The sequence below is a fragment of the Lathyrus oleraceus genome, chromosome 5 (assembly GCF_024323335.1).
Source record: "Lathyrus oleraceus cultivar Zhongwan6 chromosome 5, CAAS_Psat_ZW6_1.0, whole genome shotgun sequence".
In the NCBI taxonomy this organism is placed as follows: domain Eukaryota; kingdom Viridiplantae; phylum Streptophyta; class Magnoliopsida; order Fabales; family Fabaceae; genus Lathyrus; species Lathyrus oleraceus.
In genome coordinates, this window is record NC_066583.1 from 286,875,508 (window position 1) to 286,947,596 (window position 72,089).

General features: G+C 40.6%; 2 long non-coding RNA genes across 2 annotated transcripts; both read left to right on the top strand.

The window, feature by feature from the left end:
• The first annotated feature begins 16,894 nt into the window (after positions 1-16,894).
• Positions 16,895-36,631, top strand: LOC127083941 (uncharacterized). Its single transcript, XR_007788586.1, has 5 exons — positions 16,895-17,188; positions 35,327-35,427; positions 35,603-35,689; positions 35,776-36,005; positions 36,084-36,631. It is a non-coding gene; the product is annotated as an uncharacterized LOC127083941 (long non-coding RNA).
• Positions 17,554-18,586, top strand: LOC127083940 (uncharacterized). Its single transcript, XR_007788585.1, has 4 exons — positions 17,554-17,667; positions 17,754-17,983; positions 18,062-18,214; positions 18,327-18,586. It is a non-coding gene; the product is annotated as an uncharacterized LOC127083940 (long non-coding RNA).
• Positions 36,632-72,089: the final 35,458 nt, after the last annotated feature.

Below are 72,089 nucleotides of genomic sequence, written 5' to 3' on the forward strand. Positions count from 1 at the left end.
GAGCAATCTCATCTTTCAATTCTCGGCTCTCTTGTTCCAAATGTTCCATGATTCTCGGTTGATTGGCGCGAGTGTTGTATCGGTGAGTCAGCTTGGCTGAAGCGCAAAAGAATAACCAATAAGACATCTGGCAAAGGAAAACATGTTATGCAAATGATGCATAAAATGCAATGTTTTGATTATTTTTATTTTCAAGGAACATACTATTTTATTTGCAAGTATATAATAACAATAACAATTTGATTGACCATAAAAATCTCTTTTTTTCATATAATTTTGGAAGGATTACACTAAGTACAATTTCAGAAACCAAATACAAGTACAAGAGAAAAGGAAACTAATCATCCTAAGGATCCCCTAACAACAGTGTCCGATGATCTAGCTGCAGACGTGTACTTCCTTCGGATGCATCAAATCTCGGACTCAAAAGAACTCTTCGTCTGAGCCTTCTCGAGGACAAGCTGATCAACAATCTTCTTCCAAACACCGGAAGACTGAGGCATAGTAGAAAGAGATGGACCCTCTGGATCTCTCTGTCTCTTCACTGCTCGGTCTTCAAGAATTTCAATAAACGCGTCTTTATCCTTAGACTCAAGATGAAACTCCTCATGCTTTCGGCTCAAAGCATGGAACCGCTCTTTCCACATATCCTTCTCTTGATTCATCTTGGCGAGTGCGTCTTCCAACTCCTCTACATCTTGGTCAGGGAGAGTTGATGGCTCATCCACAACCAAATACAAAGGTCTTTAACAAGAATACGACATCATCAACTCCAAAGCTCTCTTTTTCACCCAAGTAGTGTAAGCTTCTAAGGCTACACAGTTGCACGAACCAAGCTCGAATCTTCCTTTCCTATGCACATTAGGCCAAGCATGTATCATCTTCTGTTTCAAATGTTAGGAATCTTTACCCGCTTGGTAGAAAAGACCTTCTAACTGAGTGTTATTAGTGTAGCGGGGTATTCGTTACCTTTAGATTTATTGACTAAATCAAAAGTAAATCATACAATTCGAGTCGCCGCCGCACTTCTATTTATCCAAAGGAAATGTTAGAAAGCGGACAAAAATCGAGAAGTTTTATCAAATCAAAAACTAATAAAAATGTCAGAGATCTGGGTAAGGGGGTTGGTTATGCAATGGGAAGGTTTTAAGCACCCAAAACATCCTTAGTACTCTAAGGGAGCCCTTTTCACCAATGGTGTAAGGTAGGTTGGTATTTGTGAAAAAATATTTGTGCAAACATGATTGGGGAGATGAGAAAAGAATATACAAATTATTTACAATTTTGTGTTTGAATGGATAAACTCATTGCCTATGTGCCATCTTAAAAAGGTAGGATCAAAACCTCGTAGTTCGGGGTAAAAATCTTAAAAGAAGTTGGTGAATTGATTGGTAAAAAGCCTTAAGGTCTTTTGTTATCAAAGGGAGAAAACTCAACCTAAAACCACAAATCCACCATGTGAGGAGAGCTTCAACATGCTAGTGAGGGGTTAACCCTATAATAAGCATGGAAGACTTATTGTCCATCACTAAGGATATAGGTGAGTATTATATCAACCTCTAGGATAACTCAAACCTAATAGATAATGTTTATGAAAATCTTTGGCAAGAAGTGGCCATTGAAACCACAAAAACAAATGAGTGAGTTGTATTTACAAAATGAAAGTATTTACAAAACATGGTCGAAGTTGACTTAGGATTCAATTCAAAATAAGTGTTATGAAAAGAGTTTGAAAAATCAAAAGCATAATGCTTAGGTTTCTAATTTTTGAAAACAATGTTAATGTTTGCACAAAAGTTTGGCTTGGGTTAGAGTGGAGGGAAGAAGAAGAATGGCTAGGTACTAAACATGCAAAGATGAAGGAAGAGAAATAAAACCACATTGGAGTTCCCTTATTGAGATCATAGTGATGATCCAAGTTGTTCCCTTTCCTTTGTAATTAGCAAGCAATAAGCAAATAACTCAAGCAATCAATCAAACAATCAAGCTCTTAGGAATCTTCCAATGGCTTTTGTATCTCTCACTTTGGATGCTCATGACAATGGTTCTTCTACTTGGCAAGTTTGGGATCCCTAGCACAAGAACACACAAATCAAAAAGTTCCACAATGCAATAGAAAGAATGGACAAGAGTGAGTTTAGAATTAGGTCCTTTCAAAGTCTTCTTCAAGATTAAGCATTCTAAAGGCACGAGGCTTAGTTGCTCTTTGACATTTTTCTTCTTTTATAGCATTCTAAAGGCATGAGGCCTAGTTGCTCTTTGACTCCATTTAGCATATGTAAGGTCCTAAAATCTAGATCCTTTGTCCATTTGCATTGGGTTCACACAATCAAAACCAAACAAGCACGATAGTATATACACAATTATTTGCTTAAGTGAGCAAAAGGAAAATTGCATTAACATAAACATGAGCTCAAGTAAGCAAAGGGCAAAAGCAAATGAAATAATGTACAAGAATATTAAATTGCATTAAAGTAAATTGCAAGAATAAAATGACTTGAATTAAAAGTTAGTGTTAATAGTTAATGTTAGTGTGCCATAAGGTAATTTATCGCTATGTTAAGCAATCGTAAGTGGACTAATGTAGTAGTCACACCTATCTGAGGCTGGTCAATAAAACTATAGGCAACAAACACAAGTTAGAGACCATGACTAGTAAGCCAAGCTCCTACAACTTGCCATGCCAAAAGAAAAGAAGAATGATCTTGTATTGATTTAGGTTTTTCTCTTGACCAAGAAGTAACCTATCCTTAATGAAAAGCCATCCACTTGATCTTTGATCAAGATGAATTAGATTTGAATCAAGGAAGGTTAAGCCTCTCATATGTCAAGGCTAACCACCAATCTTTAACTCATTGATCAAAAAGAAAAAAGAAATGAAGAAGAAGAATAAGAATGTACATGAATGGAATTCAAATGAAATAAGCAAAGTACATTGACCAAAGATGAATGGAATCAAGGTCAATCAATGGAAAACAGAAGCAAGATGAAGTTTAGAAGTCAAGAAACAAATAAAATATTTTTGGTATTTTTGAGAATTAAAATAATATTTGAATTAAAATAAAAAAAATAAAGGTCAAACTTCAAATCCATTTCAAATCAACTTGGAAAAGTCCAAATGGATCATCCTAAGTTCAACAAGGTCAAACAAAGTTTGACAAAAAATTTCAGAATTTTTGGAAACCAGAAACTATTTTTAAACAATTAAAAATGAATAAAAAATAACATAATTGAACTAAAATATCAAATAAATCTCAAATCAATTAAGAAATTGATGAGAATATTTTTCATAGATTCATCATCATTCAAAGATGTTAAGAAAATATTTTTGCATTTTTTGAATATTGGAAACTATTTAAAATGAATTAAAAATAACCAGAAAAGAGAAAATTCACAAAAAATATCAAATGACATCATAAAAACAATTAAAAATCAATTTGAGAAACTTGAATTAAAAATAAAAATAATTCAATTGGTCTCATATTTTTTGGATTTAAAATGAAAGAGTTATGAATTTTTGAAATAAAATGAAATAAATAAAATAAGATGAATAAGTCAGAAAATACAAAAAGCCTGGCGCGTTGGATCTTAATTCATTAAATGACGTGGAAGATCTGAGGGCAATGAAACACGCGCGCATCATAGGCTTTGGTCAAATGAGACACACACAACATTAATAAAAGTCATAACAATGGAAGGCATAGATTCAATCTGGAAATCACCATCAACGGCCTAGATTCAATCTGGCATGGTGGACGGTGGTGTACACCACCGTCTTCTCCGCGCGAGCATGCCAGCTCCGGTGGAAGTTGCAGGTTATGAAAACTTGATGAAAACACGCGATCCTCATATCATTGGAAAGCTGGGGTGATGTTCATCACCCATGTGCCATTGGTTTCTCCTCTAGACTCTCATAGAAGGAGAAATTTGTGAGAGAAAATTATGGTGTTCAATCTGAACTTGATGAATTCGTGAAATTAAATGCACCAATCAATTGCCTCTTATGAGAGGACTTCAGAGGAACCAACAAACACAAGAAATGAGCAATATATTTGGAGTTTCAAATCAAAACAGTTTGAGGGAAAACCTTTGAAGAGCAACTTTCAAACACTAGATCCACTCCAATTCTCTTGTGCAAGTTGTTCTTGAGATGGAAAGGAAGTGATGCTTAGGAATTAGAGTTCAATAATCAACCAAGGAAGTTGAAAATTGAAACTGAAAAATTGAAGAGAAAATGCAAAATTCCTTTAGGTGAGGTGTGGGGATTCAGTTCTGCAGCATGTAAGGCGCCTTAAGATTGGTTTAGAATGAAGTTGAGCATCTCTATTTATAGCACAAGGTGATGTAAGTCATGGAAAAATCATGTGTGCATGAGATGAGGGCCTCCATGCATGGGCCTGTACAGGCGCATGGGAGGCCCAAATTCAATAGAAATTAAGTGTTCAGATGTAAGCAAGATGAAATGGACGTGCAAATTTAATGGAATTGGCTTGTGCACAAATATTTGACATGGTTTCCATAAATGCACATAAACTTTCACCTCTTCGAAAATGCACCTTTCAAAAATGAAACATGGCATTGTGGATAATGGTTGGAAAGGTCTTGACATGAGGAACAATTGTTATGTTGAACAAAAATCCATTTGGTGTTGGGAAATTAATGAAAACTAACCATGAAGTTCAATGTACAAAACATGTGTATGAGAATTTAGCCAAAATTGACCAACTTCAAGCCCTTCTGTTTCAATGATGCAAGCCTCAAATGACAAAATCTTCAACATCAAAGTTGTAGATAGTTTCAAGAAAATAAATTTAGACTTATATTTTGCATCATTTGGATTTTTGATAAGAAAGTTATGGGCACTTGAAGTTGGACTTTTTCAAGTTTCAATGGCTTTGGTCCAAAGTGACCTATAATGTTTTGCATTATCACATGTGTTTCTTTTAGGATTATGAAAATTTATTCAACATAAAAGATGAATTATAAATCTTAAAATTTCCAATGCATTTGATCCCACCTCAAAATCATGAAAAATGAGTGAGTTAGGTCCTTGGGAAGTTGACCCAAAATTAGGGTTTCAGTCAAAATGACCTATAATGTTTTGAAATGGATGATGACCTTCCAAGCTTCAAATAAATTTTTGATGAAAATGAAAGTTGTTCATATGGTTCTTAAGAACATTTTTTCTATTGGGGTCATCTTCATTTGACAAGCACATTACGAGTTAGGTCTCAGTGGATTCCAAAATAGTCAGATGAATTGACTGATCAACTTCTCAAGTCCAAACTTCAAATATTGATGAATTGATGATTGAGGACACTCAAATAAGCTCAAATATGCATGAAATTATGAGTTAAAGAACTTCCCTTGATTGTATTTGATCATGGGTTGAGGTTGCTTCATGAGCAAGGCATAGTCAATGCACAGATGAATTAGGGTTTCCTTGGGAAAAAACCCTCAAGCCCTTTGGTTTATCTTGCTCAAATTTACAAATTGAGATACTTGGGAGGAATATATGATTATTGAGAGATTTTTGGACCATTGTCATGCTTGCTTTCACCTTTATCTGGCCACTTCAATGAGCATAGGGGTCTCCTAGGAGCCTTGGATCTTATGATTGCTCAAGCTACAAAACAAAAGATGTTAGTGACATATTTTTATGCTTTTGGTTAGTAAATAAAATAATAAAAGCAATAATATACAATTCAAGCATGCTTGGTGGTCTCAAACCAACTCACACAAGTCCCACCCTAGGGCAAGGAGCCAAGATGCTATGATCCTTGAGGCAAATGCAAAGTGAAATGATATGATGCCATGAGGGATCTTAGGATAAAAATTAGGGTCTTACAATTAGGTTTATCTCTCAAGGGGAACCTAAGTTGACGACGAGCCAAAGCAGGGTTGTAGTTGATTCCTCCTTGTGTACCAATGAGAGGCACATTAGATAATTCACCACAACTATCAATAATATCCAAGCTACTCAATGCAGAGTCATACCAAACTATATCATCCTTAGTGAGGGACATAAGTCTCTTAGACCACCGTAGACATTGTTTGTTCTTCACAAAAGCAGGCGTCTGAGGCAAGTGCGAAATAAACCACTTGTATAGAAGAGGAACACAACACACAATAGTTTCACCACCTTTAGAATTCCTCAAATGCAAAGAGAAGTACATATCACCCAACAAAGTAAGAACGGGATTCCCAATCAAGAAGATTCTAATGGCGTTAACATAAACAAAAACATCAATGTTAGGGAACAAAGCCAAACCATAGACAAGCAACACAAAGATGGCTTCAAAAGCATCCACACTACCGGCTTGAGCAAAGGTTGTAACTTTCCCAATGAGAAACTCAGAAGCCAACCCAAACATTCCTCCTTTATTCACCTAGTGAGCCTCAATCTCATACTTTTTCAAGTGAAGAGCTTCAACTATAATATGAGATTTGGGAATCTTCTCCAATCCACTAAAACACACCTTGTCAAAAACGGGCATTCCCAAGAGATGGGCATACTCCTCCAATGTAGGCACAAGCTGATAATCGGGAAAAGTGAATCAACGGTAAAGAGGGTCATAGAACTGAACCAACACACTCAAGAGTCATTCAACCACATCAGTAGATAACACATACAAAAGCTTCCCATGGCGTTGTTTGAAGTCCAAGAGATCTAATACAAAAGATGACAATTTACTTAGCTCTTTTAAGTCGGGACATCTGAAACTATACTTCTTAGTGTTCCTTCAGCCACAATCCATGGTCTGAAAATATTTACAAATGAAACCCCAGTTCCTTGAATTTTTTTTCGTGTGATGAATGTTATGATGCGCATGAATGCATGAATGCAACAATCACAAATAAGGGATCACACACAAGGAAAACAAACAAATCCAGTCATTGTCAAGATCAATCATTTGGTGGATTATGGTTTTCACCTTATCAACACCCAAGTTCCATTGATATTGACAAGACTTGATTGGACCAACCAAGAATCAAGGGTTTATTGACAAGACTTGAGTGTACTAAGGATATAAACCTGTAGATCATGTTCTAAAAAGTTCCCAGAGTCTTAATTCCATCTATCAGATATTATAGGTTAGGATGATTGACTAATCAACGCATAATATTCTCAAGAGAAACTCGTCTGAGTGTAGTATCACGTAACAAATGTTATCAAGTCCACACTTGAACAGTCTCTGCACTACGTCCTAAATAGGCCAAGTTAGGTTAAATGTTTTACGTCCTTAGCTTCTCGGACCCAAATTAGAGAAAGTAATGCCTAACCACAAATAACTTGTGTGACATCAATATCTCCAAAAGGATCTCCACTGAGTAGATGGATCTCAAGCCAACTTGTCAAGGACTACTCCACACAGGTCAAACATGACTATACCATCCTCCTATCTAAATTGCACTGAAGTTTGGGTTAGAACTTATCTCACCACTTAGAGATCACCAAGCACAACAAGCAGATTATATCACACACACAAATATACAAACATCAAATATACAATTATATACATAAAAAAGTAGGCTAACCCCACTGAGGACTACTCCCCAACAGAGTCGCCACTTAATTTCTGTAGCGATAAGTTCATGACCATTAAGCTATGGATAAACTTAACGTGAATAAAACCAGAGTCGCCACTGCGCTTTTATTGTTTCCAAAGGAAAAGGGAAAAGTACGAACAAAACCCAAAGATAAGAAGTTTTCAAATCCAAACTAATAAAATGCCAGAGATTACGGGTAATGGGGTTGGTTACACAGAGGGAAAGTGTTAGCAACCAAAGTGTCCTAGGTACTCCTAGGGAGCCCTTTTTTATATGTGTATGTGTTTTTGGTATGAAAGATGTTTGCAATAAATAGAGTGTGGGGATGAAAAAATAATTCTTAATTATATTTTTGTGTTTGACAAGACCTTCGGACTTGTGCCTACCTACCAACATAAAATGAGGGATCAAAACCTCGTAGTTCGTGGTATCAATTTCAATGTGAGTGAATTGCTTTTAACAAAAATTTAAGTTTTAAAAGAGGCACAAAGAGCCTAACAGAGTTTGAATGAGTGTTAGTTCTTTTTGTATTTTGAATTTTTAAGTCAACATGGTTAAGTTCATTTACAAGTTTTGATTTAAGAAAAGAGTTAAAAAATGCAATGGCATAAGGCCAAAGTTTCTAATTTGTAATAAAGTCTAAGTTTGAAATCTTAGAAAAAGAAGGTTTTTGAAAAGAGGGAGAGATTTGAAATTTAAGAAGTGGGAGGAGATGAAGAGGATAATCCTAAGCCAAAATTTAAAAGTTAAGAGTTGAAAAGATCTAACCAATGGGATGCAATCCAATAGAAAAAAATGTCATATAGAAACCCATTTTTCCTTTGGACTTTAAATCAAGAAATATCAATAAGAAAGTAACAAAGTAAAGAGAAAGGCATCAAATAAAGATAGCCACATCTAAGCTAGCAACTTCATAGTCTTCTTCATAATCTTCCCATGTATCAGATGACATACTCCTTGAATGGCTCAGAATAAGGCATTAGACAAAGGTTTAAAGTAACATTTGCATCAAGACCATGTAATAGATGAACTCAAGTGGATCCCAATACTTGCATCAGATGAAAGCTCCAATCACAATAACATAGTTTCAAAAATGTTGGCATTGGCCAAGTCCTTTTGCATAGGGAATGTTGCCTAATTCTAAGTCCAAAGCTCAGATCACATCCAACAGTTCACACAAACATTTTTTAGGTTTTTTTTTTGTTTATTATGTACTTTAAGGTCCTGAGACCACAAACACAAACAAGATACACAAACATATACATACAATCATAATATATGGCTCAAATGAGCAAAAGGGAAAATGGCATAAACATAAACAAGTTAAATGATATGTCAATGGCAAATGGTAAATGACTTGAATTTAAATGACATAAAGTAAATGACTTGAAATTAAAAGAAAAAAGAATAAAAGTTAGTCAAATGTTGTTTGATTAGATGTTAGGATTATTTTTCTTTTCAATTGATTAAGTCATTCTTTGGAGAACACTCAACCCTCTATTCACAAGCATGGATCCTTGAACCAAGACAATCTTCCAAAGGAAGGAAAAAAGGCCAAGTTTCCATACAATACCATGAAAGGGGGGAGACTTACAATTCCACTTACTAGAATGCTATGCCTTTTGGGTCAAAATTTAGCATTATGTTAAGCAATCGTAATTGGACTTATGTAGAACTCACAACTATCTGAGGTCGGGAATAGAAATTTTGGTGTTAATGCATGTTAGAGATATGGTACAATGAACCATACTCCTAAAACATACCACACACAAAAAGAAAATGATCAAAGGATGGACCTAATCTCATCCATACTTTTATTGGTTCATCTAACATAAAGTTATTGATGAACCAATTAGGCTTAGGATATTGAGATGTCATTGGTCAATAAAAGGGATGAAATAGAATGGGATTGAAGATGAAGATGGAGGGGAGATGAGACAAACACAAATTGGTCATGGGAGGAATTTTATCAAATTAAAATCATTCATTCATTTTTGGAGATGAAATGTACATTTCATCAATCCCTTAAATCCAATTATTTTAATCCAACAAAAGTCAAATCAACCTTGACCAAGGTCCAAACACATAGTCAAACTTCACAAGTCAATAAAAATGGCTCAACATAATTTCTACACAATTAAACAATTAAAAATCAAATTAAAATGCATTTAAATTAAACTATGTTTTATCAAAAACCTAAAACCTTTTCAAATCACCAAATAAATGGCCAAGAGATTTATCATAGGTCGAACAAGGTCAAAGGACCTTGGAGGAAAAATTTCATTGTTTTTGAAAAGTTAGAAGTATTTTTAAACAATTAAAAATATGCACAAAAACAATTAAATCATGAAAAATATCAATATTAATCCAAATAATAATTATAATTCAGAAAATGAAAGAGAAAAATATTTGAATTTTTTTGGTGAAGTCCCATATTTTTTTGGATTAATAATGAAATTAATGTGAATTAATTAAAAAAACAATTAAATAAAATAATTAATAATTCAAAAAAATGAGAACTATCTGATCTCCCTCATTAATTGAGATGGCATATCAGATGGAAGGAAGCGCGCGTTCCACGGTGCAATGCATTCAATGCGGCATAGGCTTGGTATTCAAAAGCAACACATGAGATTAAAATATTTTGAAGGGATCATATGGTTGAGATTCATGACAACACATCACCGGAGCCAGAGCTCCATTCTTCTTCTCCGGTGGACCTCATTGGACTAATCCACCATCAACCATCACCAAAATGAAAAAGCAAGACATGGATTTAAAGAAAAAATGCTCAGGAGCTCGAATCTGGCCTCAATTTTGTCCAATTCCAAGTATATAAAAAGATACAGGGATTTGAATTTTGAGGATCATGAACTGAGTTGCTTCGAATTGACCTCAACTCAACTCAATCTTCTTACCTACATTGATAGGACATCAGACAACAAAAAATCAACAAGAATAGTGGAGAATTAAGGGAGAATCGAAGAGAAGAAGTTTCTGAAAAATCACCTTCGAGTTGATCTAATTCCACTTGATCTTGATCTGGATTTGATTGCTTTCTCCTCCTCTTGCTTGCAGAAACCAAATAAGATGAAAAGGGAAGTGAATTTCTGGAGTTTGAACTTCCAAACAGAAGATGAAGTTCAAGCTCGATTTTAAAAGAAACCTTCAAAAATTCTATGGCAGTGGGGATTTGAATTGGTCTAGCAAAGCTTGGGAAAGGTATTGATCATGAATCTGAAGCCTTAAGCTTGTTTAAATAGGCAATGCACTTGATATTTGGAGCACTTGAAATTTGGACAAATTTGGAAACTCTTTTGCATGGGTGCATGGTCAATCATTTGGGCCTTAGGGATGATTCAATCCACTCCCAATTCGTGTACAAAGTGTGCTGAATGCATCATGTGTAAGCATGCAAAATAATTGATCACTTGAAATCCAATCTTGCCAAAACACTTTCCATATTGAAGCCATGTGCAAGTCCTTAAATTTTGATCCAAATGAGAAGCTCTTGGATGTTTTGGAAAGGTGAGATCAAGGGGAACAACTTTCATGCTGAACACTTTTCCATTTTAAGCTTGGATCATGATGAATTTGGAGGTGGAAGTTTGGGAAATCAAACATATTTGAAAATTTTCTAAGTCCCAAGTCAAATGTTCACTTTTCCACCTAGAATAACTTTTTCCATGGACTTCAAATGAGAAACATTCCTTCCTCAAAGTTGTAGATATTTCAAACCTCTTCAATTGGGTCACAAATTTTACCACATTTGGATTTGGCATGAAGGAGTTATGCATTTTAAAAGTTGAGGAAAATCACTTGTTCAATGGTATTGGCCCAAAATGACCTATAATGTTTCCTCTTGGCACATGCACTTTCAAGTTGAATTTTCACTTAATCCAAACATAAAAGTTTAAGTAGACATATTGAATTTGATTATTCAATTCGAATGGATTTCATCTCATAAAAATTGATCAAGTTATGGTCTTGGGAAGTTGACCTCCAAACTAGGGTTCAGACAAAATGACATGTAATCTTTCACCATAAAAAATGATTTTCCAAGCAAACTTAGCTATTGAATTCAACATGAAAGTTTTTTTTAATGTCATTTAGAGTAACCTTTATCTTGGAATCATTTTCATACGACAAAAATTGTAGGAGATAGGGTACAGGGAACCCCAGTTTTGACCAGTTGACTTTCTCTGGTCAACCACCATGAACCATCTTGCTAGCTTGAAATTCTCTTGACTTTTGAGACTCATGGAGGATCATATATGCATAAGATTATGTAATGTGAAGTATCCCTTGAAATATTTTATCAATTGTTGAAGAAACTTGTTGAAGGAGTCACACAAGTTACCCAAATGAATTAGGGTTTCCAAGGCAAACCAACTCCTAACTCTTGATGAACGACGTTACTACGCAATCTACCGGATGCTCGATCTTTAGAGACTTACTCGCCTGTAGTAGAAGGAGTTAACGTGTTCTTAGGAGAAGAAAAATCAATGAGTTTGTTTGCGTTTTAGGAATGCTCATGCAAAAAGGAAGTCCTAGACGAAGGAACCGTGCTACCTTAATTGACATGCAAACGAGAGACTATACGAAGCCTAGCAATCCTATGGGGAGACGATCACACCATCCAAAACAAACATGCATAAAGTAAACGCGCCAACAAGGGGGCTCAAACATACGTGGGTAGGGATTTAGTCAAGAGGGGTCATATCAACCTCGACAAACAAGCCATGGAAAGGTAATCAAATGGGCTCTTAACCACTGACATTGAACGTCAGGGTGAGCAAATCAAACGGGTAATGAGGATAAGACCTCATAGCTCTTAACCCTGGACAGGGTGAACTCATGACAAAAAGTGGGGATTCAGAAAGATGGAACCCTCTCCACTGACTGACTGGACCAAAGATCTTGGGCTTTGGTTCTGAAGCATCGACACGTAGTGCGAGCATAAAGAACGACACACTGAATAACGGGGGATTAACTACTAATCCCTTTTATCCGTCAATTGCCTCTTCATGGAGGTCTTTAGCACTGGTGCCTCCTCTTGAAGGTCTTTGGGCTCAAAAGTAAACACACAAAAACATTGCCTCCTATCGAGGTCTTCCAGCTAAGAAAGCGGTAAAATACGGGAAAGATGTAAAAGGGATCAAGAGATCTACCACACGGATAAAGATCCGAAGTAACAGTAACTAAAGAAATAAGAAACCCAGAGATTTCTCAAGCTAAATCATCAAAGAAAGAAAGTCAGAAAAGCATTCAGAATAAATCTCCAAATGGTATCTGTAGCACCTCAAATTTGCACCCCCGATTCATGCATTCATTTCATTTTTTAGGTCATAAATCATTTCATATTGCATTGCATCTTGGCTGTCAGCACTGGTATCAAGAGAATTCCTCCGTGCAAAAGAGAAAGGTTCTCCTTGAGTTTAAGGCCACATGAGTATTCTAGAGAGCTTATATGAATCAAGGTTCATTTTGAAGTGATTTTGCCAAGTGCTAGAGGCTCAAAGTCATCAGTGCATTTCCAGGTCATCTGGGGCCCATAAAAGTCAACTGAAAGTCAACTGAGGGCTAGGAGGTGGAGAAATGGGTTGAGACACTTCATTCATGTCCAAAAGAGGCTTATTCATCATGTCAAACATCTACCTTGAAGATTTTGAAGTCAGATCAAAAGTTTCCCAAAATGGAAAGTGATCTGTAATTTCAAGTTTCCAAAAATGGCAAGTTTTTGGACCACATTCAACTTGACTTTCCAACGTCAAAGAAGCTTCAAATGAAATTTTTGTCAACATGAAAGTTGAAGATATTTCTCTCCCATTTTCAAAAAGTCCAAGATCACGAGCATCTGATAAATGGTTGAGAAGTTAGGAGCAAAGGATCACCAAGTGTGCATGGAACTTCAACAAGCCATGTCTTTTGATTCAAAACTCCAGATGGAGTCACTCTTTTTGCAAAATGCATGTCATGACTAATATTTTCCAAATCTATCATTGCATTGCATGAAATAAAATCATATGATCATTGGCTTACACAAGTGCATTTTGGAGGGAAAATTGGTAATTTAAATTTGGTTCATTACATGAGCTAAACTCCAATCCAATTGTGTTCATGAGTTGATTTTAAGTGAAAATACACCTCCACATGGTACTGTTCACGTCCATTTTCTCCATGCACCCTCATTTTGCATTTTTGGTCACACACCCCATATTTTGTTAATCTTTCATTAGCCATGCTTAAACTTAATTACAACATGATTAAGGAGAGGTATATAAGGCTAATCATAACAGAATTGGATCAGTTTTCACAATTTCTAGATCTAGATTTTCTTTCCCTCCAAATTTTCTCTCAATTGAAACTTCAAATTTTTGCACACAACTCATTGATTTTATTGCATAATCGTGTTCCTTGAGTGTGATTGATGAAGAATCAAGCATTGATTTGAAGATTTTGGCCAAGATTCGGGCACATCAAGCTCATGAAGATGAACATGGAAGTTGCAAATTAATCAAGATCCAAGCCATTTCAAGTGAGATTTCGTGCACAAAGCTTCATAACAAGAGTAGAGGAGAAGATTTGGACATTGCTGGAGCTTGAATTCACTGTTTCATCATTCTGCTCTTCAAGAAGGTTCAAGCAATTAGCTCTAGTGGTTGATGTGATCTCAATTCATGAGATGCAAATTACTTTGTACACTAACCTTGGTTATGTTGTAGGGCCATTGGTGATGAACTCACTTGAGTTGTTTACACATAGGATTTGTATTGTGTACATATTGGTTGTAACACTGTTGACTGTCTGTTTGATTTGTCTGAATGTGAATACTGATTTGTTTGACTTTTGTACAGGTACTTTAGTCGCTTTTAGCTCATTGCTTGAGTTTTGCTTTGCTTGTGGTTGGCATACCACATAGGTAATCACTCTCTGTCGCACCTCGAAAAAATGGGGATACGACTTCAAAGCGAAGCGCGATCGCACGCTCGCAATGATGGACTGAACAGAGTCGCCACCGAACTTTATTTATTCCTAAAAATGAAAGGGGAAATATCGATAAAACCCAAGACAAAAGAAAAGGATAAGATATGGTCATCGCAACCAATATCAGGGTTCGGGAGTCGATTACGCAAGGGGAAGGTATTGGCACCCCTCACGTCCGTTGTACTCAACGGGAACCATTAGGTCAGTTGTGTGCGTTAGTGTTAGTTAAAATGTTAGGCTTTTCAATTTATTAGGTGGGAAAGAATAAATAGAATCAAAAGAAAAGAGAAGATGTTTTTGGATTTTGACGAAGGACTAAACCTAAGTTTTTTATTAGTGGGCCTGACAAGATTTAAAAATCCTGCTCCTACATATCTCAAAAGAGAAATCAAGGCTTACGTAGTTCTGGGTAGAAAATGTTTGTTTGTTGGTCGATTTTAGCGAAAGTCATACTGTATTAATCGACGAAAACATTATTTTACCCAAAACAGATGAGGAGTGAACGCATACCACACATCGAACGGATTTATAAATCTACATTCGGAAAAGCGTCATTTATCTCTACTCAACAATCGTGGCCGAAACATTGTTTTGTATCTCTTAAGACAATATATCTTTCATTTATGAAAAAAGGTTTTTGATTAATCGCACGGCGGCGAGAATGAGTTTGATTGGTTGGATGTATTTTGAGTGATGGCGAGAACTTGGATGAGCGAGATATACATCTCGAATCCTAGCCTCAGGAGTGCATGGTATACACCATGTTCCATTTCCATCTTTATTAAAAAAAGTTAAGATAGGAATTAAGTATTTTTGGAATTTGACTGAGAAAGGGTTTGAAGAAACCGCATTGACAGTTTTAGAAGATGGCGAGAGTTAAGATTGGCGAGGCATGCGTCTCGAATCTTAACCTCAGGAGTGCATGGTATATACCATGTTCCATTTCCACCTTTATTGAAAAAGTGTTAAATAAGATTTAGGTATCTTAGATTTGATTGAGAAAGGGTTTGACGAAACCACATTGACAATTTTAGACGATGGCGAGAGTTAAGATTGGCGAGGCATACGTCTCGAATCTTAACCTCAGGAGTGCATGGTATACACCATGTTCCATTTCCACCTTTATTGAAAGTGTTAAATAAGAATTAGGTATTTTGAGTTTTTTTGTGAAAACGACTTGACCTAGATCAAGTATTGATGGACGTTTGAGAAAGATTTGAATGAGTGTTTGAGAGAGCAAAGTGGATAAATTTAGATGATGGCGAGAGCTAAGATTGGCGAGATATACATCTCGAATCCTAGTCTCAGGAGTGCGTGGTATACACCACGTTCCATTTCCACCTTTATTGAAAGGGTCTTAACTGTAGATTAATATTTTTTTAGTTTTTATCAGAAAAAATGGCTTGACGTTGAATCAAGCGTTTGATGAAAGTTTGGAAGAACTGGAATGGAATAGGAGGGAGGAATGAATTGATTTGTTTATTGAGAAAACACTCGACGTTGGATCGAGTCATATTTTTGTAATTTTTTGAAATTGTTGATTTTATTCTTGTGTTAGTAGCTAACTACACAGTCAAGCAATAAAGAAATAAAACAGTACAAGATTATTACACATCGGGGGAGTGGGGTACATTTTGTCAAATGGGGATTAAAAAATCATGAAATAATTAAATCGGGCCCAAACAATAAATAATGTAATGCATGAGTGTAAGTGCAAGAGAACCGGCTCATTGTAAGAAAGCGCAAGAGTAAGCTATGTGAGGTTGATGGCGATGCTTAAAAGCAATCGACTTACAAGGGTGTGAAAATGAGCTCGATATTAAATCGAGAAAAGTATGATTTTTATAGTTTTCAAATGGTTTCGAACACTTGATGCAATTAAAAGAAAAACAAATCTATATTATTAAACAATAATAAAAACTATGAGTAATAAAGCATAAATATAAAAGAAAATGTTAAAAGAAAAAAAACTACACATAGGGGAATCGAACCCATTACACTAAAGACCTAGACACCACTCCCCTCCACCAGACCACTTACCAACTAATTTATTATTTTAATACTAACTTAAATGTATAAACTAAGATAAATTAAAAATAGGATTAAAATAAAAAACTAAATAAATAAAAAAAGAAAACTGTTGGTCTACTAGTAATTAAACCCAGCCGCATGGCTGTTGGGTTTACAATGAGGAATAAATTGAACACATAAAACACTTATTAACTAATAACCTAGAAAAATTAAACGAATTTTTTTAATGTTTTTTTTGTAATAAAAAAAAATACTTATTCTGTTTAATAATAAATTGAAGAAAAGAAAAAAGAAAAACAAAATGCAATAGTGCTTCCGTCTCTCTCACTCTGCGCTTCTCACCACTCCAAACAATCGCTCTCAGCGAATTCCTCCCCCATTGCTCTCTTGCCGTCGACGTCCTCAGCCTTCACTCTCTCACTTATCTCTCTCAATCTCTCGATCGCTTAACCTCACTCACCGCCGCTCTCCATCTCTCGCATACCACACAATCTCTCTCACTCTAAAATGCAAGGGTCCAAGGTTTTTAAGGAGAAACAAGGAGAAAGAGGCTCACCTTTGGCGAAAACAAACGGAGACGATGAAGCCTAAAACTCCCTCCTCCGCCTCTACAAACCAGGTCTGATTTTGGGATTTAGGTTTTTCTTTAGATTCTTTTCCGCCTCCACTTTTCGTTTTCGAATTCTCTCTTCGATCTCCTCACTAATCCCTCTCTATTTATCCCCTACGAATTAGGGTTTTCAGGATGGCATATGGAGCTCAAAAGAGTATCCTGTAAAACCCCCTTCTGGATGGTTAGGTTTTGGTCGCCCTAATCGATGCTTGGGTTGGAACAGGTAAACTGGGTTTTGCTTTCTTCTATGTTTTTGTCCTTATGCCAATTTTGGGAATTTTTTTGGAATTCAACCAACTTTGACTAATTTTGTGTTACTGCAGTGAATTCCTCTAGTAAAAATGAATTTTCTGGTTTCATTGTAGCTTGATGTTCAAATGGTTCCTGTTTTTTTCTAGGACGGCCATTATTCAAGGCCTTCAATAGAGCTTCTTCTTTGGTAAAATTATTTACACAAATGCTGATTCAACACAGTGCAGTTCAAGGTGAGCATCATTTGCATCACCATTTGATTCAATGCGTGTAATTATTGAATGACTGTTGTATGGTTTGGTTTACATTGGTAATGCAGGTGGACAGGGCATGGTGACGAATTGGAATGCTTATGGACTATGCTCACGGAGGATTGCAATTGCTGCAGGTTGCTTATTTGGCATTCAGTGCAAATATCTCCTTCTGTCGACATGCCGCCTGAGACTCTAGTTCCTCAATTTGCAGTTTTGCAGCGAACAGCTCTTCAACCTTTCATTCCATCATTCAATATTCCTTCAAACTGAATATTCAATACACCCAATCCAATAGGTATTTCTTCAAATAATTCAACTTTTGTAGGTTAGAAAACTTGTTTGTAATGACTAAGCTTGGTTGTGCTAATGACAGGTACTAATGGACGCAGGACTAATCCATGGCCATTTCCTTAAAGTGAGGCTTGTAATGCAATTGTGCATCCCCTGAACACCGGAAATGCAGAAAAGTATGATGAGCACCCACATAAACCATGCTGTCATGAAGAAGAACAGCAGAACAAGAAAGGTAGATGCTGCTATGACAAATACGACAGCGGCCTTTGAATTAATCTTAAGAACTTGCTTATCATCACCATCTCTTGTTGTGAAACTGGTGTTTGGTTTTTTTTTAATTGCAGGGCTATGATTGTTTTTACAATTGCAGGATTCACAACTTCCCAACTTTGCCCATTTCATTATCAAACGTTTGTTGCACATTAGTAATAGGAATACTGCAATTTTCAACACAATGGCTTATCTCCTCCTGCCTTCTGCTTCTATCAAAGCACACATATGCACATTTAAAATAGGCTTTCTGAAGAGTGTAGTTGACATGGTCTTGAACAGGGGCAAGCTGAGTTTGAGCAGCTACATTCACTTCCTCAAGTTTTTGCCTAAGTCTCTGAGAAGATAATTGTTCTTCAGCTGCTGCAAAATGATCCATCTGATATACCACTGAGAATTTTCGGTTCGAATTGAACTGGATTTAGATTCTCTTTGAAAACTCACAAATTTGTTGAAAATTGATGCGGCTTTGTCCTCCATTTTCTCTGTCCTAAAAGAACCTGGCAGTGATGGTTACAATGTTGAGGGTCTTCCAGAGACTTCAGAAGCATAGTTTCGTCACGTCTTTCATGCTTTTTTGTAAAGACTGCAAAGCTTCGTCCAACTTGTTTTTGTTTGTATAAACAGTATGCCTTAAGGAAATGAAAATCCTCAGGAGAAGTCTATTAGGAATGTTGAAACCTTCTGTAATGATATTAATGTGTTGTTAAACTTTTTTTTTGGAATGAATTATTGGGATGCTGGAATTTAGATTCTCGATGGAGTTTTGATATATTCATTAAGATTGTGCTTGTATGTAATATGATGTACTTGGGTAAAAATTTGAAAATTCTTATCAATGTTTCGTCAGGAGATTTGATCAGTCTTCTCTTGGATGCATTATCATTTTCAAATAAACAACAAATGCTGTCCATAAGCACTTAAATATTTGAAAGTAAAACTCTATGGGCAGAATTGTTTTCATAATCCAATTGATTGTCAAGGCTTGAAGTGCAATTTTCCAATACTCGAACAACACCCCACCAGTAAATCACGAAAGGGTCTAATATGCAATTCATCAAAAACTCCAACAACATCTCTTATGACATGCAAGAAGCCGTATTTCTTTTTCCAAGAAAAGGTTGCAACATCGTCTAAAGTAAAGTATTCTAACAAAGAAGACGCTTGAAATTCACTAGTGCAGCCTATAGGTAAAGTCCAAAACAAGTTAGCAGACCCATCGGTTTTCTTTACTATTTGCAAAGGCTTTATCAATAATGCAAAGAAAAGAGGCAGCTCAGTGATATCAAGTTCAGTTATGAAGCTCAGAATAGCTTTCCGATGACAAATACTTGCTTTCTTTCGAGATGCAAGTCCTTTCAACTTTCTTACTTTTGGCATCAAAAGACGGACAAACAAAGGCACAAGATTGGGGTTTGAAAGGGATATTCATGAATCAAGTGGCCTGATTGGCCATTGGCTTGTGACACGAGAAGATTGGTTATGAGTATTAACAATCACATGAACAACACTATAACTTTGGACCAAAACCAATCCTCATATAAGACCAAAGTAAGGTTGGGCCAAACATGCTAAACAAAATTAAAAACATAAAAAAAAAAACAGGACCAAAATCGGGGTATGACAGTTGCCCCTATTTAAGCGTCTTCAACTAGAGAATATGAAGTAGGACACTCTTCATATGATCATAGTGGGAGATGGTTAAATACTAAGAAGACCCGGATTTTGATCCTGAATCCCTATGACATGGTGTGATATGATATGATATGCATGCCATGATATGCGTGGATGCATGATTCTCTTTTTTTTTTTTTAATTTTCTTCCCTGCTAGGGATATGGTGGACCCTTGGCAGGAGATGCTACTAGACAGACCAATATGTGGGGAATACTGATGATCCACAGGGAGACAGACAAATGGTAGGTAACAACTCGCTGGGGAAACAGTCCTGCTGGAGAATCAGGCACACACTGGGGAGTATTCAAAGTGAGATTTGATAAACGACACTTAGAATACAAGGGATTTCGGTAGTAAGTTCACACATGACTTACTAAACCCGAATAAGAAAGAAAAATGGAACAGCAGGTTCAGATATGACCTGGCAATACTGGAATAAAACACAACAACAGGTTCATATATGACCTGACAATGCTGGGGGAATATCAAGAAGTTCTGACAGCCGGTCCAGATGTGACCTAACGAACTCAGAAAAAAAAATCAAACAGAGTGTATCAACAGGTTCATATATGACCTGAATAGGATTGAACAAACAGAGAGAAACAAATCTTCAGAGCAGGTTCAAGTATGACCTGACACCGGAATAAGGGTTCAACGACAGATTCATATATGACCTGAATAGTATTGAACAAAAGTTGGAAAAAAAACTCTTCAGAGCAGGTTCAAGTATGACCTGACACCGGAGTAAAGCTCAACAACAGGTTCAAACATGACCTGAATGGTATTGAACAAAAGGAAAAACTTCAGAGCAGGTTCAAGTATGACCTGGTTCCGGAATAAGGGTTCAACGACAGGTTCATATATGACCTGAATGGTATTGAACAAAAGGAAAAACTTCAGAGCAGGTTCAAGTATGACCTGACACCGGAATAAAGCTCAACAACAGGTTCAAACATGACCTGAATGGTATTGAACAAAAGGAAAAACTTCAGAGCAGGTTCAAGTATGACCTGGTTCCGGAATAAGGGTTCAACGACAGGTTCATATATGACCTGAATGGTATTGAACAAAAGAAAAAACTTCAGAGCAGGTTCAAGTATGACCTGGTTCCGGAATAACGGTTCAACGACAGGTTCAAACATGACCTGAATGGTATTGAACAAACAGAGAAAAATCTTCAGAACAGGTTCAAATATGACCTGCCACTGGAATAGCAACAATTGGACTCTGACCGTAAGCGATGGACTACAACCAGCTTTTAACGGATTTTGCCAACAACAATTGGACTTGAAAATGACTGCGAAAACCAGATGTTGGTTTAAGGATACCAAAGACCAACTGGAATTAGAGGTCCAAGGGCATAGGATCAACAGCAAGACCTAGGTCAATGCGCAATGAGCACGAAATACCTTTCGGCTATGCATGATTTGAATTTTTGCATGATATATGAATGATCATGATTATGAGAATGCTGACACTTGGCAGACTGGGTGTTTGTAGGGACAGAGATTCTGATTCCACAACACCAATAACTCATACTCGTACAATTAACAGGCGCATCCAAAATAGAAACTATCATGATTGACAGTTATAAATATCCAAAGGTCCATCCTTCTAGAGGATTAATGAGTTATATTCCATGGGTACTTTTGTTGGTGATCCTGGAGTATCTATGCAAACTTTGAGCCTTCCGGGGAAACAAATGATTTTCCTTCGATTTTCACATGTATCAAAGTAAATTTGTTCTAAGTTTCAAATTCTTTTTCCAAGTTTCAAAACTTCATTATTAACAAATAAATGACATTTTGCATAACAAAGAAAAGCGTAGATGAACACAAATTGACAATGATTGGGAAAACTTGTATTTTATTCAAGAATGGTAGCACACCAATGGCGTAGCTCCATAGAGTGTTACAAATTTTTTTGAAAATGGCAATAAGGAAAGGTTTACATTGAATTCCATGACCACTAACATCCCTAATAGGTATGATTCCCCCAAAACCTTGCTCGTAAGGGGAGTGACTGGATTAATCCTCCACCTCAAATTCTTCGGTGTTAATCAGTAACAACTGATGCGGTTTATGCCTTTATGCCCCTAACTTTTGCCTGGATCTCCCTTTCGGGTTTTCGATCCACCGGGACGCTCCTTTTTGCCTAAGTCGCCTTTTCAGGTTTTCAACTTAGCGAGCTACCATTTTTATTCATCCTTAACTTTTGCCTGGACCGCCCTTTCGGGTTTTCAGTCCACCGGGATACCCTTTTTTTGCCTAAATCGCCCTTTCAGGTTTTCGATTTAGCGGGTTTTCGTTAGGCATAGTATTTTTTAACTGCATCAGAGTTCACGGGGTGTGAGAGCTCTTCATCATCCATAGTTGTGAGAATCAAGGCACCTCCGGAGAAGGCTTTCTTCACAACATACGAGCCTTCATAATTGGGAGTCCACTTCCCACGTGAGTCTTTGTGTATTGGCAAGATCTTCTTAAGCACGAGGTCTCCTTCTCTGAATTCCCGAACACGTACTTTCTTGTCAAAAGCCCTTTTAAGCCGTTTCTGGTATAATTGTCCATGGCACAAAGAAGTCAATCGCTTCTCATCTATGAGGTTCAACTGATCAAATCTATTTTGAATCCATTCAGCTTCTTCTAGCTTGGTCTCCATCAGGATTCTCATTGAAGGTATCTCTACTTCAATTGGGAGAACTGCTTCCATCCCATATACCAAAGAGAACGGGGTTGCCCCTGTTGAAATGCGGACGGCAGTCCGATATCCATGCAATGCGAAGGGTAGCATTTCGTGCCAATCCTTATAGGTTTTTACCATTTTCTGCAGGATCTTCTTGATGTTTTTGTTAGCGGCTTCAACAGCGTCATTCATCTTTGGACGATATGGTGAAGAATTATGGTGCTCAATCTTGAAGCTCTCGCATAATTCTTTCATGGTCTTTTTGTTTAGATTCGTCCCATTATCTGTGATGATCCGGCTTGGAATTCCATAACGGCAAATGATCTCTTTCTTGAGAAACCGTGCAACCACTTGTTTTGTCACATTAGCATAAGAGGAGGCTTCTACCCATTTGGTAAAGTAATCAATGGCAACCAGGATGAAGCGGTGACCATTGGAAGCTTTAGGCTCGATGGCGCCAATTATGTCGATGCCCCACATTGAGAAGGGCCAAGGTGATGTCAAAACATTGAGTAGGGTCGGAGGCACGTGTACCTTGTCGGCATAGATTTGGCATTTATGACAATTTCTAGCATAATTGAAGCAGTCGGATTCCATGGTCAACCAGTAATAACCAGCTCTCAAAATCTTCTTGGCCATGGCATGTTCATTGGCATGAGTCCCAAAGGATCCTTCATGAATCTCCTTGATCAACATGTCCGCTTCACGTCCATCCACGCATCTGAGCAGAATCATGTCGTGATTTCTCTTGTACAACACACCATTGTTCAAGAAGAATTTGGATGCTAACCTCCTCAATGTTTTCTTGTCAAGGGTGGTGGCATCTGTTGGATATTCTTGATTTTGCAAAAAGCATTTGATGTCGTGAAACCAGGGTTTACCATCGGCTTCTTCTTCAACTGACTGGCAGTAGGCAGGCTCAATTTTCCGCTCGATCTGAATGAGAGGTGCTTCATTATGGAATCTGACTTGGTACATTGAAGCCAACATAGCCAAAGCATCAGCAATTTGATTCTCTGTTCTCGGAATATGACGGAAAGTGATTTCATCAAAGTATTTTATTAATTCCATGACATAAGCACGATATGGGATCAACTTGGCATCACGAGTTTCCCATTCGCCCTTGACTTGGTATATCACCAAGGCTGAGTCTCCACATACTTCGAGGATTTTGATTCGGAGATCAATTGCTGCTTCAATGCCTAGGATGCACGCCTCATATTCTGCTATATTGTTCGTGCAATCAAAACACAACCTTGCTGTGAAAGGAGTGTATCCACCATTCGGATTTAATAGAACAGCTCCTACGCCATGCCCCATGTAATTGGAGGAACCATCAAACATGAGCTTCCACCGAGATCCGGGTTCAGGTCCTTCATCAGGTCCTGGGATTTCACAATCCTTTACTACCATAATGTCTTCATCAGGGAAGTCAAATTTCAACGACTGGTAATCTTCAACGGGCTGGTTTGCCAAGTAATCAGACAACACACTCCCTTTGATGGCTTTCTGAGACACATATTGGATGTCGTACTCAGATAGTAACATCTGCCAACGGGCGAGTCTTCTAGTCAAAGCAGGCTTTTCAAAGATATACTTTATTGGATCCATTTTTGAGATCAACAAAGTAGTGTGGCAAATCATGTATTGTCTTAGACGACGAGCGGCCCATGCTAAAGCGCAATAAGTTTTCTCCAAGAGTGAGTATCGGGATTCACAATCGGTATATCTCTTACTTAGATAATAGATGGCATGCTCCTTTCGACCGGTTTCGTCATGTTGTCCCAGCACACATCCCATTGACTTTTCAAGCACAGTTAAATACATAAAGAGTGGTTTCCCCTGGACAGGTGGAATTAGAATAGGGGGCTCTTGCAGGTACTGTCTGATTCTCTCAAAAGCCATTTGGCAGTCAGAATTCCATTCAACTGCTTGATCTTTTCGAAGCAATTTGAAGATAGGCTCGCATGTGGCCGTCATATGTGAGATAAACCTTGAAATATAATTCAAACGTCCCAAGAAGCCTCTAACCTCTCGCTCGGTGCATGGAGTAGGCATCTCTTGTATAGCTCGGACCTTGTCAGGGTCCACCTCGATTCCTCATTGACTGACAATGAAACCAAGCAACTTCCCGGATCGGACACCGAAGGTACATTTAGTAGGATTCAGTCGTAGTCGAAATTTCCGAAGGCGCTCAAATAGCTTTTGCAAATGGTCTATGTGATCCTCTTCACTTTGGGATTTTGCAATCATATCATCCACATAAACCTCAATTTCCTTGTGCATCATGTCATGGAAAAGAGTGACCATTGCTCTTTGGTAAGTTGCCCCAGCATTTTTGAGACCGAATGGCATTACCTTGTAGCAGAACGTTCCCCAAGGGGTGATGAATGTGGTCTTTTCCATGTCTTCTGGATCCATCTTAATTTGATTATAACCCGAGAATCCGTCCATAAAGGAGAAGACTGCGAACTTAGTAGTGTTGTCTACCAGAGTGTCAATATGTGGCAGGGGGAAATCGTCCTTTGGACTAGCTTTGTTTAAATCCCTATAATCAACACACATCCTGACCTTGCCATCCTTTTTGGGTACTGGCACAATGTTGGCTACCCATTGAGGGTACTTTGCAACTGCTAGAAAACCGGCATCAAATTGACGTTTCACCTCGTCACAGATCTTCAGAGCCATGTCGGGTCTTGCTCTTCGGAGCTTCTGCTTCACTGGCGGACAATCTGGCTGTAGTGGTAGCTTGTGGACCACAATATCAGTATCTAAACCTGGCATATCCTGATACGACCAAGCAAATACATCTACATATTCATGTAGCAACTTGATCAGTCTTTCTTTGATGCTTGCCTCAAGTGTAGTCCCGACTTTGACCTCTTTCTTGTCTTCCTCGGTGCCAAGGTTGATTGTTTCCACTGGTTCTTGATGTGGCTGAAGGGCCTTCGATTCGTGCTCGAGCATCCTTTCCAGTTCTTCAGGGAAATCACAATCTTCCTCACTCTCCTCTTCCGCTTGGTAGATGGGGAGTTCAAAATTATAGGAAGTAGCAGGGTCATCGAATTCAACTGGTTTATTGATTATTCTGCATGTTTTTTAATGATGGTTTTTTTTAGAAAAATGGAAATAAAATGCAAAAGAAGTAAAAAATATTTTTTTTTGAAAGGATTGTCATTTTAAGAAAAACAACAGATAAATGAACGACAAGAATTTGAACAAAATGCTCTTTATTTGTCATAATGATTTTTTTTGAAATTCAAAAGGGGCCCTACAAGTGATCCATTAGCCTTGGGCAGAGCTAAGGATTTTCAAAACACAAAGGAAAACACAATTACTTTGACACGGGAAAAACTTCCGAAATCTCAACTGCTTCCCAATTTGTCAGGACTGCTTCACATCGATATATCAGATTTGATGTTTCTCCATCTTCAGTGTCATCTTCCACTGCACCCACTTGATCTCCATGGATAAATCCTTTGCTCAGGAAAACCTCTTGTATGCTCCGCACACGGTCCTTTGCAGGGACCAGGGCTCCTCCATTAGCAGAAGACTTGTACCCCAAACCAAAACGGTCATTTTTCTCATTGACGTTGATGACTTGCCCCCAACCTGCAGGGCCTCCACTTTCAATTGCTGATTTTGCGCTCTTCAAAGAGGCGAATGACAAACTGGTTTTCTCAACAGAATCCTTAACCTCTTCAAGTGTGGCATTGGATATTTCAAGTGCTTGAAAAGAAGTTTCTAAGGCATCCTCATCGGCCTCAATGTAACGGAAAGAGGAGAGTTGACTGATGATAAAATCTTCTTCACCCGAGACAATGACAAGCTTGTTATCGACAACGAACTTCATCTTTTGATGTAGAGTAGAAGTCACTGCCCCAGCAGCATGTATCCATGGGCGTCCCAAAAGGCAGCTATAAGCTGGATTTATGTCCATGACTTGGAAATTGATAGGGAATACATGCGGTCCGATTTGTATTGGTAGCTCTACCTCCCCACTACTGTCCTTCGAGAGCCATCAAATGCTTTTACCACAAGCGCACTAGGTTTCAACTCTGAACCTTGATAAGACAATTTAGCAAGTGCCCTCTTTGGTAGAACATTTAGGGATGATCCAGTGTCAACTAAAACTCTGGCCAGAGCATCTTCTTGGCACTTTATGGACACATGCAAGGCGCGGTTGTGATTCTTCCCCTCCTTGGGTAGCTCTTCATTGCTGAAACTTAGAGTGTTACAGGCTGTGATATTGGCGACCACTCCATCGAATTGGTCAACCGTTATATCTTGGGTAACATGAGCCTGAGCAAGCACTTTTAGCAGAGCCTCCCTATGAGCTTCGGAATTCAGAAGCAAAGACAAGATAGATATTTTTGATGGTGTTTTGTGTAACTGATCAACTATCTTGTAGTCAGATTTCTTTATTATCCTTAGGAACTCACTTGCTTCATCTGTTTGCACAGCCGGCTGTGCCCCTCCATGCTCTGGGGTAGGATTTACATTTGCAGCTCCCCTTGTTGGCTCTTTAGGGTTCACATCAAAATTGGGAGTATAAATCCGACCACTGCGGGTCATCCTGCTTGTTCCCGCGATGTTGGTGATGTCGGTGTCAGCATTCTTCAATCCTTTCTCACTTTCAGCAACTTCGGGCTTTCCATCTACCACTCCATCTACCACCGTTATGCCGTACTTCCAGGGTACTGCCTTGGTACTTTCAAAAGGAAATGGTGTAGGCATGCAAACTACTACAGGTGATGGGTGAACAACGTCTCTCCTGTGATAAGTCACCTCAAACGGTTCTGGTATGTTAAAGACAGGTTCAATGACCGAAACTTCCTCATTTATTGTTGGACCAGAAATTTGTAAAACACCTTGATTCATCAAATTCTGAATGTCATTTCGTACCACTTTACATCCTTTTGGCTGAACGACACATTCCTCACAGCTATCGTGACATGCGTCAATCAATCTAGCCCTCACCATTCCTGCATGAAGCGCTAGCAACGGAGTTTTAACATCTTCCACGTTTTTGATTACACACACATCAGAAGCATCTTCGACGGCATTAACATCACCATGTGCTGGCAAAGGGTTGTTCTTGACATTGGGTCCGACGTCTCGAAATGAAAGAATCTTCTTCTCAACCAGGTCTCGCACAATATGCTTTAAAGCATAACATCCTTCTAAATCATGTCCAGGGGCATCCCCATGGAAAGGACAATGGGCATCTGGATTGTACCACGGAGGCAAAGGATTTGGTGGAGGACCCAAAGATCTGGGCGTCACTAAACCTTTCTGTAGCAATGATGGGTACAATTCAGTGTATGTCATAGGGATTGAAGCAAACGGAAGTCTACTTCTCTGCACCCTATTTTGATTTTGAGGATTTTGTGGACGAGGAGCCTGTGCCCTCGGCTGTTGATAAGCAGGTGGCGCTGGTGCCTGCTGGTATATCGGCGCTTGTTGAGTAGGAACAGGTTGATAAACTGAAGCTTGTGGTTGGTTAAAATTTGGTGTGACAGCTGCCACATACGGTTGTTGGACATATTGTACTAGATAAATTGGTTGTTGTTGAGAAAATTGGTGTTGTTGAGTAAATTGGTGTTGTTTCTTCCATGACTGACTCCTTCTTTGACTGGTTGACACTGCATTCGTATCCCCCTCCTTCTTTCTTTGAAATCCTCCAGGAAACTTTTTGGCATTACTACCAGATGTTTCAGAGGTAGTCGTCATCTTTCCATTCTTTAATCCAAGTTCGACCTTTATGCCTACAGCGACCAGGTCAGAGAAACTTGCAGATACACTACTTACCATTCTTTCATAAAACACAGGTTTAACTGTATCCATGAACCAATCCGCTAATTCCTTCTCAGCCAGAGGTGGTTCGACTTGCGAGGCCACCTCCCTCCATCTTTGCGCGTATTCCTTAAAAGACTCCTTGTCTTTCTGGGACATGCTGAGTAGTTGTCTCCTATCTGGGGCCATATCCATGTTATACTTGTAATGTTGGATGAAGGCATCAGATAAGTCCTGGAAGCAATGAATCCTGCTTTGATCAAGGCTTAGGTACCACTTGGAGGGAGCACCCCTCAAGCTGTCCTAGAAGCAATGTATCATAAGCTTGTCATCCTCCACATGTGCAGCCATTTTTCGATAGTACATAATAAGGTGACTCTTAGGACACGAGTGGCCCTCATACTTATCGAAACCTGGGGTCTTGAATTTCGCGGGAATCACAAGACCCGACACCAAGCACATCTCCTTAGCTGTAGCACCAAAAACTTGGTCGCCCTCCATAGCCCTCAATCTCTTCTCAAGCAGCTGGTAATTCTCCTTCATCCCTCTTAGGTCTTCCTGCCTTTCCTCATCTTCATCTGAAAAGTCTGGAGCATGTTGTTGATCCTCAAAGTAAGGTTGCACATGTGCCCGGACGAGAGGAGGTGCGAACGTGTGAACCACTGGATGGTTTTCATTGATGGTCGGTAGAGGAGCTGTCTGCTGAGCAGGTGGTGCAAAACCAGGGGCGCCTTCAACTGTAGGCGTGAAACCGGGAGGTAAACCATAGGTTGGCCAGGTTGTTGGTACCGCCCTCGCAGGTTGGGGTTCAATCGATGGACCTGCGATTTCAGAAACAACCGTTGTTTGGGTGTCTAACTTTGCCCTGATGACCTGTAATATCTCCATGACATGACCCATGTTTCCACGCAGGTCTTCGAGCTCTGAGCTCACTCGCTCCAATTCATGCTCTTGATCTGCCATCCTTTGACGAGCTCGGGCACGAGTATTATATTGGTGTTGAAAATTCAGCGTGAAACTGGAGGAAGAAAGGACAGAATGAGACTCTAGTTTTGAAAAATGCATGAATGCATGTATGAAAAATGTCACAACACTCGTTCGCAAATATTTAAAATAATAAGGAAAATGAAACACAATAAAGTGAATCTCAAAAGCGATTTTTCATTAATCTCATATCAAAGTTCAATTACAAACAATGTGCTCATGGTTTATGGGCTTTCCGAACCGTAGCAAGGTCGGTAGTTAACCCTTCTAACATTGCCTTACAAAACTTAATGAAATTATAGACTTGATGCGGGGTGTTTTCTGGACACATGCACCAATCAGCTTCTTGCAGCTTCTCAGGTAGCTCACGCATGATGGAACTCGCAAATCCGGACAGCTTCAGAAATATGCCTTTCCACTCAGTGTAAAGCCCTTGGAGATCTTGGATAATGCGCACGTCTTCAGCCTTGGTCACCTCTATGTCCCTATAGAGGTTTCTCCAATATCTGCATTCATTTAGCAACACCATATAGGCAGCATCCTGATCCCCACCTTCAAGCGCCTGGATTCTGGCATCGGCTCGATCCAAATGATGTTTCAACCGTGTGCAAACTCTTTCTGATTCTTCGGTCTTCAGCTTCTCGCGTTCCAGAGTATCCTTGTATTTTTGAATGGTATTCTCCAGCTCACGAGTACGAATCTCGGAAATTAGCCGTGCTTCCCTTTTCATCTCAAGGGTCAGCTCCAAAGTCTTGTTGAGTTTCTGAATCCGGAGTAAAGCTCTATCTAACTCCTCTTCCTTTGATTTGAACACAGATTTAGTGCTATAGAGTGCTTGTCCAAACTTTTCTCTCCTTGCTTCAGACTCTCTGGCTCTTTTGTTGGAGACTTCAAGCTCTTTGTCCTTCTTTTGTTGATCGTCTTTCAAGTTCCCATTCTCTATCGAGACTCGGCCAAGCTTGATTCTCAAATCAGCATTTTCCAACTCCAACTCCTTGATACGGGCATTGAGCTTCTCCACATCTTCAGGTAATATGGGCTCTGGCTCAGGAACCAATGGATAGATAGAAGGATCAAATGGATAAGGGAGTTTAATCATCTGAACCCTTTCTCTAACCCAACAAGTGTAAGGCTCTCGGGCAATGACATTTCTCTTACCCAACTCCTTACCTTTCCTGATAACTGCTTGCCAAGACCTCTTGATCTTTTTCACCATTGGATGATCCGCTTCAACACCATGTAAGATGAAAGGCTCTAGAGCTTTAGCTTCTGGAGGGCCATTCATAGGGTACCCATGCTGCCGTAGAGATAACACGGGGTTATAGTTGATGCAACCCTTGGTTCCTATCAAAGGCACATTGGGGAAGTCTCCAATGCTGACAATCACATTCTCGGTTTCCCAATCCCTGATATACCACTTAACATGACTGGAAGTGAAGGAAGCTAACTTCTGGAAGGGCTTGAGTTCCTTTGAGACAAAAGGACCCTCTTCGGGCATGTGGGATCTAAACCAGGCGTGCAACAACTGCGCGCAACATAAGACAATTCCTCCCTTCCTCTCATGACGATCATGGAGATTGTAGTAGAGATCTGCCAAGAGGAACGGTACAGGGTTACCAGAGAGGAAAATTCTCACCTCCAGGTGGTCCACGAAATGGTCAATATTTGGGAAGAGGACTATCCCATATATCAACACGGCTAACACAGCATAGAAGGATTCCCAATCTCCTTCTTTTTCCATCTTCTTGGCCTGATCTTCCAAGAACTTCCTAGAAAAACCACTGAAAGGTCCTTTCACATCCCAATTATCCACGACTTCAGAAACTTTCAGACCCAAAGCTGAAGCTATTCTCTTGGGAGGAATATCTTCATCAAGCTTAGGAAATGGATTGTGATCCTTCAAATTCCGGCCTATGATCCTCTCAACCTCCTCCAAAGTAGGAGCCAACTGGAAGTCAGAAAATGTGAAACAACGTAGAGGTGGATCATAGAACTGAGCAATAGTCACTGCGGTCATCATGTCCATCTTCTCATTCAGGATGTCCAGAATTCTTCCCTAGTTTTGTACAAAGCTGTTGAGTTTGAGTGGTGTTATTTTGGCACTCAACTTCTGCAGGCTGGTAAGGTCCACGTTCTTGTATTTGAACTGAAAAGTGCCTTTTCTCTCAGGATTCATCTTGCTAACAAGTCTTGGACTCCTGAAATAATGCGAAACAACTAAGAGTTTTGCTTTTTATGCATATGCAATGAATGAATGGATGCAATGTTTTTTTTTTTAGGTTCAAAGGCCCGAGGTATGGATAAATTTGATTGCTTTTCCAAAATGGGGTTCTCACCGGGTATGATCTAGGGCTTTGTTACAAAGGATCCCCAGAGTCATTGATTCACAAGAATGTTTGACGCTTACGGGAAATACTTCCCGGTCTCAACTCCATCGAGGGAATCTATTCTGGGTGAGGTTCTCGTACCGACTCTTACGAAGTATACACCTCGCGAGTCCGTACTACGCAACCATCGACTGGGTTCTAGACAGGATACTCAGAGTCATGGATTCAAAAGACTGTTTGACGCTTACGGAAAATACTTTCCGGTCATCAACTCCATCTGGAGAATCTATTCTGAGCGAGGTTCTCGTATCGATCCTTACGAGGTATCCACCTCGGGAATCCATACTACGCAACCATCATTTCTAGTTGGCCAAAGGTTTAATGTTCTAAAAGGTCCTTAGAGTCATGGACCCCTTTGAAACATCGACGCTTACGAGGTATACACCTCGGGCGACAATATTCGCAAAAGGATCTACTCTAAGTGAGGTTCTCGTACCGACTCTTACGAAGTATACACCTCGGGAGTCTGTACTACTCAACCATCGTCCTATCTTATGTTTTTTCACTCTAGACTCGGGTGTAGAGTCTTTCCCACATGGTTTGCAATCAAATACCCAAGTACCAACAATCGCAATAGAACCAATATTCAACAGATATATCAATATAATAATAAAGATAGTAAAAAAGCAATAAATAAGGAAAAGCCATACAATTAAACAAACAAAGGCACACAAACGTCCTAACTAGGCTTGACTCACTTAGGGATTGGTATTCCCCAGCAGAGTCGTCATCTGTCGCACCTCGAAAAAATGGGGATACGACTTCAAAACGAAGCGCGATCGCACGCTCGCAATGATGGACTGAACAGAGTCGCCACCGAACTTTATTTATTCCTAAAAATGAAAGGGAAAATATCGATAAAACCCAAGACAAAAGAAAAGGATAAGATATGGTCATCGCAACCAATATCAGGGTTCGGGAGTCGATTACGCAAGGGGAAGGTATTAGCACCCCTCACGTCCGTTGTACTCAACGGGAACCATTAGGTCAGTTGTGTGCATTAGTGTTAGTTAAAATTTTAGGCTTTTCAATTTATTAGGTGGGAAAGAATAAATAGAATCAAAAGAAAAGAGAAGATGTTTTTGGATTTTGACGAAGGACTAAACCTAAGTTTTTTATTAGTGGGCCTGACAAGATTTAAAAATCCTGCTCCTACGTATCTCAAAAGAGAAATCAAGGCTTACGTAGTTCTGGGTAGAAAATGTTTGTTTGTTGGTCGATTTTAGCGAAAGTCATACTGTATTAATCGACGAAAACATTATTTTACCCAAAACAGATGAGGAGTGAACGCATACCACACATCGAACGGATTTATAAATCTACATTCGGAAAAGCGTCATTTATCTCTACTCAACAATCGTGGCCGAAACATTGTTTTGTATCTCTTAAGACAATATATCTTTCATTTATGAAAAAAGGTTTTTGATTAATCGCACGGCGGCGAGAATGAGTTTGATTGGTTGGATGTATTTTGAGTGATGGCGAGAACTTGGATGAGCGAGATATACATCTCGAATCCTAGCCTCAGGAGTGCATGGTATACACCATGTTCCATTTCCATATTTATTAAAAAAAGTTAAGATAGGAATTAAGTATTTTTGGAATTTGACTGGGAAAGGGTTTGAAGAAACCGCATTGACAGTTTTAGAAGATGGCGAGAGTTAAGATTGGCGAGGCATGCGTCTCGAATCTTAACCTCAGGAGTACATGGTATACACCATGTTCCATTTCCACCTTTATTGAAAAAGTGTTAAATAAGATTTAGGTATCTTAGATTTGATTGAGAAAGGGTTTGACGAAACCACATTGACAATTTTAGACGATGGCGAGAGTTAAGATTGGCGAGGCATACGTCTCGAATCTTAACCTCAGGAGTGCATGGTATACACCATGTTCCATTTCCACCTTTATTAAAAGTGTTAAATAAGAATTAAGTATTTTGAGTTTTGTTGTGAAAACGACTTGACCTAGATCAAGTATTGATGGACGTTTGAGAAAGATTTGAATGAGTGTTTGAGAGAGCAAAGTGGATAAATTTAGATGATGGCGAAAGCTAAGATTGGCGAGATATACATCTCGAATCCTAGTCTCAGGAGTGCGTGGTATACACCACGTTCCATTTCCACCATTATTGAAAGGGTCTTAACTGTAGATTAATATTTTTTGAGTTTTTATCAGAAAAAATGGCTTGACGTTGAATCAAGCGTTTGATGAAAGTTTAGAAGAACTGGAATGGAATAGGAGGGAGGAATGAATTGATTTGTTTATTGAGAAAACACTCGACGTTGGATCGAGTCATATTTTTGTAATTTTTTGAAATTGTTGATTTTATTCTTGTGTTAGTAGCTAACTACACAGTCAAGCAATAAAGAAATAAAACAGTACAAGATTATTACACATCGGGGGAGTGGGGTACATTTTGTCAAATGGGGATTAAAAAATCATGAAATAATTAAATTGGGCCCAAACAACAAATAATGTAATGCATGAGTGCAAGTGCAAGAGAACCGGCTCATTGTAAGAAAGCCCAAGAGTAAGCTATGTGAGGTTGATGGCGATGCTTAAAAGCAATCGACTTACAAGGGTGTGAAAATGAGCTCGATATTAAATCGAGAAAAGTATGATTTTTATAGTTTTCAAATGGTTTCGAACACATGATGCAATTAAAAGAAAAACAAATCTATATTATTAAACAATAATAAAAACTATGAGTAATAAAGCATAAATATAAAAGAAAATGTTAAAAGAAAAAAAACTACACATAGGGGAATTGAACCCAATACACTAAAGACCTAGACACCACTCCCCTCCACCAGACCACTTACCAACTAATTGTTATTTTAATACTAACTTAAATATATAAACTAAGATAAATTAAAAATAGGATTAAAATAAAAAACTAATAAATAAAAAAAGAAAATTGTTGGTCTACTAGTAATTAAACCCAGCCGCATGGCTGTTGGGTTTACAATGAGGAATAAATTGAACACATAAAACACTTATTAACTAATAACCTAGAAAAATTAAACGAATTTTTTTAATGTTTTTTTTGTAATAAAAAAAAATACTTATTTTGTTTAATAATAAATTGAAGAAAAGAAAAAGGAAAAACAAAATGCAATAGTGCTTCCGTCTCTCTCACTCTGCGCTTCTCACCACTCCAAACAATCGCTCTCAGCGAATTCCTCCCCCATTGCTCTCTTGACGTCGACGTCCTCAGCCTTCACTCTCTCACTTATCTCTCTCAATCTCTTGATCGCTTAACCTCACTCACCGCCGCTCTCCATCTCTCGCGTACCACACAATCTCTCTCACTCTAAAATGCAAGGGTCCAAGGTTTTTAAGGAGAAACAAGGAGAAAGAGGCTCACCTTTGGCGAAAACAAATGGAGACGATGAAGCCTAAAACTCCCTCCTCCGCCTCTACAAACCAGGTCTGATTTTGGGATTTAGGTTTTTTTTGAGATTCTTTTCCGCCTCCACTTTTCGTTTTCGAATTCTCTCTTCGATCTCCTCACTAATCCCTCTCTATTTATCCCCTACGAATTAGGGTTTTCAGGATGGCATATGGAGCTCAAAAGAGTATCCTGCAAAACCCCCTTCTGGATGGTCAGGTTTTGGTCGCCCTAATCGATGCTTGGGTTGGAACAGGTAAACTGGGTTTTGCTTTCTTCTATGTTTTTGTCCTTATGCCAATTTTGGGAATTTTTTTGGAATTCAACCAACTTTGACTAATTTTGTGTTACTGCAGTGAATTCCTCTAGTAAAAATGAATTTTCTGGTTTCATTGTAGCTTGATGTTCAAATGGTTCCTGTTTTTTTCTAGGACGGCCATTATTCAAGGCCTTCAATAGAGCTTCTTCTTTGGTAAAATTATTTACACAAATGCTGATTCAACACAGTGCAGTTCAAGGTGAGCATCATTTGCATCATCATTTGATTCAATGCGTGTAATTATTGAATGACTGTTGTATGGTTTGGTTTACATTGGTAATGCAGGTGGACAGGGCATGGTGACGAATTGGAATGCTTATGGACTATGCTCACGGAGGATTGCAATTGCTGCAGGTTGCTTATTTTGCATTCAGTGCAAATATCTCCTTCTGTCGACATGCCGCCTGAGACTCTAGTTCCTCAATTTGCAGTTTTGCAGCGAACAGCTCTTCAACCTTTCATTCCATCATTCAATATTCCTTCAAACTGAATATTCAATACACCCAATCCAATAGGTATTTCTTCAAATAATTCAACTTTTGTAGGTTAGAAAACTTGTTTGTAATGACTAAGCTTGGTTGTGCTAATGACAGGTACTAATGGACGCAGGACTAATCCATGGCCATTTCCTTAAAGTGAGGCTTGTAATGCAATTGTGCATCCCCTGAACACCGGAAATGCAGAAAAGTATGATGAGCACCCACATAAACCATGTTGTCATGAAGAAGAACAGCAGAACAAGAAAGGTAGATGCTGCTATGACAAATACGACAGCGGCCTTTGAATTAATCTTAAGAACTTGCTTATCATCACCATCTCTTGTTGTGAAACTGGTGTTTGGTTTTTTTTTAATTGCAGGGCTATGATTATTTTTACAATTGCAGGATTCACAACTTCCCAACTTTGCCCATTTCATTATCAAACGTTTGTTGCACATTAGTAATAGGAATACTGCAATTTTCAACACAATGGCTTATCTCCTCCTGCCTTCTGCTTCTATCAAAGCACACATATGCACATTTAAAATAGGCTTTCTGAAGAGTGTAGTTGACATGGTCTTGAACAGGGGCAAGCTGAGTTTGAGCAGCTACATTCACTTCCTCAAGTTTTTGCCTAAGTCTCTGAGAAGCTAATTGTTCTTCAGCTGCTGCAAAATGATCCATCTGATATACCACTGAGAATTTTCGGTTCGAATTGAACTGGATTTAGATTCTCTTTGAAAACTCACAAATTTGTTGAAAATTGATGCGGCTTTGTCCTCCATTTTCTCTGTCCTAAAAGAACCTGGCAGTGATGGTTACAATGTTGAGGGTCTTCCAGAGACTTCAGAAGCATAGTTTCGTCACTTCTTTCATGCTTTTTTGTAAAGACTGCAAAGCTTCGTCCAACTTGTTTTTGTTTGTATAAACAGTATGCCTTAAGGAAATGAAAATCCTCAGGAGAAGTCTATTAGGAATGTTGAAACCTTCTGTAATGATATTAATGTGTTGTTAAACTTTTTTTTTGGAATGAATTATTGGGATGCTGGAATTTAGATTCTCGATGGAGTTTTGATATATTCATTAAGATTGTGCTTGTATGTAATATGATGTACTTGGGTAAAAATTTGAAAATTCTTATCAATGTTTCGTCAGGAGATTTGATCAGTCTTCTCTTGGATGCATTATCATTTTCAAATAAACAACAAATGCTGTCCATAAGCACTTAAATATTTGAAAGTAAAACTCTATGGGCAGAATTGTTTTCATAATCCAATTGATTGTCAAGGCTTGAAGTGCAATTTTCCAATACTCGAACAACACCCCACCAGTAAATCAAGAAAGGGTCTAATATGCAATTCATCAAAAACTCCAACAACATCTCTTATGACATGCAAGAAGCCGTATTTCTTTTTCCAGGAAAAGGTTGCAACATCGTCTAAAGTAAAGTATTCTAAAAAAGAAGACGCTTGAAATTCACTAGTGCAGCCTATAGGTAAAGTCCAAAACAAGTTAGCAGGCCCATCGGTTTTCTTTACTATTTGCAAAGGCTTTATCAGTAATGCAAAGAAAAGAGGCAGCTCAGTGATATCAAGTTCAGTTATGAAGCTCAGAATAGCTTTCCGATGACAAATACTTGCTTTCTTTCGAGATGCAAGTCCTTTCAACTTTCTTACTTTTGGCATCAAAAGACGGACAAACAAAGGCACAAGATTGGGGTTTGAAAGGGATATTCATGAATCAAGTGGCCTGATTGGCCATTGGCTTGTGACACGAGAAGATTGGTTATGAGTATTAACAATCACATGAACAACACTATAACTTTGGACCAAAACCAATCCTCATATAAGACCAAAGTAAGGTTGGGCCAAACATGCTAAAAAAAATTAAAAACATAAAAAAAAAAACAGGACCAAAATCGGGGTATGACACTCTCTAACTCCATGTAGTCTGGAAGCCCTGTCATTTCTTTTGGCAGGCATTTGGCTGAAGTTCTCCTTAAGAGGCAATGACTGTGTTTGTTTACTTTTGTCCACTGGGGACGACCCACTCCAAATCCACACGTAGGATAGACTCAGCTGGGGATATATATCCTTCTGCCATGGTAAACCCATCCAATCCACAGGTAGGATAACTGCTGGAGATATAATTCATTGAAACCCGCTCCACTCAGGGAACTTGCTGAGGGAAATTATCAACACCAAATCTCTGCTCGGGAGATCTGCTAGGAAAAATCACCCTGTTAGGGATACCACGCCTCTCTGCTGAGGAAGAGCCGAACTCTGGTGGGTAAAGACACACATCAGACCCTGTGTTGGGAAGAAACATTCACGACCCTACTGGGAAACAAGCGCTCATGACCATGCTGGGGATGGAAATACTATTTCAAACCCGACCGCTGGGGAACAACACTCCACTGACAAATCCGCTGGGGATCCCTCCTGGGGAAAATTTGCTGGAGAAAACACCCGCTGGGGAAATCTGCAACCACAGGCCTGCTGGGGAACACCAGGCAATCCTTAGATCTGCTGGGACAGAAGGCACTATCCACGAACACCTCTGCGGGGGAACATGGCTCTGATAGCTCTCAAACTTGTTTGGAGAGAAAATATCTGCTGGGAAACGTCCTCACAGATAACAATCTGCAAAACAGCACAACAAATGTTGCCCCAAGGGATACACGGACATGATATTCTCAAGTGTCCTCAACATTCAAAATGATTTTCAAATGTTTTATCTTTCTGCAAGTTATTGTTAAGCCTTCATGTTTTTATATGCAATGTTTATCAAAAATTCGGACGTTTTTTGCAAACAAAACAGTAAAAATAAAAACAGGAGAGCTATTTATTTGAATAACAACTTTTATTGATTGAAAAAGTGCCTGAAAAGGCGAATACAATTGGGAAGCAATTCCTAGAAAGAGGTAATTGCGCACAAAAGGAAAAAATCTATCCTAATGGCAATGTGAACACGGCATCCACTATTTCCCAATTCTGTTATAACTCACAGATCATCAGTTTTCCTCCCAACTCCTTGCTTTCTGAGAAGAATGACTGGACCTATCACATCTTTCGAGATGGCAGCCGACGAAGCGCAATGAAGTACAGAGAACTCAGACTGTAGTCTTCGCTTTAATCCCTCTTTTGGCTGGATCGCCCTTTCGGGTTTTCAATCCACCGGGATACCCATTTTTGCCTAAGCCGCCCTCGCGGGTTTTCGACTTACCAGGTGTACAAATTCTTTTCATTTTTATCCCTAATTTTTGCCCGAACCTTTTCTTTTTGTTTTTTGGTTCGCCGGGATGCCCTTTTTTGCCTGAACTCTTTTATTCTTTTTGTCCAGCGGGTCAATTTACGCGAAGTATTTTTTGACTACATCTGAGTTAACAGGGGACGAGAAATCTTCACCATCCATAGTTGTAAGCATCAAGGCTCCACCGGAGAAGACCTTCTTCACAAAATACGGACCTCCATAATTAGGAGTCCACTTGCCCCTGTTATCTGTACCGGGAGGAAGGATCCTCTTCAGAACTAAATCACCGATCTGATAGCTCCGAGGACGCACTTTCTGATCAAAGGCTCGCTTCATCCTTCTCTTATATAACTGCCCGTGGCACACAGCTGCTAGCCGTCTCTCTTCGATAAGGCTCAACTCATTAAACCTCGTTCGAATCCACTCGGCTTCGTCCAGCTTGACATCCAGTAAAACTCTCAGAGAAGGGATCTCCACTTCAACAGGTAGGACAGCTTCCATACCATACACAAGGGAGTACGGGGTTGCCCCGGTCGACGTACGTACTGAGGTACGGTAACCATGCAAAGCGAAAGGCAGCATCTCATGCCAATCCTTGTACGTTACGACCATCTTCTGCACAATCTTCTTGATATTCTTATTAGCCGCCTCTACAGCACCATTCATCTTTGGTCTGTAAGGAGAAGAATTGTGATGTTCAATCTTAAAATCTTTACAAAGCTCTCTCATCATCTTGTTATTGAGATTCGAGCCATTGTCAGTGATGATTTTCTCAGGAACTCCATAACGACAGATTATTTCTTTCTTGATGAACCGGGCAACCACTTGTTTGGTAACGTTAGCATAGGAAGCTGCTTCCACCCACTTGGTGAAGTAATCAATCGCAACCAGGATGAAGCGATGTCCATTCGAAGCAGTAGGCTCAATCTTCCCAATCATGTCAATGCCCCACATGGCGAACGGCTAAGGAGAGTTCATGACATTCAGCGGGCTTGGTGGTACATGCACCTTATCAGCATAAATCTGACACTTATGGCATTTCCGAGCATACTTGAAGCAATCGGATTCCATAGTCATCCAGTAATAACCGGCTCTCAACAGTTTCTTTGACATTGCATGACCACCAGCATGGGTACCAAACGAACCTTCATGCACTTCCTGCACCAACATGTCTGCTTCGTGTCTATCCAGGCATCTGAGAAAGACCATGTCAAAGTTCCTCTTATACAGCACATCATCCTGATTCAAGTAAAAGCTTCCAACCAGCCTTCTCAGGGTTTTCTTGTCATTCTTGATATCATAATACCACGGTTTTTCATCAACAACAGACTCGGCTGCAAACACATACGCAGGCCTCTCGAGTCGATTCACCGCAACATGTGGCACATGATTCCACCAATGAACTTTGATCATGGAAGATAAAGTAGCCAGAGCATCAGCCATCTGATTCTCATCCCGCGGGACATGATACAACTTCACCTTCTTGAAGAACGTCAGTATTCTTCTGGTGTAATCTCGATACGGAATCAAATGCGGCTGGTTCGTATTCCAATCTCCATTGACCTGATTGATCACTAGAGCGGAATCTCCAAATATGTCAAGAGTTTTGATTCTCAAATTAATGGCTTCTTCTATCCCCATGATACAAGCCTCATACTCAGCTTCGTTGTTGGTGACGTCAAAAGTCAATCTGGCAGAAAAAGGTATATGGGCACCTTTAGGATTGATCAGCACTACACCAACACCGTTACCATTCACATTCACAGCCCCATCAAACATCAGTGTCCACTTGTCATCAGGATCCGGTCCTTCCTTGACAAGAGGCTCTTCACAATCTTTCATCTTAAGATACATGATGTCTTCATAGGGAATTCAAACATCATAGGTTGATAGTCGTCGATCGGTTGCTCGGCGAGATAGTCTGACAAAACACTACCTTTGATAGCCTTCTACGACGTGTACTGAATATCATATTCTGTTAAAATCATCTGCCAATGGGCAACACGTCCGGTGAGAGTCGGCTTCTCAAAGATGTATTTTACTGGATCCATCTTAGAAATCAATAAGGTAGTATGGTTCAGCATATACTGCCTCAGTCGGCGAGCAGCCCAGGCCAAAGCACAGAAAGTTTTCTCGAGCTGTGAATATTTGATTTCACAGTCGGTAAACTTTTTGCTAAGGTAGTATATGGCATGCTCTTTTCGACCAGACTCGTCATGCTGTCCCAATACACACCCCATCGAAGTCTCGGTGACTGACAGGTACATTATCAATGGTCTCCCTGGAACGGGAGGAATCAGGATTGGAGGTTTCTGCAAACACTCTTTTATCTTGTCAAAAGCCTTCTGACAATCATCATTCCACTTGATTGCCTGATTCTTTCTTAGCAATTTGAATATCGGTTCACACGTGGCAGTTAGGTGAGATACAAACCTTGCAATCTAGTTCAATCTCCCTAAAAACCCACGAACCTGCTTTTCTGTTTTCGGTTCAGGCATTTCTCGAATAGCTTTGACTTTCGCTGAATCAACCTCAATCCCTTTCTCACTGACAATGAAGCCCAACAGCTTCCCAGATCTCACGCCAAACGTACACTTGTTTGGATTCAGCCTCAGTTTGAACTTGACCAATCTGTCAAACAACTTCTGCAAATTAACCAGGTGCTCCTCCTCTGTCTGCGACTTCGCAATCATATCATCCACGTACACTTCAATCTCTTTGTGCATCATGTCATGAAAGAGAGTCGTCATTGCCCTCTGATAGGTAGCACCGACATTCTTCAGCCCAAATGGCATCACCTTATAGCAGAACATGCCCCAAGGTGTAATGAATGTCGTCTTTTCCATGTCCTCTGGCGCCATCTTAATCTGATTATAGCCCGAGAAACCATCCATGAAAGAGAATACCGAGGATTGAGCCGTATTATCCACCAATACATCAATGTGAGGTAAGGGGAAATCATCTTTCGGACTCGCTCTGTTCAGATCCCGGTAATCGACACACATTCTGACTTTGCCATCCTTCTTTGGCACGGGAACGATGTTGGCTACCCACGGTGGGTACGTTGTCACTGACAAGAAACCCGCATCGAACTGCTTCTGAACCTCTTCCTTGATTTTTACTGCCATATCAGGACTCGTTCTACGAAGCTTCTGCTTAACCGAAGGACAATCATCTCTGAGAGGTAGTTTATGAACCACAATATTAGTATTCAACCCAGGCATATCTTGATAAGACCAGGCGAATATCTCAACATACTCTCTCAGCATCTCAATCAATCTGCTCTTGACCTCTGGTTTCAAAGCAGCCCCGATCTTAATATCTCTTCTGGCGTCCTCAGTACCAAGATTAACAATCTCCAACTCCTCCTGATGAGGTTGGATGACCCTTTCCTCCTGCTTCAACAATCTAGCCAATTCCTTCGGGAGTTCACTGTCTTCATCACTCTCCTCTTCAGCTTGGTAGATGGGATTGTCGAAATCGTACTGAGCCATAACAGGTTTGTTCATAGTGGATGCCATAAGGTCACTTCTGCGTGTTTTAATGCTTTGTTTTAGAAAAAGATTTCAATAAAGTCACAAAAACAAAAACATTGCCATTTTTATTTTTTTGAAAAAGTGAAAACAAAGATAGAAAGACAGGGATCACAAAATTGTTTGCAAAACGTCCTTTATTCATGATAAAAATTGAAACATGATGTGGCCCTACAATGAACCACTACGTCTTGGGCAGAACGTAGGGTTTTGTGCAGAATGAAAAAACAAAAGAAAATTACTCTGTTTGAAGAGTAACTTGGACTATATCCTCTGAAGTCCAATTGCTGATCACTTCCCCTGGTGCACTCGCGCGAACCCAGCAGTCGAGATCAATATCACTGTCACTGTCTTCAACATCAGCTGCAAAGACGTCACTGTGATTCATCAGCCCAGCGCTGGTGAAGGTACTCGGACCCGCTTGCACACCCTGCTCTGCTTGGAGAGGCTCATAACCAATGCCAAATTTATCTTCTTTGACCGGCAAGTCCACCATCTTGCCCCAGCCTTCAGCTCTACCGGAGTCAACAACCGCCTTCGCCTGCTTGTACGAAGCAATCGAAGCACCTGGCCTCCTCTGTTCGGCACACGCCACTCCCTCAAGAGCAACCGTCTCAAACGCCTGGCACAATGTTTCGTGAATCTCGCCATCTACCTCGACATATTTGAACGAGGATAAATGACTCACCAGAATATCTTCTTCACCGCACACGGTCACAATCTGACCGTTCCAGACGTATTTGAGCTTCTGATGGAGAGTCGACGAGACTGCCCCTGCTGCATGAATCCATGGATGCCCCAACAGACAACTGTAGGCGGGTTGAATGTCCATGACGTAGAAGATGATGTCGAAAGTCTCAGGACCTATCTTCACAGGCAAGGTGACTTCACCGAAGACAAAACGCTTGGATCCGTCAAATGCCCTCACAATAAGGTCACTAGGAGTGAGCACAACCCCTTCGACAAATATCTTCTTCAAGATTTGCTTCGGCAGCACATTTAGAGAAGACCCGGTGTCGACTAGCACATGCGACAACACAGCCCCCTTGCACTCCATGGTGATGTGCAAGGCCTTGTTATGGTTACGCCCCTCCGGTGTCAAATCAAGATCAGTGAACCCCAAACCGTGTCTGGTGCTCACATTAGCAATCACGCCCTCCAGCTGGTTGACGGAAATCTCCTGAGGTACATACGCCATATTCAACATTTTCAGCAAGGCGTTGCGATGTGCCTCAGAGCACAGCAGTAGAGAAAGAATAGAGATTTTGGACGGAGTTTGGTTGAGTTGATCCACAATCTTGTAGTCACTCTTCTTAATTATCTGCATAAACTCCTCCACGTCCTTTTCAAACGAGCCACCAGGCACATTCGTTTGAGCCGGCCCCTCGTCAACCGCGGCATGTTTGCCCTTAGCTCTAGCAGATGCCTCAACATTGGCATCCCTCAACGGTTGAGGCACAAACAGTCGACCACTTCGGGTAAAACCTCCCGGTCCACCGACGTTGTCCACAACGGGACTCACAACGGCCGGAGTTCTACTCGGTGCAGCAATAGTTACAGGCGCTTGATTAGACGGCCTGACCCGATTCTCAGCCCTTCGATTGCTTCTGTAGGCATTATCGTACTTCCAAGGCACAACATTACTGTTCTCAGCCCTTCTGACCGGAGCAAAGATTGTTGTTGGATTATTAGCAGAAACTGGTGCGGAGATGGTAACAGGAGTACCATTTGTTGTGGACGCACTACCAACAGCCCTCGGCCCACGTCCTTCAGACGGATTGAAAAATATCGTGACAGTAGACACTGCCCCACGATCTCTATTGTCAGCCCTCCCAAACTGGACACAGCCCTCGTCAATCAACCTCTGTATGCCAGCCCGCAACTGTGAGCAACCATTGTCAGATTCTGCACAAGCAACACAATTCTCATCACAGCCCGGGTGAACACCACCATCTAGCAAACAACCCTTCACTACCAGCAGAGAAGTCTGAATCTCATCAACACTGGCAACCAGATCTTCGGATTCGACCCCTTCGACACAGTTCACCCTATGCCCACCATGCTGAGGCATAGGATTGTTAACAACATTGGGCACTGGAGCGAAATTGATCGTCTTGGCATCGATCAGATCCTGGACTTTGTGCTGAAAAGCCCGGCATTTCTCAATGTGATGTCCTGGTGCCCAGAATGAAAATCGCATCGGACATTAGCATCGTACCCCGGAGGCAAAACTGTTGGCGGAGCCATAGTTCTCAACTCAACAAATCCTAATCTGAGCAACTCAGGCAGTAGCTCAGCGTAGGTCATTGGCAAGGGATCAAAACGTCTTTCAGGCATCCGTTGCCTTGGCTGATATGGACGATCTTGCTGTTGTTGTTGTTGTTGTTGTCTCGGCTGTTGCGGAGGTTGACGTTGTTGAGGTGCAGGAATGGTCACTGCGGCAACCTGTCTGTATTGATTTCTGTTCGGACCTCGGCGGTGCTGAACAACATTAGTTTCACCTTCTCTACGGCGAGGTGCCCCAGAGAAAGGTTTCTTAGATGAAGAGGAACCAGCATCATTGATCTTCCCAGCCTTGATCAAACTCTCGGTCCTTTCACCACAAATGACCACATCAGAAAAACTTCCAAATGGGCAACTCCCCATTCGATCCATGAAAACACCCTGAAGTGTGCCAATAAACATATCAGTTAACTCCCTCTCCAGCATAGGGGGTTGAACTCTCGCAGCAAGTTCACGCCACCTCTGGGCGTACTCTTTGAAGCTTTCATTGTTTTTCTGACACAGACTCTGCAGCTGAGTCCGACTCGGTGCCATATCCATGTTGTGCTTGTATTGTCTGAGGAAAGCTTCTCCCAGATCCCTCCAGCATCGGATCGAATCTCTCTTGAGCTCCATGTACCAATCCAAAGAAGCCCCAGATAGACTATCTTGGAAAAAGTACATCCACATTTTCTCATCGTCTGTATACGCAGAGATCTTCCGATAGTATGCCTGCACATGAGTGCGAGGGCAAGAAGTACCATTGTACTTGTCAAAAGTGGGTGCTTTGAACTTGTGGGGAATTCTCAGGCCTTCCACCAACCCCAAATTAGTTACATCAAAACCGAGAGAGTTTTGACATTCCATTGCACGAATTTTCTCAGCCAGGGCATCGACCTTATGATCCCTATCCTCAACTCTGATAACATCCCCATCATCCTCACTCAGCAATGTGAACATGTCCTCCTGTCTATCGACAATAGGAGCTGGATGACGGACCGGAGCCCGGGTGGCCCTAACGTTGACAGTCTCTGCAACAAGAGGTTGTCCATTGATTCTTATACCCCTGAGTTCATCTCCCACAGCATAGTCATGAACGGGAGTAGCGGCAACATTGATATTCTCAGGCACAGGAATACCAGCAGGTGAACCACGGTTAGACGCCTGAATAACCGTCTCTTGTCTTTGAACCAAAGCTCGGAGCTCCTCCTGACCTTGAGCAACCCCTTGCATCATCGTCATGAACTGGGCCATGTTCGCCCTCATCTCAGCCAACTCATTCTGAACCTGATCCATGCTTCTTTGTTGATTGAGTCTGGTGGAATACCGATACGGTCTCTGATCAGCTATCCTGCCTGACACAGGAACCAGAGTGAGAAGTCCGAACTAGAACACCTGTTATGCAATATGATATGAGTATGAGTATGATGCTAATGCATATGATGCACATGAAATGATCATTTCTCCGGCATTCAAAAAGCCTGATTCATCTTCAACAGATGGCAACCTGCAACAAGAACAACACAGGAGATACAGAAACAACATACAAGAGCATTGAGTACAGAGTGAAACAACAATCTCATCTATAAATGAGCAACAGGATCATACAACAAAGATCCAAATATCCAATCAAAGTACAACAAATGAATCCCACCCAACAGGCCTGGGGGTGAATCTCAACACAAACATCAGAAAAATACAAGCTAAGACAAGCGGCTTCCAGGAATGAGCGTCTTCAAGTAGTGACACTGGTCTATCAACAGTTCAGACTCTGAACATTCTGGCAAGGGAGTGATCTTCTCCTTCAACTGTCTTCTAAGCTCGACAACTTCTGACCCAAGTCGGCCTTCTGATGCAAGTCTCTGGTCGACTTCCTTCTTCAGCTGGATATCTTTGTCTCTGAGTTGCTTCTCCAAGTCTCTGATCTTCTTCAGATAACTGGCCTCAACTCTCTGCAATCTCAAACACTCTCTGTGTTCTGCATCCAACAAATTTTCCATCTCTGAATAAGATCTCTTCTTACTCCTCACACTACCCATATCTGCACTCTGGGCACCTCTGAGTTGATGAGTCAGGTTCAACCTATCAGCTTTGGCTTGATACAACTCCATCTGGGCATCCTGCTCTTTCTCCTTCAGACGGCGATTCTCCATCAAGGCTTGCTTATACTGCTCAGCAGGTACACTCTCAGCAAGAATCAAGGGTGGTTGCACTTGCAACGGATTCATCCTATCATAGGGCAACAGCAAAGTTTCCACTCTCTTCTTAACCCAATCAGTGTAATCAGGCATAGCAATGGCAAACTTCTTCCCTAAGACAGCTCCATCCTTAACACCAATAGACCTCCAAGCTCTCCCAATCTGCTCCAATCTGACAGGGTCGCTGCGCTTCTCGAAATACACACTTTCAGCTATCTCAGCTTCAAGTGGCCTTCCACTCATCACGAACCCTAACTGGGGAAGAGAAAGAACTGGGTTGTAATTGATGCAACCCTTAGTCCCCACAAGTGGCACGTTCCGGAATTCCCCACAACTCACAATAACATCCCGCACGTCCATCCGGTAAGACTGCCATCTGATGTCATATGAAGTGAGAGACATCACCCTCTGAGTCCACCTATAAGTGCTCTGAGCATCAACAAATGGTCCGCTGACTGGCAGGACAGACATGAACCATCTGAGCAACAGTGGGAGACAGCACCTGATAGCTCCACCCTTACCATACCTACTGTGAATAGCATAGTAAGTTTCAGCTAACAGAGTAGGAACCGGATTCCCTCCGATGAAGATACTGACTGCAGCATAGTCAACAAAGTTGGCATACTCGGAAACAGGACAATCCCATAGATCATAACAGCAAGTTGAGCATGAAAAGCTTCCCAATTCCCCTTATCTGCTTCTTCTCTGGCAACTCTCAGCAGAAACTTCAATGGCAAACCCACGACATCCCCACTGGTCTTCCAACTATCACTGACCTCCTTGATACCCAAACGGAGAGCTCTGGCAACAACTCTGAAATCAACTTCCTTTGGTACGTCCAAGAAAGGAACCTGATGCTGAATCGGGACACTCAACAAAATAGAGTACTCCTCGAGAGTAGGCGCCAACTGATAGTCCTGAAAAGTGAAGCATCGAAGCTCTGGGTCATAGAACTGAAGAAGAGTCTGCAACGGCACCGGGTCGACTACCATCTTCGACAGTGTCAGAATATCGCCATACTGATCCATAAACCCCTTCAGATGATCACTGGTCACAAGGCTACTCAACTCAATCAGCGACGTCAAAGGCTCACGGTGAAAGCTGTAGGAACAAGTCTTCCGCTTCGGCTCTGGGACTGTTGCCATCTCTATCAGTGAACAAGCTCTGGAATGTACCTGAGAAATGATATGCATGCAGAGATTAGTTTTTTCTTTTCTTTTATTTTTTTCTTTTTTTCAATTCTTTTTTTTTTTGTTTTTTTTGTTTTTGCGTTTCTTTTGAAAATAAACATGCTATGATGCAGATGATGCAGACAAGACTGGCAGGCTGTGCATCTCAGAACATAGGATCGGAGCTTCGGCTCGAACTCTGAACACCACTCCATCTGAAACCCAAAGTCAACTGAATAACTGTGATCTGAACCCAATCTGAGAACACTGAGTCAGCAACAGGACCACAAGTCACCAACCGGTTACCAACTGTACCTGTTAAAATGATCATTCCCTCCCCACTCACGGGTGTCATCTAGGCCAGGGTAAGGTCGAAAGAAACGCAACATAAATAACCTTTCGCAGAATACCATCATATACACACCCGAAGTATGTAACGATGATATCCCACCAGGGTCTGAACTGCTCGTGATATCAATGTTCCGCTAAGTGGCGCATACTACCCACTTCCCATGAATCACTCTATTCCTAGGTTTCCTAGATTTCATTCATAGCCTGGATATTGGGCCTTTTACCTCGAGTAACTCCCACCCCAAACAGAGAAACACAGCCAGCACAGCAGATGAATATGAATGAATGCAAACATCAATGCACACAATAAATGCAAACAATAAACAATGAATGCAATAAATAACAGCACAAAGCAACCAAAGCCCTAACCTAGAGAACGCTAAGAGAGACTCTCTTAGGGAAGATGGACCAGCAAGAGGTCAACTTCTGTGAGTCCCCAGCAGAGTCGCCAGCTATCGCATTACGCGAAAAACCGGCGGGAAACAAGAACAACAGAGCCGCCACCGTGCGTTATTTATCCCAAAAGAGGGAAAGGAAACGCTCAGAGTAAACCTGGAAAAGACATGGTCTCGCGACCAAAGAGATGGGATCGGGAGTCGGTTATGCGAAGGGAAGGTATTAGCACCCCTACGCATCCGTCGTACTCGACGGGATCCATGCACAAAAGGAAGGAATATGGTTGCTAAAACACTGCTCATAAACAAACACACTGGCTGGAAGAGACACAAGAAAACAAACAAGACTGACTCAGTAGGATATCGCATCCTGGGCCTACTTAGTCTATCAAGCATAGACATCAGAGTCGAAGTAGTTCGGACTGGGGGAAAAACATGCTCGCTAGGATGTCGCATCCTATGCATACGTATCTTCTTGGACTAAGAAGAATCAGAGCATTCGTAGCTCGGCTCACGCACACAGACAAAGCAACACAGGAAATCGACTGCCAATCGCTGGGCTTACGTCAAACTCCACACAAAAATAGGCAAACATGGAACCCGAATGCCAATCGCTGGACTTACATCAGCTTCCGAACCAAACACACCCACACTTGAAACCAGATGCCACTTGATGGACTTATACCGGACTCCAAGCACACAACAAGAGGATACGGAATGCCAATCGCTGGGCTTACATCCATCTCCTGACACACACAAAAGACAAAACAAAAAGACGGGCGCCCGGAGAGATCTGCTCATCTCCTGCCTACGTACCTCATCTGGTATGAGGATCAGGGCGACGTAGTTCCCCTACGAAGGGACACATGACTAGCCTAACCAGATAACAGAGGGAGACACAACTAGGGAGACTAACTCGAGCCTAGATGTTATCATGCAAAATCATCCCTAAGTCAAGGTTTCTAGCTAACTTGCATAGGGAGCAAGCCTATCCTATTCAACACAAACAGCAAAGCAAACAATCATAAATAGCACACACTATATACACACAAGTGGGGCTCAATCAAGGGGTTAAGCTGCAAGAGCAAGCCAACTGGAAGGGTAATGTTAGCTCTTAACCTTGACATTGAGAGTCAAGGTGAAGCCAGATGAAAGGTGAGTGAAGATTAGACTTCACAGCTCTTATCCCTGGTCAGGGAGAGCTATAGACAAAGAAGTGTGGGTCCAGAAAGTGGGAACCCTTCTACACTTATGACACTGACTCAACTGATCTTGGGTTAATGTCCACAAGGCATCAACATGTGATGTGAGCCAAGGGACGACTCAACAGAATAGCAGGAGGTGGACTACACACCTCTTGTGTCTGCCAATTGCCTCATATGAGGTCTTTTCCTGCTTGGGGACAAAGTTAAATAATCACAAACATTGCCTCTTAAGGAGGACTTCAGACAGGTGCCTGGCTAAATAACAAGCCAGGTCTTCCAGACTACATGGAGACAAGAGAGTCTACCTCAATGCTTAAGCAAAGCAAAGCAATAACAAGTTCTCAAAGGAACTAAAGCGACTATGGTACCTGAAATCAATCAAATATAATCAGTATCCCAATCACAAAGTCAAAACAGACAAGTTATGAACCAACCGTCAACACAATCAATCACATGTGCAAAGCACAAACTCAAACCAAATGAGTTAGCATCCTACAAAATAAACCAAGTTAGTTCATGATAATCAAATAAACCAAAATCAATCAACTTGAATTAACTCCTTAAATCAATTGCTTCTTTAACTTGAAAAAACAACTCAAAGGGGAGAAGTAAGACCACTAGGACAAGCCTAGGGTCAAAAGGAGGTGAAAAATTCAAAACAGCAAGTGAAAATTGATCAAAATCAAGATTTATCAAACAAGAGTAGAATCCAATTGGTCTCACATCAAAACTATGCACCAAATCCATTTCATAAGCTAAACATGTCAAGCTATGCATTTTAGAATCACATGGGAGCAAACAGAATGATCACAATCAAATCGATACCAAAATAGCTCAATAAATTCCCAGAAAATTCAAGCTTAAACCGAACACATTCAATGAGAAACATATCAAATTTCATGCTGTTTGGACCAGAGGAAGTATGGAAATTAAATTCATGAAGTCATGACATGCAAAAACAAGTTCAAACAAAGCCACAAATCATGTATCAACTTTAGGCAAGTGTAGAACAGAAATGGCATAAGATAAATGAACCACACCAAAGCCAAAATGAAGTTAAACATGTTAAGAATCAATCCACAAAATTTCAGCTTCATATGATAAGGCATGAGAATTTCACAAAGCATGGAAGTTCCACACTCAAAAAGAGTTCAAAAATGACTAAACAGCAAAGAAAAATATCAAACAAATTGAAAATGAATCTAAAAAATCTACAAAAAATCATGCTCACACTAGACATACAGAAGTAATCACATGCAAAAATCCAGAGCAATTGGCATAGCACAAGCATGGAAACAAAATTCAAGAAGTTGGACAAAGCCTAGTGTGACATACATTGTTACACTCATGAAGATCACATCGTATCTCTCTATCCAGAAATGCAAAATTAGCAAACCATATACCAAAATCACCAGGAATGAGTCTAGAATGCACATGTAAAATTTCACACATTTTGGAGCAAGCATCAAGATTTCATGAATGGAATGGCAAAGCATATGCAAGAAACATACATGAACAAAGATATTAGACCAAAATAAAACACAGCCGTGCACAACTTGTGATATCATGCTCATAAAAAACTAGAGGAAAAATGGAGATCAATGCAAAAATACCCATACAATTTGGATCATCCATGATTTATTTATGAATTTTTGAAGTTTAATCAAGAAAATGCAATAAACATTTAAGGAAATAAAATGAATTAATGTTGCGAATGGCAAACTTGTAATTACGCTGCGTTACAATGAAACGCAGCGTTTCATTTAATCCACATGGCGCCGCGTGATTCGCTGCCGGGCGCGGGAAACACAATTTGAACGCAAGGCACAGGAAATGCAGATCAAACGCGAAAACTGAAGTGAAAATTTGAACACAACATTGTGTTCTTCATGTTCATACTGGCCAACAGCAAATCATCACAAAAATCATCATGCCATATACCAATCGAATCATCACATCATGTAGATCACTAATCTAACAAGCAATTAACCTAATTCTAATCATGCTTCACAGATCGATCAAATTAAGTTTCACATTCAAATGTTCAGATCCACATAACTTCATCAATACCTAATGAAAATTCATGATCTAAGTTGCAGTGTAACCTATGTTCCACGATCTACCTAAGCCACATGTTAATTTCAAGAATCGAAGAATTTGAAATCTCACCTGGTGATGAAGCTGCTGTTGAATCCGTGTGAATCTTGCCTGGAATTGCCGAAACAGATTGCTTATTGTGTTGTAGAAGGTGAATGCCAGTGGAATTTTAGCTCAACAGTGCTCCAACTTCAAGAAATCTCAAACTGCCATGAACAAGTGCTTCCTTCAACAGCTGCGATTTAGGCTTGGATTCTGCACAATTGGCTTCAACAGAAACTTAATGATACCTGCAAATGAAGATTAGTGCAACAAGAAGCAGAAAGAATCAAGAATTTCGATTATCCAAGTGAAAAAAGCTTGAGAAGAAAATGAGAGAATTGGTGATTTTTTTTCTGTTTGGATCTGAAAGAATGATTTGTGATCCCGATTTTCAGTTACAATTAGGTATATATACCTCCTGTTAATCAGCTGTGCTAATCATGCTTAGCAAAATGGAATTGGATTAGCAAATTTCACATGTTATGCAATTTGGCACAAATGCCCCTATGTAAGTGTGATCAATGGAACAGTGCAGAAATCATGTGCTAGCAAGTCACAAATTCAATTTCAAGGCAATTAGAATTGGTTTGGCATGAAAAGGATGCATATTTTCAAAAATGATATTTTCCCACCAAAATTCAAAATGAAATCACTTGAAAAATGACCTTTTTATGTGAAAGTTTTTGATGAAATGTAATGATGCATTATGATAGTACATGTTAAATGTGGTTTGCTCAAAAAAGAATCACCCAAATTGGCCAAATGGTTTGAAAGTTATGCCACTTTGAAATCCCAAAATTCTTGAAAATGATTTGATCATAACTTGCCAACCACAAAGCAGAAATGAGTGTTCTTGAACTTTTTGGAAAGGTAAGATCAAGCTCTTCAACTTTAATGTTGGGCAAAATTTGATTTGAAGCTTGCTTGGACATGTAATTTTGAGGAGAAGAACTTTCCATTTTTGGCAGCTGAAAATTACAGGTCACCTGCTATTTTTGGAAACTTTTCATCTGACTTCAAATTCTTCAATCTTGATCTTTGATATGTCAAATGAGACTTGTATGGACATGAATGAAGCCTTTCAAACCATCTCCCACCTTCAAATCCAAAAAAAATCAGGCACAATTGACCACAACTGACTACAGTTGACTTTCTAGGGTTTCAGATGAAATTCAGCCTGACTGATGACTTCTGAGCACCCAATCTTTGGCCAAACCACTTCACAATGATCACATAATCATATGAACTTGACAAACCAACCCTAGGGCTTTGTCTCAATGGAAATTGCACATGCTTGCTTGATTGACTGATTCTCCTGATCAGTTTGACCTAATCTTGTCTTATGACTTGCACTTGGGCAAAGGACAATGCAATGCTATGCAGTGGACTATGTTATGTTAATGACCTAATGATGAAAATGTATGTACAAATGGTAGGTGCAAATTTGAGGTGCTACAACAGGCCTCGTACTCAGCTTCGTTGTTGGTTACTTCAAAAGTTAATCTGGTGGAAAAAGGTATGTGTGCACCTTTAGGATTAATGAGTATTGCCCCAACACCATTTCCATTCACATTTACCGCCCCATCAAACATCAGTGTCCACTTGTCATCGGGATCCGGTCCTTCCTCGACAAGAGGCTCTTCACAATCTTTCATTTTTAAGTACATGATATCTTCATCGGGGAATTCAAACATCATCGGCTGATAGTCATCAATTGGTTGCTCGGCAAGGTAATCAGACAGAATACTACCCTTGATGGTCTTTTGCGACGTGTACTGGATATCATACTCTGTCAAAATCATCTGCCAACGAGCCACTCGTCCAGTAAGAGACGGCTTTTCAAAGATATACTTTACTGGGTCCATCTTAGAAATCAACAAGGTAGTATGGTTCAACATATATTATCTTAGTCGGCGAGCAGCCCATGCCAAAGCGCAGCAAGTTTTCTCGAGCAGCGAATATCTTGTTTCACAGTCGGTAAACTTTTTGCTAAGGTAGTATATTGCATGCTTTTTTCGACCAGACTCGTCATGTTGTCCCAATACACACCCCATCGAATTCTCTGTTACTGAAAGGTACATTATCAAAGGCCTCTCAGGAACTGGAGGTATAAGAATTGGAGATTTCTGCAAATATTATTTTATCTTATCAAAAGCTTTTTGACAATCATTGTTCCACCTGACCGCTTGATCTCTTCTTAGCAATTTAAATATCGATTCGCACGTAGCTGTTAGGTGAGATATGAATCTTGCAATTTAGTTCAGCCTCCCTAAAAACCCACGAACCTGCTTTTCCGTTCTTGGTTCAGGCATTTCTTGAATAGCTTTTACTTTCTCTGGATCAACCTTAATCCCTTTCTTACTGACAATGAAACCTAACAGCTTTCCAGATCTCACTCCAAACGTACACTTGTTTGGATTCAGCCTCAGTTTGAACTTTCTCAATCTTTCGAACAACTTTTGCAAGTTTACCAAGTGCTCCTCTTCTGTCTGAGACTTCGCAATCATATCATCCATGTACACTTCAATTTCTTTGTGCATCATGTCATGAAAGAGAGTCGTCATAGCTCTTTGGTAGGTAGCACCGGCGTTCTTCAACCCAAATGGCATTACCTTATAACAGAACGTGCCCCAAGGTGTAATGAATGTCGTCTTCTCCATGTCTTCTGGCGCCATCTTGATCTGATTATAGCCAGAAAATCCATCCATGAAAGAGAAAACTGAGGATTGAGCAGTGTTATCGACCAATACATCAATGTGAGGTAATGGGAAGTCATCTTTCAGACTGGCTCTGTTTAAATCTCGGTAATCGACACACATCCTGACTTTACCATCCTTCTTCGGCACAGGTACGATGTTGGCCACCCAAGGGGGATAATTGGTAACTGCCAGAAAACCTGCATCCAACTGTTTCTGAACCTCTTCTTTGATCTTGACAGCCATATCAGAACTAGTTCTGCGAAGCTTCTGCTTTACCGAAGGACAATCTTCTCTGAGAGGTAGCCTGTGCACCACAATATTTGTATCCAAACCAGGCATATCTCGATACGACCATGCGAATACATCCACATATTCCTGCAGCATTTCAATCAGCCCTCTCTTGACCTTTTCCTCTAAAGTAGCCCCTATCTTGATCTCTTTCTTTGCGTCCTCAGTACCAAGGTTAATGACTTCTAACTCTTCCTGATGAGGTTGAATGACCCTTTCCTCCTATTTCAATAGTCTGGCCAATTCTTTGGGGAGTTCACAATCTTCTTCGCTCTCCTCTTCGGCTTGGTAAATGGGATTATCAAAGTCATACTGAGCCATAACAGAACTGTTTTTAATGGAATTCGCAAGATCAATTCTGCACGAACGGTGTTTCATGCTTTATTTTAGAAAAGAGTTTAAGGAAGTCACTAAAAGAAACATTGCCATTTTTATGGTTTTGAAAATGAAAGTAAAAACAGAAAGACACTGAGCACAAATTTGATTGCAAAACGTCCTTTATTGATGATAATCATTGAAAATTCAAAACATGATGTGGCCCTACAATGAACCACTACGCCCTGGGCAGAGCGTAGGGCTTTCATGCAAAATGAAAAACAGAAGAAAATTACTCTGTCTGAAGAGTAACTTAGACTATTTCTTCAGCAGTCCAGTTGTTGATCTTCTCCCCTGGAGCACATGGGCGCACCCAATTATCCATATCACAATAACTGTCACCATCTTCATTGTCTGTTGCAAAGACATCCCTGTGATTCATCAATCCAGCAGTAGTGAAAGTACACGGCTCTTTCTGATCCTGGACACCCTGCTCTGATGATTGAAAAGGCTGATAACCAATGCCAAACATGTCTTCTTTTACGGGCACATCGATCACCTTGCCCCAGCCTTCCGCGTTACCTGAATGAATGACCTCCAGAGCTTGTTTATAGGACGCAATCGAGGTACTTGGTTTCTTCTGTTCAACAAAAGCCACCTTCTCAATACTGACAGTCTCAAAAGCTTGACATAGAGTTTCATCAATTTCTCCATCCATCTCCACATATTTGAAGGAGGATAAATTGCTCACAAAGATGTCCTCTTCGCCACACACGGTCACAACTTGACCATCCCACACATATTTTAGCTTTTGATGGAGAGTCGAAGAAACTGCTCCGGCTCCATGTATCCAGGGATGCCCCAACAAACAACTATATGCTGGTGGAATATCCATCACATAGAAGACAATATTAAACACTTCCGGGCCGATCTTCGTTGGCAACGTGACTTCACCAAAAACCGATCGCTTGGATCCATCAAAAGCACGGACAACAAGATCACTTGGTGTGAGAACAACCCCTTCGGCATCAAGCTTACTCAGAGCCTTTTTGGACAGCACATTCAAAGAAGAACCAGTATCAACCAAAACATGCGACAAAACGGCGCCTTTACATTCCATCGTGATATGCAGAGCTCTATTGTGATTGCGACCCTCAGGTGTCAAGTCTAGATCCGTGAATCCCAAACCATGTCTCGTGTTAACATTTGCAATAACACCTTCGAGCTGGTTAACAGAAATATCTTGGGGCACATAAGCCATATTCAACATTTTCAACAGGGCGTTACGATGTGCCTCGGAACACATTAGTAGAGAGAGAATAGAGATTTTTGACGGTGTCTGGTTCAACTGATCCACGATCTTGTAATCACTTTTCTTGATAATTCTCATAAATTCCTCCACGTCCTTCTCAAAAGAATTCTCGAGCACTTCCTTTCGCACTGGTTCTTCTTCAACGACGACTTGTTTTCCTTTTGTTCTAGCAAGAGCCTCAGCATTGTTATCCTTCGGAACCTGTGGTGCAAACAAACGACCACTTCTCGTAAATCCTCCGGGTCCTCCTACATTACCCACAGCCGAACCAACTGTTACTGGAGTCTGATTTACTGATCTGGTCTGATTCTCAGGTCTTTTATTTCTGCAAGAAGCATTGTCATATTGCCACGGAATTGCTCTACTATTCTCATAAAGTCTTCCACTAGAAGCAGCAATGGTGGTAGGGGTACTGATAGTTACTGGAGAATTAATCACGGGAACACCAACAGTCACCGGAGTACCAATAGTCACGGGCGCACTAATAGTTCTTGGAGCACGTACAGGACCTTCTGACGGTGTAAAGTAAATGGTAACAGTTGATACCTCTCCACGGTCTTTCACTACTCGATAAAACTGTAAACAACCTTCATTCATCAATTCCTGGATACCTTCTTTCAATTTCACACAGCCGTTTTCATGATTACCACAATCGGAACAATTCTTGTCACATCCCGGGAATACTCCCCCTCTAAGCAGACGTTCCTTCACCATAAACAACAAAGTCTAAACGTCATTAACATCGACTAGCAAGTTCAAATTTTCCCCATCTTCCACACTGTTTACTCTGGGCCCTCCATGCTGAGGCATAAGATTATTCACCACATTCAGAGTAGGAGCAAAGTTAATCGTCTTGGCATCAATCAAGTCTTGAACTTTATGGTGAAAAACCCAAAAATTCTCGATGTGGTGCCCTAGGGCACCAGAATGAAAATCACAACGGACATTGGCATCATAACGAGCGGGAATCCTTGTTAATGGAGCCATAATGCGAAGTTCAACAAACTTTAACCTGAGCAGTTCAGGGAGTAATTCAGCATAAGTCATTGGCAACGGATCAAAATGACGATCTGGCATTCTTTGTCTTGGTTGGAATTGGCGTTGATGTTGTTGTTGTGGTTGTCCTCTTTGTGGTTGTTGAGGTTGGGTTGCTGGAATAGTCACAGTAGCAACTTGACGGTATTGTTGTCCTCTGTTTCCATTTCTCTAATTACATATAGCATTTGTCTCACCCTCTCTCCTTCTGGGTGCCACTGAAAATGGTTTCTTAGCACTTGAAGAACTTGAAGAACCAGGGTCTTGGATTTTTCCCGCTTTGATAAGACTTTCAGTTCTTTCTCCGCAAATCACAACATTCGAAAAACTACCAAACGGGCAACTTCCCATACGATCCATGAAAACACCTTGCATGGTTCCAATGAGCATATTTGTCAATTCTCTCTCCAACATCGGAGGTTGTACTCTCGCCGCTAGCTCGCGCCACCTCTGGGCGTATTCCTTGAAACTCTCACCAGTCTTTTGAAACAAACTCTGCAACTGGGTTCTGCTCGGAGCCATGTCCATGTTATTCTTGTACTGCCTCAGAAAAGCTTCACCTAACTCTCTCCAGCTTCTGACAGATTCTTTTCTCAAGTCCATGTACCAATCCAAAGATGCTCTAGACAAGCTGTCTTGGAAAAAGTACATCCACATCTTTTCATCATCAGTATAAGGGGATATCTTCCGGTAGTAAGCTTGCACATGAGTTCGGGGACAAGAAGTGCCATTGTACTTGTCGAAAGATGGCGCTTTGAACTTGTACGGGATCCTCAACCCATCAACTAAACCCATATTAGAAACATCAAAACCCAAAGAATTTTGGCACTCCATGGCGCGAATCTTTTCAGCAAGGGCGTCGACCTTTCTATCTCTCTCTTCCGCCTTTCCAAATTCATCATCATCAATGGGAATGGTGAACATATCTTCTTGCTTGTCAACCAAATGAGAAGGATGATGAACTGGAGCCCGTGCCGCTCGAGCATTAGCAACCTCTGTAATGATGGGTTGTCCATTGATTCTAGTACCACACAATTCGTCACCATTAGCATGGTTGTTGACAGGGTTGGTAACAACAGCGTCATCGACAGGGGTCCCTTCTAGCGGATTCTGACCGACAGGGGGAATCACAGTTTCTTGTCTCTGGACCAAGGCTCAGAGTTCCTCTTTCCCTTGCACTACCCCTTGCATGATACTCACGAATTGGGCCATGTTGGTCCTCATCTCTGCTAGATCTGCTTGAAAGCTTTCTATTACTCTCTGCTGGTTTCTGCGGGTACCGTACCGGTGAATTCCTGAATCAGCTATCCTGCTGATGGAACACCAGATAATATAAGAACACCGCAGCGGTACCTGTTATGCAAGATATGAAAATGAATATGTAAATGCAATGACATGTTTATCAATTCCAACGGGTATTCTACCCCCTTGATTCCAGTCTCACATCCGACAGAAAGCGCAAGAAGACCGAGTTGTGGATAAACTTCTGAGATCAAGATGCAATAAGGAAAACTATCATATAAATGGGTTCAAGAAGGGAAAGGCCTTAGCCAATAGTTCATCAAAAAAGGATCTCCACAACAAGCCTGTGGATCATCACCACAATACAATAAGTAAAGAGAGGAACAAATATCAGGAATCAGCGTCCTGTATACAACCCATAAGGACTGCTCCTCACTTCGGCCAGTAGTGCCACTGTGTCAGGATGATCCGGAGATTCTGTCAAACGCCGGATAAGCAGATTCCTCTTGTGAATAACTCCATCCAACTCATTGATGTGCTCTCTATAGTAATTCCCATCATCTTCTCCGAATACCTCTTCAAGTCTGGATTTCTTCAAACCTTCCAGCACTTTGAGTTCCTCAATCTTTCCTTGAGCTTTGTTGAGTTGATCTGTGATATAACCATTGGTTGAACGGGCGCACAGAAGCTCATTGTTCTTCTCCTTCAGCAAAATCTTCAACTTCTCTATCTGACCAGTCAATTCGGCCACCATCTCCTCCTCCTTTACCTTCCTAGAAGCTGAAAATGTATCCCATTGCTCTTGCGAACTAGCTAGCTTACCAAGAGCATCTGTTAATTGCTGTTTGACTCGCCTTAACTCATAACTGGATGATCCCAGGGCTTTGTTTGTCTTCCTGAAGAAGTCCACCTCCACAACTAATTTCCTCTCTGCGTCCCCTTGCAATCTGACGGCTTCCCCCTTCTGATATTCTGCCTCATGGAATTGATGCATACAGTCTTGCAGCTTCACACTTAACTCCGAGTTTTCAGTTTGAAGCTCCTCCATGACATTCTTCAATTTGTCATACTCCTCTCGGCTCAACATGGTTGACTGCTCAGGAATAGGTGGATACAAAGGTTCTTCAATAGGAAACGGCAGACCAAACTCTTCGACTCTTCCTTGAAGCCACTCTTCATACTGAGGGTAAGTTCTACAATCTCCTTTTCTAAGCACAGTTCTTCCTCTCTTGATCACCTTGAGCCAAGCCTCAGCTACCTTACGGGATACAGTCAAATCAGATGAAGAATGGAAAAACAGAGATTCTTCCATATCTTTTTCCAAAGGCGGAGTTCTTAAAGCATATCCAAACTGTCTGACTTCCAGAGAAGGATTGTAGTTGATACTTCCTCTTCTTCCTACCAATGGTACATTCGGGAAGTTCCCACAACTATGAATAATATCTGTCCGAAGCAAGCTCCGGTATGACCACCAAGAAATATCTTTAGCTCTTCTCCCCATCAGTCTCTTTGACCAACTCAACGAGTTTTTGACATCAACGAACGCTCCTGACTTGGGTAGGTGGGAACTGAACCACTTATAAAACAAAGGCGCACAACAATTCACCAATCCTCCCCTTCTATTCTCATTCCTGTGATGCACTGAATGAAAGAAATCTCCCAACAAGGTCGGCACCGGATTTCCCGACACGAAGAGGCGTATGGCGTTTACGTCCACAAATTTCGCCACATTAGGGAACAGGACAATCCCATACACACAAAGAGCCAACGCAACATTGAAACTCCTCTGGTCACCATCTTCAAGCCTCTTCTTTGCTTCTCCTAGTAACAAACGCAGATGAAAACCATTAACCCCTCCCTTCTGACACATATTATCCTTCAAGACTGATTTCCCCAAATATGTGGCTGAAGCAACCATGTTGAGATCGGGCAGAAACTCGGAACTATAGAATAGCAACTGCGACTTGATAGGAACTCTGAGAAAACTAGCAACCTCCTCCAAAGTAGGGACCAAAATATAATCTGGGAATGTGGAACACCTCAATGGAGGGTCATAGAACTGCAACAATGTAAAGAGAGTATCATGTTGATCTTTGGAGAGAACCGTAATGAAGCTTAGAATCAAACCATAGTCCTTCCGGAATGTTTCTAGATAATCCTGATCCATTAACTTCATCAGCTGTTGAATAGGCTCCAAACAGACCACAGGAAACTTGTAGGCGACATGTCTCTTTCTGCCAATATCCATCTTAAGAGACCCACAAAACCCCGACCGGAATCAAGAAGAAGATGTAAACCCCTAGAAATAGATAAACATGTATTAAATGATATGAATGCGAAATGATGTGATGCGATGCAGTGACATGGAAATCAAGGTTGCTGTATCCGCTTAAACATATGTCGGGTTGCACTGTCTGAAGAGAAACCCACTGAGTAATATAATGCGAGATCAAAGCTCTGCTCCATAAAACCGGGTTGGTTGAAGGTTAAGGTTTCCTGAATTTAGCCCGCCCCTCACTGGTAGGTTCTAAGAACAGAAGTTTGTCAGTTTCTTGCCCTTCAGTCGAATAATACGTTTACCACTGAAGGTTTGGCATTATTACGAGACAAAAGACCTCCACTGACTCCCCTCAACCGGACATCCTAATAGCAAGTTCCCAGCCTCGGGGTCCTCGGATTGAGCAGCGAGAATGCACCTACCAGAGCTAACATAAACGAGTCTCAGAGGAGAGGCCTCGACTGAGTTCTCGGGAAATGGTCACCAGAGTCGACGATTTCTAAAGGAACATCTGTCGTTATGGAACACCCATAGGACAGAATATATACAAAAGAAACCTCGTCTGGAATGTGGGTCTTCATGAACGACTTAACAAAGCAACATGCCACGCAAGCCTCATGACTATCCACTCTATAACCTGTGTGTACGCTCAAGCCTGGGTAGTGGGCTTATCTCATAGAACATCCAACCCTAACAAACAAACAACCCAACACAGAGCCAACAGATACAGCAAACATATGTACATGAATGCAATAGGGTAAAGCAGGTAAATAAATAACTGTACAAAAGAAATAAACACCCAACCAACAAGAAAACTACAAAATCTAGGAGGGACTCGCTTAGGGAAACCGGGTCCCCAACAGAGTCGCCAGCTGTCGCAACCTAAAAAAGGAATGCGAAAAAAAACAACCGGCGAAAAGAAGAAATGACAGAAGAGTCGCCATCGTGCGTTATTTATCCCAAAGGAGGGAAAGGAAACGCTCGAAGTAAACCTGGAAAAAGGAAAGGAAAAGACAAGGTCTCGCAACCAAATCTTGGGTTCGGGAGTCGATTATGCGAAGGGAAGGTATTAACACCCCTACGCATCCGTAGTACTCTACGGGATCCACTCTTGTTGTTCTTGTCTAAAGGGTGTGGGTTTATCTAATGTACTGTTTAACAAAAGAGGGGTCAAAAGAAAATGACTCGCACGGATGTCGCATCCACTGCATACGCATCTCATCTGAATATGAGAATCAGAGTCTTCGTAGCTCGGCTAACCTATTTGTTTGTGTTTTTAGATAAACGACGTTACTACGCAATCTACCGGATGCTCGACCTTTGGAGACTTACTCGCCTGTAGTAGAAGGAGTTAACGTGTTCTTAGGAGAAGAAAAATCAATGAGTTTGTTTGCGTTTTAGGAATGCTCATGCAAAAAGGAAATCCTAGACGAAGGAACCGTGCTACCTTAATTGACATGCAAACGAGAGACTATACGAAGCCTAGAAATCCTATGGGGAGACGATCACACCATACAAAACAAACATGCATAAAGTAAACACGCCAACAAGGGGGCTCAAACATTCGTGGGTAGGGCTTTAGTCAAGAGGGGTCATATCAACCTCGACAAACAAGCCACGGAAAGGTAATCAAATGGGCTCTTAACCACTGACATTGAACGTCAGGGTGAGCAGATCAAACGGGTAATGAGGATAAGACCTCATAGCTCTTAACCCTGGACAGGGTGAACTCATGACAAAAAGTGGGGATTCAGAAAGATGGAACCCTCTCAACTGACTGACCGGACAAAAGATCTTGGGCTTTGGTTCTGAAGCATTGACACGTAGTGCGAGCATAAAGAACAACACACTGAATAACGGGGGATTGACTACTAATCCCTTTTATCCGTCAATTGCCTCTTCATGGAGGTCTTTAGCACTAGTGCCTCCTCTTGAAGGTCTTTGGGCACAAAAGTAAACACACAAAAACATTGCCTCCTATCGAGGTCTTCCAGCTAAGAAAGCGGTAAAATGCGGGAAATATGTAAAAGGGATCAAGAGATCTACCACACGGATAAAGATCCGAAGTAACAGTAACTAAAGAAATAAGAAACCCAGAGATCTCTCAAGCTAGCACCATCAAAGAAAGCAAGTCAGCAAAGCATTCAGAATAAATCTCCAAATGGTATCCCACAAATAAAGTGGAATACCAAGCAAGCTATCTCTTCAAGAGTCGTGTGAGCCCTCACAAAAAAACTCAACAAACACGTTAGAATAACAAGACGGGGTACAATCAAGAGTTACACCAAACAAGAGAATCATAGCAATAACAGTATCTGGTAAACAACGCACGGATGCAATAGAAAACATGTCACAACAAAATGTAAAACAGGTTAGAGAGCAAATAAAAAAAATATTGTCACGATCGCTACTGCTTCGCTTAGCGAAGGCTTAGCGAAGCTTCGCTCCATGTTCGCCTAGCGAGGTGCTAGCGAATGCTTGCGGGTTCTGGGTTCTTCTTTGATAGCAGTACGATTTCAGAAACCCCAAACCCTATGGTATCCATCTCAGAAGCGAAGTGATTAAACATTCAAGGCATTGTCCTACACATTCATACACATCTAAACCCACATGCAAAACCTAACGATACCCACTCTTCCAAATTCACCCATAGTACCTCATACATTCAGAAATTTCAAATTAAAAGCATAAAGTAATGGAAATAGGGCATACCTGATTGGGAAGATCGATTGAAATTGAATTGCACGGTTGGGGTTTGCAATGCAACGGCTAGGGTTTGTGTGAGATAGAAGTGAAAAGCCTGAGAGTCAGAGTGAGTTTTTTCTCTTCAGTCTCTGGAGGCTGCCCTGAATTCTGTTAGAATTGTTAGGGTTTTTCTCGAATGAGTTTTTAGAATTTATACTCTGATTTCGTGGCTCTGTGGGCTCAAAATGAGGGCAACTCAAGCCCATGATCCTCTGTTATATTTTTTTTTATTTTCAAAACGCGTGGGCTTCACCTAGCGAAGAATTTGCTCGCCTAGCGAGCATGGCAGTTCAGACTCTGGTGGCTCGCTAGGCGAACCATTCTGCTCGCCTAGCGAGCATGACAGTTCAAGTCATCTTTCCAAATTTGTAACCTGTGCGCTGGACCTTTGTTCCTTCAAGAGTAATATGTCGAATGATGAATAGGCCTCATTCGAGCATGTGGGAAGTATCTCAAGTCATTCCCTAGCCATTTGACCTTCAGTAGACCAAAGTTGACCAGAGGTAATTCAGATGAACTTTGCTGAAATGCAATATGAAATGTTAAATGACCTAAAATAAATGCATGAATGAGGGGGGCAAATTTGAGGTGTTACACATGGGGATCCATATATGATATTTAGAGCCAATGTAAACCAATTACTGATTGAGCTCCTTGCATTGAGGGTCTCAAATCTTAGATATGTGCTTGATAGAGCATAGGTGAGCATGTACACTACCTACAAAAGCAACAAACTATACATTTACATATATTTGGTATTTTGGTTAGTAAATATAAGAAAAATTAAGTATGATACAATCAAAAGTGCTTGGTGATCTCTCCCAATGCAAACCCAATGAATGAGGGGTAAGGAGAATGCCAAGGTGTGATCCCAATGTCAATGCATATGATGAGATAGCATGAGGGATCTTAGGGTAAAAATTGGGGTCTTACATGTCCCAACCTTCACGTCAAGTTCTGTCACAATCATAATACAACAAATGGACGAAAGTAATCATGAAATGGTCCATATGTTGACTTAGCAAATGGGCACCATACTGAGGCCTTTGATCCAGGATTCGACACAAAGTTGCCAACAACTGGAAACTTAAATGACCAGAATAGGAGATTTCTTAGGGGCTCCTAGGGTGCAAGTTCGTCAGAATCCCTCACCTCCTCCTCGACCAGAAATCCCAGTCCGACAAGAGGAAATCACGAACGAGACGGTAGAACAAGAATATCAGGAGGTCAAACAGATTCCTCGGGTGGCTGGAAGACCTCCCGTGATTATAGTCAATAGAAACCAGGATCCCAACCATGTGGTCAGATAGATTCAACACGAGGTAGCAATTGGGGAACAAAACCTAGAGGTTATTGTTGAACAGATCATAGTTCTAAATGGAATGAGCCCATGCCTACAAAGGCCGACATACTCGTCACCTTTATGAGATTTTGTCTTATAGACAGAACTGCCTAGGGGGTGTAAAGTTCCGAAATTCACCAAGTTCACCGGGGATACCGAGGAATCCCATGTCAAACATGTTGCCAAGTATCAAACCGAAGTTAGCGACATAACGAATAATGAGGATTTGAAGTTAAAATACTTCCCAAGTTCTCTTACAAAAACCGCATTCACATGGTTTACAACGCTACCTCCATAATCAGTGAAAACATGGACACAATTGGAGAGATTTTTCCATGTATAGTTTTACATAAGGCAGTCGAAGATTAGCCTGAAAGAACTAGAAAGTGTCAAACAAAAGACCGCTGAGTTGGTTGATCAATATTTAAACACGTTTAGACTGTTAAAAGCATGATGCTTTACTCAAGTCCCTAAGCATGAGTTAGTTGAGATGGCTGCAGGGGGATTAGACTATTCTATAAGGAAAAAACTGGATACTTAGCATCTCAGAGATATGGCGCAATTGGCTGACAGAGTTCGACACATCGAACTTCTGAAAGATGAGAAGACCAAAACTGGTTGATTTTATAAGAAAGAGAAAGTATCCTATATTGGTATCGAAGGAGGCTCTTTTTAGGATGAAGAGTTTATCGACAAAAGCAAGGTCAATATGGAAAAACTTAAGCCTGGACCTCTATACACGTGTAAAGTTTTAAAACCTTTGAATGGGAAAAACCACCACCAAAGCTGAAAAAATAGATAAATACGTTGCAATGACTTACAAGTTTGATGTGTCTAAGTGCGACGAAATATTTGATCTATTGATTAAAGATGGTCAAATCATCATCCCTCAAGGTTTAAAGGACCCCCCCTCTAGAACAAAAAGTTAAAAGGGGATTCTGTAAGTTTCATAATTTTCTTGGTCATAAAACTTACCAGTGTGTTCTTTTCTGGGATTTGGTGCAGAAGGCATTGAAAGAAGGAAGGCTTCAATTTGGCGAAAGGCTAAAGATGCAAGTGGACTCTGGTCCTTTGAAGGTGGAAGAAGCTTTGTATTATGAGCCTCTAGAGTGCATGATGGTCGAGACTACTGATGTTCTCGTGGAATCGTCAAATGTGATGTCCTTAGCTGAGTCTTTTGAAGTACTGATGGTTGAAGCTACTGATAGTTTCGAAAAAAAGGATGAAGATGGATTAGAATCAGCTTATACCCAACCAGGCGAGAACTTGATAGATTTCCAAGAGAAATGCAGAATAAGTGGTTCAAAAGCACTCTTATGTCCTAAGTGCAGTGTGATGTTCGATGAGAAAGCCACTGGAAGATTGGATTCTGGCAAGAAGGAAATGAAATAGGCGAAGCCCATTATCCAAATATTCGTGTTAGCCAGACATGGAGCACCACAACGAAACAAAGAATATCGGAGGCAGTTCCAACATCCTCGACCAAAGACTTTCATTCCACTGACAGATGTTCTAGAGGAGAAATGGGTACAATTGGTGAACCGGAAAGAGGGAAAGAGACCAAAGTGGGAAGTATTGGAGTTGGAAAAAGAAACAGTGTCTCCGGAAAAGAAGGTCGGGACAAGGGGCTATGTGATTTCTCCCAACTACAAAGGGAAGAACCGAATGACCCGAACGCAATGGAGGCGTTACCAGTGGAACAAAAAGGTTGGGAAAAAGGCTACGACCCCACACTTGAAGCCTGTGGAAACCTCTGGACAAAAGAGACAGATCCCAAAGGCAGTGGGAATAGAAAAAGAAAAAATGGTGGCTAATCAAACAATGGCCATGACTGATGATCTGACGGGAAAGAAAGCAGTAGTGACTTCCCAAAGTATGAAGTGTGCATCTCAGGTTGAAAAAGATCCAGATGACGTGTCTAAATCAGAAGAGAAGAAACCTGAGTACTCCTCTCAGTCAGAGGAAGAGGAGCCTGAATACACCCCCCATTCCGATGACAAGTTCGACGAAGACATGTACGAAGAAACAAATGGTGATATCTATGGTGATGACTTCTTCGTAAACTGTGGCATCGTATCAGTATTGCCGACTGAGTACGATATGGTATCGGAGGTCTCTGAAACAGAGGAGGACTATATGACAAACAAAACAGTTAGAGGGAAACAATTGTGTTACTACGTCATGAATAGTGGTGTGGTTGAGGAGCAGAAAGCCACGTTTGATAGACCTATCCCAGGGATGATGTATCATCTAAAGCCTTTATTCATAAGGGCGAAGGTTAATCAAATGGCAGTAAACAAGGTGTTTGTAGATGGGGGCGTAGCCGTCAATTTAATGCCTTATACCCTATTTAAGAAAATGGGGAAGTGCGACGACGATCTTCGACAACACAATATGGTTCTATCAAACTACGAAGGAAAAACCAGTAATATACTAGGTGTTGTCCAGGTCGACCTAGATGTGGGCACAACAATACGCTCGACACTTTTTATGGTGATAAATTCCAAATCTAACTTCAATTTACTCCTAGGACAAGAATGGATCCACAGGATAGGAGCAGTACCTTCGACTGTAGAGAGGCTCATATTTGGCGTAAGGACGACATCATTGAAAACATTGAAGTCGACCAGAGTTATTACCAGATCGATGAGGCCAAGGGCTCGAAGAAATCCTTCGACCAAAATTTGGAAAACATCGCGCCATGTTATGACGAATCAGGATCCTACACTTCAGTCAACATCGGTTGCGTGTTGAACCTAGATCCCAACCATTGATTCATATTGGACGTTGAGGAAGAAACAGAGCCATAGACAGTGATTCCACCTACGAGGTGACCTGCAGTCGATGAAGATGATTGCTTAGTCAGAAAGTTTGGCTCGAATTCCGACTTATCTAGCTGAAAATAAGAGAAAGTCAACTCTAGAAAAGGAGAGGCTTCAAGACTTAGCTCTTGAAGCCAAAGAGGTAGAAGATGGTCGATGAGACCAAACAATAGCTTTAGAAAGTCGGAGGCTTAATTGCATCTATGACAATGAGCCTTTGGGGTTTGAGAAGAACCCATCAAATGAGTTGCAGAAGATGCAAGCACAAGACCTACTCGAAGAAATCGATCTAGGAGATGGAGTCACAAAAAGACCAACATACATAAGTACCAAAGTTGGGTCAACAATGAAGGCTAAGCTGATTGAAGTATTGATAGAATACAGAGACTGTTTTTCCGAGGATTATAACGAAATGCTCGGTTTAAATCGAAGTATGGTGGAGCATAGACTTCCTATCCATCCTGGGAAAAGACCAGTGAAGCAACATCCCCGACGCTTTGCTCCGGAAATCACCTTGAAGATTAAGCAGGAGATCGAAAGACTCCTCAAAAGAGGTTCATCGGGACTACAAGGTATGTCGAATGGTTAGCTAATATAGTGCTTGTCATTAAGAAATATGGAACTCTTAGAATTTGTATAGATTTTAGAGATTTAAATAATGCCACGCCAAAGGATGAATATTCGATACTCATGGCAGAAATGCTTGTCGACTCGGCCGCAGGCTTTGAATATTTGAGCATGCTTGATGGCTATTCTGGATTTAATCAAATTCTCATAGATGAAGATGATGTCCCCAAGACAGCATTTTGATGCCCTGGAGCTTTGGGGATATACGAACGGGTTGTGATGCCGTTTGGCCAAAAAAAAGCAGGAGAAACCTATCAAAGAGCTATGAATTCTATATTCCATGACTTCATTGAAAATTTTATGCAAGTATACATTGATGACATTGTGATAAAATAGTCATATCAAGAGGATCATCTTAATCACCTTTGACACTCATTTGATAGAATAAAGAAATATGGATTAAAAATGCATCCATTAAAATGTGATTTTGGTGTACATGCAGGAGACTTCTTAGGTTTCATAGTACACAAACAAGGCATCGGGATCAATCAAAACAAGATAAAGGCGATCTTGGATCTCAAGCCTCTGTCGACAAAGAAACAACTTCAATCTTTGTTGGGAAGATAAACTTCTTGAGGAGGTTCATATCGAATCTAAGTGGCAGGACGAAGGTGTTTTCACCACTACTCAGGATCAAGAAGGAAAGTGATTTTCACTAGGGACATGAGCAGCAAAAGGCTTTCGACGCCATCAAAGGATACCTAATAAAGCCTCCCATTTTGTTACCCCCTAGTAGGAACAAAAATATGAGTTTGTATATTGATGCGTCGGATACGACCATAGGAAGTATGTTAGCTCAAGAGGATATTAGTGGAGTCAAAAGACCCATATATTACCTCAGTCGAATGTTGATAGATGCTTAAACTAGGGACAGTCTGATTGAAAAACTGTGCATATACATGTACTTATCATGTATGAAATTAAAGGAATATATAAAACCAGCTGATGTTTATGTTTCGTCTCACTATGATGTTATTAAATATATGTTTTCTAAACATATTCTGCATAGTCGGATTGGAAAATGGGCACTAGCATTAACATATTTTTCGTTAACGTATAAACCTTTAAAGGCTATGAAGGGTCAAATCATAAAAGATTTTATAGTAGATCATGCTATGATCGAACCTTCACTAAACATGGTTTACACAAACCCTTGGCGGTTATATTTCGATGGGTCGAGCCACAAAGATGGAATAGGAATTGGGGTATTGATACTATTCCCGCAAGATATTTTGTCAAGATTCAAGTGTAGAATCGACAAAAAATGTTCCAATAATGAAGCTGAGTATGAGGCCCTAATAACAGGTCTTAGAATCCTAAAAGAATTAGGAGCCACTAAAATAGATGTGAAAGGATATTCAGAATTGGTAATTAAACAAGTCACACGAGAATACAAGTGCATAAAAGAAAATTTGTTGAGATAGTTCATGATGGTGACACAACTATTGGAGTACTTCGAGATTGTTGGCATTATGCATGTGCCAAGGAATGAGAACCAAGAAGCCAACGATCTAGCCCCGACCACTTCTGGGTACAAGATGTCAAAATCAAGACTCCAGGAAATTATCAAGGTAGAAGAGAAGATGGTGTCAGACATACCACCACCACTTAGTGTGAACATTAAAGAGGCGAGGGGAAAAGATAACCTCGACGGAAGTTCCAGCTGCTATGAAGGTTTCAAGGATGAGCGCCTCAAAAATTTCTAGAGACACGAAGTTTTCGCCATGGGTAATTCATCACCATCAGATTGGAGAAAACCAATTTTATAGTACTTAGAGAATCAAATCGGAAATACTGACAGGAAAATCAAGTACAGGGCCCTGAGCTATATACTATTGGGAAACAAATTTAATGAAGAAAACTGCAGAAGGAGTATTGCTTAAGTGTCTCGGGAGTACGAAAGCATACTTGGCCATATCTGAAGTACACAATGGAGCCTATGGTACACACCAAGTAGGCCATAAGATTAAATGGTTGTTGTTCCAACAAGGCGTTTGTGGGCTCAGTATGTTGAAGGATTGTATCGAATCATCCAAAGGATGCCAAGAATGCCAAATGAATGCAAGCGTCCAACACGTACCAACAAGTGAGTTGCATTCGATTATCAAGTCGTGGCCCTTTAGGGGATGGAAATTGGATGTCATTGGTGAGATTCAACCGGCCTCATCGAAACAACAAATCTTTATCCTGGTCGGAATATTCTACTTTACGAAATGGATTGAAGTTATCTCTTTAGTAAAAGTGGATCATGAGGCCATGATCGAATTCATTCAAAAGTACATTGTATATAGATTTGGCATCCCAGAAACCATTACCACAGACCAAGGTTCGATTTTTGTGGGGCAAAGGATGCAAGAACTCACCGTTGAAACAGGCTTCAGGTTGGTCACTTCCACACCTTATTATGCTAGGAAAATGGCCAAGTCGAAGCAGCCAACAAGGTGATAATTAGTCTAATCAGAAAACATGTTTCCGAAAAGCCAAAAAATTGGCACAAGACTTTGGACCAAATCCTATGGGCCTATCTAACGTCCCCAAAAGAGGCAACAAATTTGACGCCTTTTCGTCTGACATTTGGGCACGATGTTGTGTTGCCATTAGAGAATTGTTTACAGTCAGTCAGGGTGTAACACCAGAATAAGATTCAGTCAGAGCGATATTGGGAGTTGATGTTTGATGAATTGGCTTATTTAGACAAAGAGGGATTGGCAACAATGGAAGTACTGATACGACAGAAAGTGTGCGTGGCCAAAGTGTACAACAAAAGGGTTAAAACAAAAACCTTTGCAATAGATGATTATGTTTGGAAAGTGATTCTGCCTATGGATCGAAGAGATCGAACCTTAGGAAAATGGTCTCCAAAATGGGAGGGACCATTTCAGGTAATTCGAGCGTTTACTAACAATGCTTA